The sequence below is a fragment of the Phyllostomus discolor genome, chromosome 9 (genome assembly GCF_004126475.2).
Source record: "Phyllostomus discolor isolate MPI-MPIP mPhyDis1 chromosome 9, mPhyDis1.pri.v3, whole genome shotgun sequence".
NCBI lineage: Eukaryota > Metazoa > Chordata > Mammalia > Chiroptera > Phyllostomidae > Phyllostomus > Phyllostomus discolor.
The window spans coordinates 5,436,807-5,508,895 of NC_040911.2; positions in this window are offsets into that span (position 1 = coordinate 5,436,807).

Sequence of the window (72,089 nt, forward strand, 5' to 3'; positions counted from 1 at the left end):
TTTATTGTTTTTAACTTTAGTATATTCTTTTCTAATTTTTTTATTTTAATTGTTGCTCCAGTACAGTTTTCTGTCTTTTACTCCCAACCCAGACGCCCCCAGCCCTCCCCACCTCCATCACATTTCCACCGCCCCCCTGAGTTTTTGTCCATGTGTCCTTTATACTCCTTCCTGTAAATCCTTCCCCTTTTATCAAAACAATCAAAATTCTGTTGCTGAAGATATTTGGCTCAGTATTTTTTCTGTTAGAAGTTTATGTGTGGAAATCATTTTTAAAAATATTATATATCTTTTAATTACCAGTTAGTCCCCTATACACTCTCCTCCCAGCAGTCACCACTCCGATGCCCACGTCCATGAGCTCTTTTTCCTTTTAGCAGAATCCCTCTGCCCTCTGACCTTCCCCCTCCCCCAGCTGTCATCTGCTCTCCATCTACGAGTCTGTCTCTGTTTTGCTTGTGAGTGCAGTTTGTTTGCTAGATTCCACAGATGAGTAAAATCATATGGTATTTGTCTTTCTCTGACTGGCTTATTTCACTTAGAATAATATTCTCCAGGTCCCCTCATACTGTCGGAAAGGGTAGATTTTTCTTCTTTGCTAAGGCCCAGTAGAATTCCATTGTGTAAATGTCCCATAGTTGTTTTATCCCCTCATCTACTGATGGACACTTGGGCTGCTTCCGCATCTTGGCGATGTAAATAATGCTGCAGTGAACGTAGGGGTGCTTGTGTTGTTTGGGATTAATGTCTTGGGTTCCCTTGGATATATTCCCAGAAGTGGGATCGCTGGGTCAGAAGGCAGATCCATTTCTAAATTTTCTGAGGTATCTCCATGCTGCTTCCCACAGGGGCTGCACCCGTCTGCATTCCCACCCACAGTGCCAAAAGGTTCCCCTTTCTGCACATCCTTGCCAACACGTGTTGTTTGTTAATATAGCACTATCAAAATAATAGTTTCATTTCTTCACTGGACAATATAAGTTCAGAATCACTTCCATTACCTTTTATTGGCATTTAAAGATAATTAAATAATAATGAAATATTTATATGTATTTTGAAAAGTTGGAGAATGAATCAGAGCTATAATATTAAACAGCATGTTTAAATGCCTACCTTATGTTCATACTGATGAGAATCAGCTTTCGTACTGCAAAGTGTGCTAAAGCCTAATTTTTGGCACTGGTCGTATAAACAACGCAAAATGTCATCTCGCTTAAAGCCTCATGTTGAGACTGTCTGGACAAACCAAGCAGAGCGAGAGTAAATTGGTTCAGCTTTGAATGTATTCAAGTTCAGCTCTCCAAACTGGGGTTTCATTACTGTCTAATCATTGGTGAGGCAAACCATGCTAATGGACGGAAGTGAAGGAATGCATATGGAGAAGGGCCTTTCTAACCTCAGAACATGTACTACTTCGTCTCTGACAAAAAACAGTAGTTACTGTTGGTGAGGAAGTCTAGTTAGACTAGATAATTCAGGTAAAAGATTAGGTTTTCGTAAATTCTCCCCACTGTGCTTTGAAAGCTAACACACATGGCTTTGTCTACACTGAGGAAGAGTAAATCCAGAGGGAAAACCAGACATGGCAAGGAGGAGACCCCAGGACTGACCGGAGTGGGGTAGGCCAGGGGACCCCCAAAGCCTGCAGCCCAGCTGGGCCTTCACGAATGACCGGTGCTGTGCATTATGACGTGGAGGCGAAGGGGCCAGAGGGTGCAATGGAGCACAAGTCTCAGGGACGTTGGAGTTCTGTCTTGGGTGCAGACCCCCTTCATCACCACTCACCACAGTGATAATGATAATGCCTATTAGCGTCTTTACGGCTCTTCCGGCGTTTTCATCCTAGGCCTCATGAAAACCACGACTTAGGTTCAGTGATTGTTTCCTTTTTCTGACGGACAAAAGGTGTTGTGAAAGGTGTGAAGTCACACAGACACTCAGTGATGGAGCAGGGAGTTGGTACCAGGCAGCACGGCTGCAGTACCCATGTTCATGGCCATCAGGCCTCTCATAATTACAGAGGCATGAGAAGTTCTGGAGAAGAATATTTGCACAGAAAACAACAGTGAAATGAGTCAAAACAACACACTATCCCCATAAAGTGCTGTGTCCCAATCCCCAGTAGGAACTTCGATAATTTACTTGAGCTCTGTGGTGCAAGGTCAGCCTGACAAACTTCGACCAAGGTCACAAGGGTCTGTGTCACCCACTTGCCCTCACATCAAATGGAATCTATAAGCACAATGGGAAACCCGCACCAGTCAGACCCGCAGCGAGGGGGTCTCGCCCCTGCCAGTCACTCTCATTCTGCAGCTGCGCTTAGCTATTGCAGTGGTTTCCACAAAACATTTGTATTTTTAGATAAAGCTCGCTGAAGGAAGGACGACAGGGATTATCATTTCTCATGTAAAGATCTACAGTTTTCAATCAGCTGATATGTCAAAGTACAGTGAAAAACCAAAGCTGAATGCCAAAACTGCTTCCACAATTGGCAGTGATAAGTTCCATTACTTTAAAGATCAATCTGAGTTGAAAAACAGCTATTCTTTTTGCTAGGAGGCTAATAACACATATTTGATTCCGACAGGTACACAGTTCACTCACTATCAACACGTACGACCTCTCCTTTGCATCAAATACCAAAATAGTGCAACAGAAACAAAACCCAAAATACTGGCATGCCATTTATGTGTAATGGAGACACACTTACTCATAACGTTCAGATGTGATTAACTGTGACCTTCATTAAAAACTGGTAATTCAAGCCCTGGCTGGTGTAGCTCAGTGGATTGAGCTCGGGCTGCAAACCAAAGCGTCGCAGGTTCGATTCCCAGTCAGGGCACATGCCTAGGTTGCAGGCCATGGCCCCCAGCAACCGCACATTGATGTTTCTCTCTCTCTCTTTCTCCCTCCCTTCCCTCTCTCAAAAAATAAATAAATAAAATCTTTAAAAAAACCAAACTGGTAATTCCTGTGGGCCCACGTCAACATCTGTGCAGAAGGAAAGATTCCCAAAGGACGCAGTAGGTCCGTGACAGCAGGGCCACGGAAGCGGGGGGGCTGTGTTCCTCTGAGGCTTTTACGCTGACCTCCTGTTTCACGGAGCAGCTGGGCCGAGGGGAGCTCACTAGGTTGCGTGGGGTCGCACACACTCCCAGTGTGCACTTTCGGAAAAAGTACAAAGGCCGTGAAAGATTCCTGCCATGAAACGTTCAGGCGTTCGAAATATTCCCGACTTTGCACACTGACCTCATTTCTCGGGGAAGCCTGCTTATTTGCCCCCATGGGCACTTCTGTGCCTCTCCAAAATTTTAGTTCATCCAGAGGGAAAGTTGATGTAATACTATTTCATCACAATATCTAAGTTTGGTGAATGTGTTTTTTTAAAAGATTTTATTTATTTATTTTAGAGAGGGAAGGGAGTGAGAGAGAGAGACAGAGAGAAACATCAATGTGCAGTTGCTAGGGGCCGTGGCCTGCAACCCAGGCACGTGCCCTGACTGGGAATCAAACCTGTGACACTTTGGTTTGCAGCCTGCGCTCAATCCACTGAGCTACGCCAGCCAGGGCGAATGTGTTTTCTTTTTTAATTTTATTTTTCAAGTTTGCTCTTTCCTCTGGGCTGAATGAGAGTGTGTGTCACCGGGAAACTCCCGTCTTTAACACCCGCCAAATACTACCTGCCCTGAATTCCCACCCGCATTTCCCTCGTGAGATTTGGTTGCTGGCTCCGTTTTCCCATTATTTTATTTACCTAAGTTTGATGACTGTCATTAAATGAATTACATGTAATTAATTTTGACTTATTTTCCTTCTGTTTATCATGGTGGATCCGATGCCTTGAAAATATCAGGTTGTCAATAAATGTTGCCCTCTCGATAGATGTTCACAGTGCAGACACCCGTTTTCCTCCCATAGCTGAGGGTGGAGCTACCGGTAACCCTGACAACCCTGGTCGCTTTGCTCACTCTGAGTAGCTGTCCCCAGAATCCCTGAGAACCGTAGGTTCAATTCCACAGGGAAATACATGAAACTACAGCTTGTAGTTTTGAATGCTTTACGGCCCTGAAATACTTTGTATTGCATATGCATATTTGTGTATAGATACTTTTGTATTGTTAGCATAAATTAATCCTAATGTTGCCAGGCTCATCATTATGTATAAATCTTTATACTTTCTCATACTTCAGCCTAACCATGAAGGCAACAAAGTATAGTTTTTTTTGACATTTATGATTAGGATTATAGTATTTGGTAACTTCTTTTTTTTTTACCAGAAAATATAAAGAAAACAGTCATTAAATATGACTCTTTGTTTCTAAAATAAAAATGAAATAAAATAAAAGCTATCTAACAAAGTTTCCAATACAGAGATGATTGTTTTGATGCACTCTGTTTTATAGAGAAACAATTTTTTTGCCCCAAGGATGGCCTTTCAATTTATATACCTTTGAGAAAAATATTAATTGAATGGCCTTTTTTAGAAATTGCATTTATCTAATATCTTTATCTGTGTAATTTTATACTTCTTTACTTGAATTATTTAATTACCCTTTCATTAGCCATCACATCAACAGTGGAGATTTTTGCGTCGATGTCCTGGACTAAGGCTATTTTGAATAAGTAATTTGTCCCTTATGCAAATAGTCACTTTAGCTTGGGAAAAATTGTAAGTATTTATCAAAATAATGGTGGTAATTTGTGGTAATAGCTAACAATTAAAAAGATAACATAGCATAGAATGGAGATGCCCAATTTGTTTAGTATTCATTTAAAAATACATGCATTCTTTTGAATTAAAGCCAGTCTACAGCCTGAAATACCTGTACCAAAAGTAAGCCCCCCAAATATACAATAACGTGTAAAAGAGATCACATTTTTTTATGAGTTATGGATAGTGTATTGAAATTAACAGTTCAAAATAAATAATGAATATTAATCTTTCTTCAATACATCTTAACAAAATGGCAGAAAAGGAATCAAATAAAGAGGCAGGAAACCAATGAACTTAAAAAAAATGAAAGAGAAGGCCAAAGAAGCCAAGTAATGTGAACAAAATGTTGAAGCCGGGCAGTAGAGGGATGTATGATACCTGATGAAACAGAAGGGAGGAAGATACAATTCTAAGCCTGTTGGAAGTGGTTTTAAGAAGGAAGTCACTTCCCACTCAGATCCTTAAAGTATGTCAGGAAGTACCGATGTGTATCTTCTATTTTGGGATACGATAAGCTAAAATAAATTACTTTGAGAATGGTAAGAGAAGCACTTAGACCTACTGTCCATCACTTCACCTCTATTGCACCGCCAATAAAATGTATTTTTCTTCTGAGCAGGAAACAACGTTAAATATACTCAGATTAGGATGAAATCAAAAGCTTGAAAGTCGGGAAACCAGGGTTACATTCGGATGAGGTGCCGATGAAAACAGGACTATTGAATAAAAACGTGTAGCCTCAGGGGGTGAGAGTCTGCCGACGTCACCTCTTGTTCTCAGAAGGCTGCCCCCTAGGTGGGGAGTGCCCGCATCGGCTCTCGAGGCGGAAACAGACGTGACTCCCTTCTAGGGATACCGTAGGCTTCCAGGGAAAGTGCTAAGAGACAGACAGTTGCGTTTTCCACAATGAAAATATGAGATCTCATTACATAAGGAAAAAAAATTGCAACTCTGTGTGTCAAAGGACGTTACCTGGACTTCTGTGGTGAGCATTTCACAATGTATTCATATTTTGAATCATTATGTTATACACCCGAAACTAATACAATGTTCTATGCCAATTATATGACAACAAAGGAAATATTTTATATACTATTTTTTACATATAAATATAGTTACTAAAAAAGATCTCAACAACAACCTTTAGATGAGACACGAGAGGATAAAAGTGTAAATGCAGGTCTTGGGCAAGCTATTTTTAATGAGTCTATAAAGAAAATAAACCTACATTAGTAATTCTAATAATTAATTAGAATTATTAATTCCATTAATAATTCCATCAATTCCATGAATAATTCTAAAGTGAACCTGGTGAGTCTTCATTCCAGGTTGCACATAAGTCCCGTCTGCGCCACTGATCTAAATACACGAACTTTCCTCACTCTAGTATTAATCACTTACTCGTTTCTTTATACCTTTTGCCCTGAATCATGTATCTAAGCCTTGCCTGTTTTGGTATCGGGTGGAGAGGGAGAAGCAGCGGGGGGGGGGGGGGAGGGGAGAATGGGGCAACTGAAGTTGCATACTCAATAAAATGTACTGAAAAAAGGGAGTGAATTGTTTTTCACTCTCAACCTTTCGTGAGTCTGGGTGTGCGTGGGCTCGTGTGTCCTGTTCGCTTCCGTGGCTGCACTCAACCAGACTTTCATTTTCATTGCTGCGCTGGTCCATCGTAGGAAAATGCAGTGATTTATCTACTTTGTTCCGTACTTGATTTCATTGTTTTCAGTTATTCCACTCTGAGCACTTGTTATGTGTCTCCTGGTGCTGATGTGCAAAAATTTCCCTAGGGTACTTATGTAAGAGGACAAATTCCGTTTGATGGGAAAACACTCCTTCAAATTTACTAGATAATGAAAAACTGTCTACAGTCTTTGTACAAATCTGAATTCTCCCCTGGGAGGGTAGGAATAACGTAAGAAATTTTTTCCTCCAAATACTGGCTGGTACCTAGTTTAACAGACTCTTGCCTGTTTTGCCAATTTAATACGTGTATAATAGTTTCACCTGCAATTTTAATTTGCATTTCTCTGGTTACTAATTAGCTTAAGCAGACTTTTATGTGTTTCAGTGACCATTTGCATACTGTATTTTATGAACGTCCTAATCAAGTATGCTGAACGTTTTTCTGTAGAGTTTTCTGACTTTTTCTCGCTGATTAATGGGATGCTACATCTATTTTGAATCAGCACTCCTAATAGGGGTCAGCAGCTTTTTCTGTATTGGTCCAAAGAGTACATGCTTCAGGCTTTGTGGACAAGAGGCAACATCAAGGATAATAGATGGTTAGCTACATTAAAAGATTTTTAAAAATTTCCTCTAAGTTTTTGGTGATGCAATTTAAATGCAAATAATAATATTTGAGTACTGTTATTCTTTGTGATACTCATTACAATGGGAAGGATGGAATTCTTTCCCTGGAGATAACATCCCACTTCCCCTGTCGAAGTCCGACGTGAGGACATAGCCCGCTACAACACCCCGCAACGCTCCGGGACATGCTTCCCTGAAAGCAAGCCATGCAGGGTGTGCTCCTTATCACAGTTTGGCGGAGGACAGCTGTGGGCTCCCCTCGGACAGTGAAACCTACTTCCCACTGAGCAGTTTCTCTCCATAGCTGGGCCCATCATTCTCTGATTTGCCCAAGTCGGCGACGGGGCAGTCAGCTGTGCAACCTGCCTGTCCCCACCCCTCTCTCTCACCCAGCCAGTCCTGTCGTGCTGCCAGATGTGCTGCCCAGGGATTTCTGAGGGCAGTTCTTTCTTCTTCATCCTTGGTCCAATGTTCTGTCATGGCCACTCACCCGCAGTACTCCAGGATGGCTCTGCGGGCTCTCCAGCCTCCCGTCGTGTACCTTGGACCTCCCCCTGTCTGTGGGGAGCATAATTATTCTGAGTTCACTGTAGGCTTGACTAGGCTGTGCTCTTGCTTACATATTTAGGTGAGAAAACCCATACTCTATGGCAGGGTGTGTAGAACCTCGTCTGGTCGAGTCCTTGTCCACTCGTCCAAACACAGCTCCTCTGTGTATTAGGCTCCTGAACCATCCAGCTCCCTGAGGACAATTCACACGGCTCAGTCCTCTCGTCCAGTTTTATAACTTTGCCTGTGTGACTTAGGACCAGGAATGCTCGACTGCCACGCCTTCTTCTGGTATTTGCCAGTCTTCTTCTAGTCATTCTTTAAAATTCAGATCATGCTCTACCACTTCCAGGGAAGTGAACCTGACCCTAGAACCTGTTTGCTTTACTAGATTCCCCACAACTTACTACCACGTGTGTGTGTGTGTGTGTGTGTGTGTGTGTGTTGGAGGCGTTGCTTGTGCCCACGCACGCTGTGAAACCGGTGGACCAGGACAGTCGCCGACATGGCCATGTTCACAGGACCCGTCATGGTGTCTTAGACACAGCAAAGCTGAACAAATATTTACTGAGCTAAGATCAGCTGGGCTGAGCCCGAGAGTAAGTGTTTGTTAAGATGATGCATAGAGTCAGGTTCAACCTGCACACTGTAAACCAGATCTACTTGTAAGTTGTTCACTATGTAACAGATTTTAGTCATGTTATACGAAGCTTCTTATTTCTCCAGGGAATTCTCCAGCTCTCTGGGTCTCCCACTGCATTTTTTTCCTTATTAAATAAAAGAGAATGTTTTCCTCCTCTTAGATCATGTAGGTTAAGAAATGGGAGACCTCACTTCAAAACTAGCTTTTCCAATAGAAAATTGTTTTCCGTGCTTCAGCGTGGCACCTTTCCCATCACAGTGCTTCCTGACAGTCATCAGCATTTGGCCACACTCTCCAAGCAATGAACTTTACCTGTAATGTCTCATCCAAGTCAGAATAGTTTCTGTTAAAAGGTTAAAAAAACAAAGGCTCCCATTTGATACTGATCGTTTGATCAACTCAATTCAACACCATTTGACATTTATGCCTACCCACCTAAATATTCAAAAGAGGAGCCTGGCAATAGGACAAAACCAAATTGTCCCAAGGTGACATGTTCTGAAAAGCTCCAAAGATGGCCTGGGACCACAGGTGACATTGTTTCTGCTCTGAAGACATGATGGACCCATAGAGAAGTCTCCTGACAGTAATCAAGTAAACAATCTTTTCAATGCACCTCTAAGCAAGCGGGTGTTAGTATGCAAACAACCACATTTCACATGTTTTTCACAATGTTTTTCTATTTCCTCTGTGCTGGTGAATGTGCTTTCATGCTTATGACTCCACTTCACACCAAGACTAAGCTGTGAGATCTTTCCTTCGGCAGTGTTTTGTGGAAAGAACTTCCTAGAAGGTTACTGAAGGCAAAACAGGTAAGTGGACATACCCCAAAAGAAAATCCAGTTGGTATAAATGATGCATTCTTAGGTTATTAGAATGGTTTGAGAGAAGGTCAGCAGTGAGGAAGACGGTAAGTGTCTCACTGGCTGCAAGATGCTGCCATTGACCGAATGACCACGTTTTCTGGACAAACCACCTGCCTTGATGTCACCGGCGCTCCGATTGAAGCGCCTTGGTTAACCCCCAACACCACCTGCTTCTTGTCATAACTCTGCTTTTTCTATGCACTTCTCTCAGCTGTAGGAGCTGAGGAAAACATGAGCTAGAACATCACGCCATTCTTCACGATAAAAAACACTACTTTTGAAGCATAGATTTCTGACACCTCTAATAATCTTCTATGTTACTAACAAGGCCTTAATAACAGGTTCTGACAGCCAGACATTCCATGCCCATTCAGGAGAGATTCCACTGTAGTTGCCATAGCAAATAGTGGCTTTGATATTCACGGCCGGGCTGTGAATTTGTCATACTTCAATTCTTTTTTTATTTTAGGCAAAGCATGTTATGTTTCGAGTGTTCTACAGATGATACACAATTATCTTTAACTGTGTGTAGGAGACAATAAAAACAAAAGCATAACAAAATGTCAAATGCATTCATCTGACGCTAATAATTAATTGTGCTCTGCCTACACACGCCAATAGCAAAGTAAAAAGAATGTTCCATTTCAGTTGGGAAGAAACAAATCAGGCAATTTATGGGAAATGCTTATTTGAGGCCATATTTGAAAGTAATATAAGGATGAAAGTTCTTCTAAATCTGTTTCACCCCGATGACTAGAAAAATGCCTGCCATTTAGTAGACAATAAATATTTTTTAAAATTAATAAATACACAGAAGAATCCCATCAAGGTCTAAGACTCAGGCTTGTAGCAATGATTATTTGTTCTCTCTCTCTCTGTCTGGCATAGAAATAATATTCTCCCCTTTAATATTCTACATGGGTGATGATAAGCTGGCTACTAGGATTCTGGAAATTGCATACAAAAAAAAAGGTGGTAGGTCCCACCAGCCAAGAATCAGGGTTTGGGTTAATCCTTCCACTTTCAGTAGACACCCTGTCTACACCTTGTGTCAAATATTCTGGGCACACGGCCTGAGAGTTTAAGCACTGATTTCACTCTCACCTCACTTTGAGGTGAGGGGGTAAGAGTTTCATGGCTAAGTGGAATACGGTCAAACAATCTGGATGTTTAATGTATATGTTCATGCCAGGTACCTACCTCTCATCTCTTTTATTATTGTTTTTAGAGTGCTGTAGAAAGATATCCAGATAACATGCACGTATCCGTTTCACTGAGTTTAACCAGAATATACCTATTTTGCTAGGTGAATATATTTGAACTGCCCCAGCAGAGCAAGAAACAGGAGTGTTCCGCATGCATTTTGAGAGCTAAGAAAAGGCAGTGTCAGAGCAAACCTTGACGGTCGCTGGTTGTAGGGCTCATCACACTGCGCCAAGCCTCTCCTCCGGGCTGCACTCCAACTCGTCGGCGATCCAGGAGGAAGCCTTTGAAAGCATGCCCCAAACCCAGCGCATGCTGAGCTGCACAGAAGAATAGAAATGCACATTTCTATGCCAGTAGAAGGTGAATGAGATTTTAGGAGGACTTGTTTTTAAAAAGTCAGTAGCTTGCCTTCTTTACTGAGTGTTAGGAACGTAGGAAGTAATTTGTGTTAGAGAATTCAGAGTGAAGCAATCTTCCTCAAAATTGTTTGTGTTCCTCAAAACACTAACAAAGAGCAGAGCTGGGGAAGAGAGAATCAGGAAGAACCGGTGCCCAAGGGTTGGAGCGAATCAATACAAAAAGACAGAGGGAGGCCATACCGTCTGGTGAATATTGCATTGAACTAGCAAAGTTACGCCTGAGCCATAAGAAAAACAAAACAACAAAACACAACAAAACAAAAACAGTGCTCCAACAAAAACTGGTGGGCGGCTTGGAAAATGGAAACTATGGCTCCAATTTAAGAGGCTAACATTATGTTTAGATGTTAAATATATGTCTTCAAATTATTTTCCCAGCTGGTATGTTTGGGCAGACTGCATATGTAGGCCAAAGAAAGCTGAAGCTATAGAAATTGGGGCAGACATTTGATAGAAATAATAAAAAGTTTCCCAGAATTTGTATAAAACAGCAGATTTCCATTTGGGGGATGTGAAGCAAGATTTCCCTGTTTACCCAGCAGGAAAGTGACATAATTACCAGGCGTGATGAAAGGAGAATTTGATTTGAAGAGAAGCAGAGCACATAATGAGACGGTTACTTAGGCCTAATTCATGATGTCACAAATTAATTAGATGGCGATATGTCCCAGGAGCAAAAACACACTGTCGGGTGTGTGTAAGAGGCACCCCCAGGCCACGACTCTGCTCTTGACTATTTGGCTGTGGGCAATGATTGATGACTTAGAAACTGCCGTTCATGAAGGCTTGTATATAAAAAAACAAATTTAAATGCTTTTCTATCACAAGCGGGCCACAATAGACCACATTGGGGTTATCTGTTGTTATTGTTTCTCTTTCTCTCCTTACTCAGGAGAGAGTTTAGCAACAGCTTCCAGATATGGGTAGAAACCAAGAATCATCAGGCCCGACCAGATAAACCTGTTGTAGGAACAAAATTGATCTCTTTTAACAACTCCCTCGAGTTTTTGAACAATTTTCGGCACCACAATCTCAAGAGTGTGGGAATGGAATTCCTACACGTAAGAAATGTGGTTATTGGCGAGATTACTTAGAAAAGTAAGAGGTATGTGATCATATCTCCACCCTGTGTTTGTAGATTATTTTATATTGCTTATATTCAATAGAGCAATGCTCTGGATTCACTAGACCCATATAAAAATAGAAAATGTTTTCTGTCAAAAAAGCACTTTTAAGACCCTGCTGAAGTACATATTGAAACTATTGAAGAACTATATTTTTTCTATAAAAGCAGAATCTGATGGTCATGTTATTCATAATAATCTCAAGCCAGTAAAATTGAAATCACCTGGGAAATGTTGGTGATTAATTCTAAATATTCTAAAAATTCTCTCGTTATCAGGCACGGTGCCACGTCTTCAAGATCCCCATGAAGAAGGTACTATAATTCTTCCTAATTTCCGCTTTAGGAGACGGAGGCTTAACGAGTCTCAAGGTTTGTTTCTGGTTATAAAACTAGTAAGTGCAGCTCTTTGACCTACACTTGACTCGACTGATTACATAACAAAAAGACTTTAAATACGTGTAGGCCACAGGGGGCAAACACGAGGTCCGCAAGTCGAATCCGGCCCTCCACCCTGTTTCATCCGGCCGGGCACCTTGTTTCTACCCAGCAGCAGCGCCGAGCTCCTTGCCCCCAGTTAAGGAGTCGTTACATGTATACAGTCCTAAAATTACATTCAGCCCTTTCAAGGCAGCCAAGGGGCTGTTGTGGTCCCTGGTGAACGTGAGCTTGACACCCCTGATAGGCACTGGCAAACGTTTACTCCAAGGGGCCACGCTCTAAATCCCCTAGGATGTGCGGGCCATATGGCCCATGTCACGTGTGCTCAGCGACTGCGGAGAGGAAGCAGCGTGGACAACGCACAGGGGAGAGAGCGTCTTCCTTGAACAGCCTGCCCACAGCAGGCTGTGGCGGGGGGCGTGGGAAGGGGTGGCGGGACCGCGGCCACCGCTTGCCAGCCTCTGCTGTGCAGGGTCACGACTCTTTTTCGGGTTCCAGTTCAGATCTGTGCACAATAAAATATCCTCATGCTGTCTCTACACAGAAAAGTGAAAGCAAAAATTATTATCTGGTGACATCAAGATATGTAGACAAGCAAACGGTAATTTGAGACAAAAGAAAATGGACTTTGGCACTTAAAACAAATGAATAAGCAAGCCCACAAACTTGGGTTCAGTCTTAGCTCCGTAGTTTCTTCATGTAACTTAAGTTCTCTGAGCCTCAAATTCCCTGTAAATTGGAGGTTATCAACTTACCTTGGAGTGTTTCTGTGAATATTTAATTATTCCATAAAACACATTGTTTTTGTTAGCCTTTTGGTAATACATGTTGACTCACCTACTGGATTAATATATTATAACTGTATTTGTTTCAAATATGTGTTCCATTATCAGTATAGACAGTATTTTTCATATTAAACGATTTATAATATTTCAGTAAATATTAAAAGTTACTTTTTCACATAGAATAAATGATAAAAATGCATTTCAGCGTTATAAATCAGTTCTCTTATAAGGAAATATCTGTGATAAACAGTGGGATTTTAAATGTGTATATAGACTGTAAACGTTTGATCCATATTCAAATATCAGGATTGAGAAAGAAAATCATAAGATTTCATAATCATTGTTTTATCACATGTGAATAGTAACACTCTTTATATGGGTATCATTTCTCCTACTGATGCAATATAAATACATTGTAGACTATTTGGAAAATTCCAAAAGGCATAAAAGAAAAATAATCCCATAAAGACTTACATCTAGAAATAGCGTTAGTTTATATAAGATTAGTTTAATCTTTTATAAATGTGTGTTTAAAATGTCCATGCATGTAGATATATGTGTGTACACATGTAGTGTGTGTGTTTATGTATAAATGTGTATATTTGTATACCTATATAGCTATTTTAAAATGCATTTGATATTTTTAATACAGATTGTTTAAAGTTATAATATTTTTCTTTTAACCTCACTAGAGTTAATCAGACACTTTGACATCTAAGTTTCATGTAAACTAATGAAACAATGAAGGACAATAGGTGATACTCTCCCTCAAAGATGAGGCTGCAGAACAATTAGACCCCGAGAGAAGCAAGCAAGGGCTTTAAAACCAAGTGACAAAACACCAGCTGTAAGTGTCAAAGGCTCTCGCCCCGGGGCCGATGAGAACACAGACCTCGCTGAGGAGGAAATGCAAAGGCACGGGTTTCCCTGCTTATGGAAATGTTTTGTCGCAGTTGGGAATGAGATTAATGACTTTGTGAGCTCAACCCTGAGCGAGAGATTCCAGCTGGGACTGACTCAGCTGATTAACCAGCCTAGCCTGAGAAATGGCGTCTGGTTGAATTATGATTGCTTGCCTTCACCGGAAAACAGCAAGAATAAGTATTCAAGTTCTTACCCTGAAGAAGGGCTTAGTGGTAAACCATAACAAGAAAAATGATTGTCATGTGTGAATCAAGCTTAGAAAATGTTAAACATCCATTTGTAAAACCGTGTGCGTGTGCACATGTACACATGTGCATGAGAGAGAGTGTGGGCGTGTGTATGCCTGAGTGTCTACAGGTGTCTTGGGTTTGTGGAAATCAAATTATTTTCTGTGAAAAATGTTTCCCTCACTCGACATCAATTTTGGCCTAGCCCAATGACTGGATGTTAAAATTCAGAAAGAACAAATTACAGAAAAATCTATCACCCAGAAAGCCTGCATTAGTTGGATGGTAGAGTCTTTCAAAATCACATCACATTTAATATAACCAAGTAAGAATTACAGAAAAATAAAAAAAATATTCAGGGAATTCTTCATTTAATAAATAGAATGCATATTATTTGACATGCTGTGTGATTTTTAATAGCTATTTCTATTCCTTTCTGCTAAGGACGGGGTTGGCAGTGCCCCTGGAATCTATTCATTCCCGTCACCAGGAAAATTGGCAAACAAGGAGTGACCTAGTCAAATGGTCTGACTTGAGGCCTTTTGGTAAACACACACATGCTTTTCCCCAGCAGAATGGCAATGGAGAGTCCTGATCACTGAAATGCTTTTAACCGTGTGTGTGCATTTTTGCAGGCAGAGCTAGTTGAAGAGTGTTCACTGAACTCTGTAATTCATGCATGCGTATAAACAGGAGATGTTCTACAAAATCGCTAATTCTGTGTCATATATTGTCCGGCATTGCTCAAAATAAACCACACATGTTCAGTGGAACGTGAGAGAAGAAGTGGGGTGGGGGACTTCATCTGAGGGTCTCGGACCACCCCAGGGGAGAAAGGCTTGTTTCTCATACAGCTGCCTGCATCCCGGGGTCCCTGAGTAAAGTTTGCTCCTGCACCCTATTTCCAGTTCACGTGAGTGCAGTTTGATAAATGAGCACTTATTGTTGCCTCAAACGGGCAGTATGAACATGGCTGTCTTTTCAAACCATGAATCCTAATTATTAGGTCACTTGCTTTTACTTTTATTAACTTATTCGGGCAACGTTGGTTAATGAGATTATATAGGTTTCAGGTGCACATTTCTGTGATCCGTGGTCTTCATATTGCTTTGTGCGTCTCCCACCCAAAGTCAAACTCCTTTCCATCACCATACAATTAGCCCCCTTCAGGCTTTCCTAGCCCCACCCCCTTCCCTCTGGTCACCAGCACACTGTTGTCCGGGTCTGTAGGTGTTTGTTGATTTGTTGCTTTCAGTCTTATATTCCACGCATAAGTGAAATCGTATGCTTCTGAACTTTTTCTGTCTGGCTTGTTTTGCTTATCATGATACTCTCAAGGCCCATCTATCTTGTCTCAAATGGTAGCATTGAAGGAACTTTTTAACAACAACAAAAAACTAGAGATGGACAAGTGTGATGAGGAATTGGTAGCAGGCTGGTTTGCCGCCCATCCCTGGTGCGAAGTGGGAACAAGGGAGATGTTGGGAACAAGGAAATTAGAACTAAATGTAACCTTAGTAAACAGGAACCGCATTGTAGCTAAAAGGAACAACAAGGGAGACAGAGTGCAGGATGTAGTTGAGCAAACGTCCTGTGTCATGCAGATATTTTCCCCTGGGTATGCTAGATAAGCAATGCTTTGTTTAGTTTTAAAAATTTGAATTTTACCCTGTTCCTGCGCGCGGTCTCTGTAAGCAAATAGCTAACTGCCACATGAGCTTCTGTGAAACGCTTGCTTGCTTGCTCGCGCCAAAACCCCTGTATAAGAACCTAGCTGTGAGCGCTCGGTGCGACTCTCTCATCTGCAGCCCCTGTGGGTACCGTGTCTCTGGACACTTTGAGAGTTCGCCCCTGCGCAGGTTAAACTGGGCCAATAAAGCAACATCTTTGATACTCTGAATCTCTCCGACATTTGTTCTCGCCTTTGCTGAATGCAACAGGAGACACGTCTCGGAGGAATCTGGAGAAAACTGACTTTGACTCTGGGAGTCGGCTAGGTGGGTAGGCACAGAGTGCGAAGCTCAGGAAACTGAACGACCCATTTTACCCCCGTCTGCCACTGGCAGCCCAGGTAAAAGCTCGAAGCTTGATCTCCGAAGAAGAAGCTGGGATAATGAGAGATAAAAGAAGTAAGACGTGTTTTCTAGTCATGCTCCTTAAGCCACCTTGGAAGACAATATATTTAATCACAAAGTAGGTCAATTAAGAGCATTGATTACTTGAAAGATTAGGCACCTGAGGGCCATGGCTAGTTAACTAAAATAAAGCACAATGAGATAAAAACAAACAAACTAAAAAACCCACAAAGTGTTCCATTAAATAGCTAGCACACATTACAGAAGAATGTTAATAGGACCTTATTGATGATTTGATGCCAAGCATTGATCAGAATAAACCTCATATATCTGAGCTAGAAAATTCATATGTAAATATGTCTAAAAAACATACACAGATGCCCTAATGTTACAGATGTCTTCAAATGAAGGGAGAAATGCAAATTCCATATTCACATGATTAACACAGTGATGGGAAGTGTTGCAAGTAAATGACTTGGCAAAGACGTGGGGCATCAGGTTGCACCCCAGTCTGGTCTGTGGGCGGGCCTCAGCTCTTCCCAGGAAAGGGGGCGGGAGGAGGTTCTCCAGCAAGGTCAAGTGCTGCCCAGGGTATGTAGGGATTGTTAGGTCTGCGACACTCAAGAAACCAGACGCACTCAGTGAGCCAAGGAGCAGAGTTTACTAGTGGGAGGTAAGAGGGGAGAGTGGGGCCAACCAAGGGAGGTTAAGACTCGCTCACTTGCTCTTAGGGCAGGGTTTTTAAGCACAAAAAACCCTCGAAGGGTAACCGGTTGGGGTGTCAGAGTCTGATTGGCTAGAGCTGGGGGCTCGGTGCCGTTTCTGCTGACCATCGTTCCTGATACAACGTGTCAGGCTCAGGTTAAAGCTGCGTCCCGTGATGCCAGACAGGCCTGCCCCAGACCCCAGCGTCAGCTGGGCATCTGTCTGTCCTGGGCAGGGTCGGCAGGCAGCTTCCCAGGCTACAGTTTCCCACGGAGCCGTTTCCTCGCCTGGTGGTGTTCCACTCCTCCTAGGCTGCCTAGGTCTCTCGGGGAGAAAGGCCGCCTGAGTGGAAGGCGGGAAAAATCCCGTGAGTTGAAGCCATGAAAAGCCGTGTAAGTTAATAGCATCTGCCCCAAATTTGAAAAACGGTTCTATGGACAATTAGAAGGTGTTTTTTTTGTTTTATTTTTATTTTTTAGGTATAAATGTTAAAATGCTATGAACAGTTGGTTTGGTTTTGCTTTTATATTTTTAAGGAATCAATGGATGTTACCCTTTTTCCCATCTCTTGGTCATTAGGCCCGGAGACGGGACAGGCATTCTATTGACTGACGTACGATGCAAATATGATTTGTAAATTATTTTTTAAGGTTGTAATTAGAACTCTCTGGGAATGAATTTGTAATCGGTTTAATACCAGAGGGCTATTTGCTTTCTCAGCGCTCTATATTAAATTTGAAGTTAATCACGATGTGTAATACTGACTAATTTATTTCAGGAAAGAGATTCATAGACGCTAATGATGTTGAAATTCAATTTATTTATCATAAAATGAATATCTTGAGCACATTTCCTGTGATTGAAATTTTTATATGGGTCGCAGGGACACATCGGCAGAAAGCATTAACTCAACGTCGTTTTCACGGCAGCTTTTTAGAAGTGGGGTCTGCTTGAAGACAACGTGCCTGCTGTCCCGCCCGTTCCGGACCGTCTATTAGAGGGGGCGGAGGACTGTGCCGGGCCGCAGTGCCAGCCCCTGCACCAGGCTGATGGAAGGGGACAACAGGCGACGTGGATAGGCACTGTGTCAGCCACGTTCACTTCAAGGTTACATATCTTATGACAGAGATTCAAGGTTGTATTCTATCTTAAAGTATATGTCAAAAAAAAAAACAAATTCCAATCTGAAAACAGAAAGTGATGGGGTAGGAATTCCTGTGACTTACACGCTCTTTCGTGTTTGCCTTTTGCTGTGTTCACACCTGTGTCCCTCCCTCGGGGGCCTCCTCGTGCATCGTCTGGGGTCCCCGGTCAGCACCGGGTCCTCCGCGGCGTCCAGCGGCCTGGGCCAGACCAGTGGAAGCTTTTCTATGTCTGGCGCCACCGTCCTCCTCCCTCCTCGGTTGTGAGTAGTCCCCGAGCAGAACTCCTTCTCCTGATTTGGTTTGGCGCTTTGCGGAGGAGGCGGTGCGGAAAGTTAGGGCGTGTATTCAGCTACCGGGGGTGCGATTTTGCAAACAGTTCTTCCCGCCCTCCTCCACTGTCCGAAGACCTTTTTCTTTGTGTCTTAGTGTATCCAGTTAATGCTGCTTCTCCAGCTACGTGAATGTCGGTCTGATGCTAAGACTACAGGCTCGCTGCCTTATCAGACCACATTGGTCCCCCATTGGTAAAATCGTCTTCCCAATTTTCAGTCATCTTCCTAGTTCTTCTAAAGAAAATATGGACTTATAGCCCTGCCCTCCAGTATGCCTTAAATAAACGGGGATAGGCAAGCACTATCTTGTCTTTAAGACTGAGTCTAGTGCTGGAATATTGTGTTGTGTCCTGTTGTGCTTGTAAAATCATCTCGGTTTTTAAAGGTCCACTCCTTGTGTCCTGATTTGCATCTGTGACATGGTCCTGGGATAGGAAAGAAATCTTTAGGGAGAAAAATTTGGTGTTCATAGGAATGTATATAGTGACCGCTTCATAAACAGATGATGGAAACTGGGAAAAATCAGGGAGGATTTAAAAAATAAAATAAAAGCCATGGTAAAAACTTATGTTTGCGGAAAACACTAATCCACAAATGTCCTATTTCAGAGGAAAAACAGAATAGCTAAAGAAATATCTGCAATAAGTTGCTATTACAGATTTCAAGAGGAAAGTGTGAAGCATATGTGTGTTCGTCTGCTCAGGGTGACGACAACATGCCAGAGACCGGGCAGTTTAAATGTCAGAAATTCGTGTTCTCATGGTTCTGGAGGCTGGAAGGCCAAGATCAAGGTTCTGACAGAATCAATTTCCTCGGAGGCTGGGGATGGCCACCTTCTCGCTGCCTCTTCACATGGTCACCCCTGGGTATGTTCGCCCTTGATGCCTCCATGGGTCCCAACCGCCTCTCCACCAAGGAGACCAATCAGCTAGCAGCGGTCCAGCAAACCCCCCAAAGATGGCGTGAGTCCGAAGGGGATTTTGAACGATTTATTTTTCTGAATTTAGGTTCTAATTTCAGAGACTCGGGGCCTGAATAAAAGAGTTTTAAATAAGGACCCAGGTTAGAAAAGTCATGAATTAGCCCCAGCCTGACTATATTATTCACCAAACTAAAACTACTGTGTAGTCATTAGCATAGAAGGCTGAATAAATATTAGAACATGTAGCTAAATATTAGAAAATCAGGAGTGAGGATTCGCTCACTTTCCTGGTTTTCTTTTCTTTTGTTATTGATTCAGGAGTCAGAGAGAAGCACCGGCTGTTAATGGGCTCTCTTGGGAGGGAGCCTGGGCTGTGCGGGCAGAGGAATAAGCAGAAGGCATATTTTACTGTTTCTTATTAAAAGCAGACGGTGTAGTTTCATCCCAAGTATTCGCTTCCTCTGCAATGTTGAAGATTCCTGGGCTTAATGAATTTAATATGTTCTTTCTTGAGCTCGAGAACACACTCATTCATAGCAAGGTAGCTACCGTTTCATGTCTTCAGCTCCAGCATTAAAACATAATGGATCTTACTAGCATATGACAAACAATATATCCCATTAAATTCGCTACCTTCATTGTTGTTTTATTAAGTGCTAATGGAGTTTTTATAGACGAGAGTGTACAAATAAATACAGCATTTTGGGACCTGGCACTTTTGTGCAGTTTGCCCTTACTAAGTACAATCTACTTGTAAATTATCTAGGTAATCAGAACTGTCCATTAATTCACCCAAGATTCAATTAGTTGATACAAGTTCTGAGAAATGCTATTTAGTTGACATAATGGAGTATCGCAACTTTTGTGGGTATTAGACTTTCATCATAGAAATGACATTCAAAAACTCACCTAGGAAGTTTGCTTGCTATTACGTAAAAATGATTTTCAGCATTACTGCTGTCTAAAACACCTTTTATTATGACCCAGCGTTGGGGAAGACATAAGTTTACAATATTGCAATCTTGAATATTTTGGGAAAAAATGGTATCCATAAACCCATCATATGGACTTTCTTGTTTATTTTCCAAAAGTATAAAAACCAGGGTTCAGAAGTGCTAAGTAACTTGCCAGAGGTGACCCTAATAATAGGGGTCAGAGTTGGGATTCAAACCCCAACAAACTGGCCCCAAGGCAGGAATTTCCCACGCGACACTGAAGAGCCCCACCTGTTCCATCCTCTAGGGGGCGCTGTCTGACAGCTAGGCGGGAGAGCTGCACCAGGAAGGCAGAGCTTCCCTGGACCACCTTACCTGGCGACGTGCGCACTGAGCACCTTAAGATTTTGCTGCTTGAGCATATCCACGAATATCTGTGACAGCACTCTGAGTATTGATTTGGGGGTTGCAAATACCTTTTGGCAAGGTATAGTCAAAAACAGCGAGTCTGTGAATAATGAGGATGCATACTAATGGGTAGATAGACAGACACATAGAGACAGACATAGATATTAGGCAATATATTACCATCTATTTTTAAACAATATTTACCACCTTGCGTATAAGTAAAATCAACTACAACATTACAATTACAACACTGAAAGCAGTGTTTTACATTGCCTTCAACACACACTTTCTCCCATTGAAATTATGCATTCTATCTACTCCAGGCTTAACTGAGTGTATGTCTGCTCTTTGCCTGAATTATCGTCTAGTGGGTTGGGGATCCCACTGAGGTGGAGGAGTGCCATCGAGCGGAGGCGGCGGTGGGTGTCGAAGCCACAGCTGAGCACTGCTACTTCCAGGACTTGCTGTAAGTGGTTTGCGTGCATTTGATAAGTGAACATAACAACCCATGAGGCAGTGCCCTTAGCCTCTGTATTCTGCAGGTGAAGACAACATGCACAGAAAGTTAGACACATTGTTCATGGTCGTACTGCTGGTAAATGACAAGAGAGGGATACAAACCCAGGCAATCTGGCTCCAAAGCAGATGCCTTTGACTGTGACAGCCTGACACCACACGGGAGGTAAAATCTATTACCACCCTGCCAGGGGTCATCATTCCAGGGGGAGCCAGACTGTCCTGTGATCTTGGATAAGTCACTTGCCCTCTCTAGATCTGAGTTTTTTTCATGCAAGCTATTGTTAAACATACAGTCTGGGTGAAGTCCAAAGTCCCTTCTAGCTGTATCACTCTGTGTATACATGCCCCTACTACGGAGTCTCTGACCCTCAATCCTTTCCTTTGCACTGTGAGCGTTTGGAGTCATGTCAGCAGAACAGCTGCACGATTGAAAGTCTCAGGCTTGTTCATAGCAGCACAATTGACAATAGACAAGTGTTGGAAGCAACCTAGATGCCCATCAGTCAATGAGTGGATCAAAAAACTGTGGCACATTTACACAATGGAACTCTATGCAGCAGAGAGAAAGAAGGAGCTCCTGCCCCCCGTGACAGCATGGATGGAGCTGGAGAGCAATACGCTCAGTGAAACGAGCCAGGCGGTGAGGGACAAATACCATGTGATCTCACCTTTAACAGGAACCTAAACAACAAAACAAAGAAACAAGCAAAATACAACCAAAGACACTGAAATAAATAACAGACTGACAGAGTTCAGAGGGGAGAGGGGAGGGAATTTCAGAGGAATTTCAGGGGAAAAGGGGAAGGGTTTACAGGAATGAGTATAAAGGACACATGGACAAAAACTAGGGGTGGGTGGAAATGGGAGGGAGGAGGGGAGGGCCAGGTGGGTGGGTTGGGATGGGAGTAAAAGAAAATTGTACTGCAACAACAATTAAAATAAAATTAAAAAAAGAGAGGAAGTCTCAGGCTGCAGGAAACTGTCCTCACCACTCTTGGTTCCTAACAAACTGACGCATTTGCCAAGAAGTGCAAATTACAAAGGATGATACAAAAGCTGCAACCAGGGGAAAAGAGATTGGAATGAAAGCTGAAATTGTGTCGCTTTTTCTTTAGAGAGAGGGGAGGGTTCTGCTCCTGTTTTCTTTTCTTTCTTCTCTGTCCCCTTCTTCTTTTTCTCTCCTTCCCCTTCCCATTCCCACTGGAGCAATTCGAATAAAACTCCAAAGAGAAGTCGGGACAGTCAGTCCGCTACTTGACACAGGTGCCTTCAGAGGTCGGTGAGCACCAGAGAAAAGATAGCCTAAGAGACTCGTATTTAATTAGCCCAGAGGAAAATCCACCACCGCACACAGTTGTCCCTTTGGGTTGGATGCAATGAAGTCAAGTTTTTGACACATTTAATTTCTGATTTATTCAATCAGAGATGTGTACATCTGTTCATTTATGTATTTCTAATTTCCTATTGTTTTCCCAAAATTTTCAATAGTATTTAAACTTAGTGCTTCTTAACCGCATAAAATATATTTTTTGAAGAAGAAGGTTGTTGTTTTAATAAGGTCTCTTAGAAATAAACATCTGGACATACATTGTCTTCTTCTAATTGTTTTTGTAATAATATAACAAATATGTGCCTTGGGCTCTGGTTTCCTTAATGTTTGTATGTAGATGAACTACTTTGATCCAGCATACTTTATATAATTTCTGTTTAAGTTATTTGATATTTTCAGCTTAACAATAACCCACAACCTTTGGACCAACTAGTTATTTGATATTTTCAAAGAAAATGCATTAATACAAGTTTAGAAGGTAGAGAGTATGTTTCCTTCCTCAAAGTTAAATGAGTTAAAAGTTAATAAATGCAAATGCTTAGTGCTGATAAGTCCTAAATTAATAGTTATTGTTTGAATATTAATAATTTTGAGTGTTTCCCATATTATCCTAATAATTTTCTATTGTTTATGCACATTCTTGCTATCTATTTCATAACTAATGTGCAATGAATAAGAAAATGTGGATTGTTATCTAAATGGATACTGTATTCTTTTGGATTTCATAAACAGTATAAACATTTTAATCACAGAACCGGTAATATGGCTTATCAGTTATATTTTCTATTGAGTTTCTGAGACCAGAATATGAGAAGAAATAAACAAGCATTGACTATTAGGAATTGTCATTAAACAGCTATGTATAATGATCAAGAGGTACTTACAAGGTTTTAAAGCTATTTGTCAACCACTAAAATGTCCCTGAGCTGTTAATTACTGAAGACAGTTATTTCGCTAGGAAAGGATGCCTCATTAAAATGACAGGAGATGGATGTTCTCATTAGACACTTTCTTGTTTTGAGCACTACCTGCCGACTTTATCCCCTTTGTCAGAAATGCTAATGGCAAACAGAAGCATTGCATAATGGATGCTCTCTCCGTGACTTGACATAGTTTCTGAAATCACAATGTAGGAATTAAAACTTTATACTATTTTCAAAATAATACGTATTCGAAAATTCACATAGATCACACAAGAAAGGGATGGATTATATCATTTAAGGCTTTAAAAAGGTTGCATACATATAATATTTTGTTGTTATTTTTGTTAACACTGTTGACAAAATTGTGAGAATTTTCTTCATCCTCTTCTCTTGCCTTCTTAAGACTCCGACCTCAAGGTTTGGGGGGGAAGTTCTATTATTGCAGCTGTCTTGTCCTTCAGTCTTTGGTGTCTTGGGGAAACTAGGATTCCTTCTGGGGATGTTGGACCTATTGGTATTTCTCACAGGTTTCTAAGGCATTATTCATTTTTTTCATTCTGTGCTTTCCTCTGTTCAATTTGGGTAAAGTCTATTGATCTATTTTCAAATTTCTTGCTTCTACCCTCTATCATTTCCACTCTACCATTGAGCTATTGAGCACGTCCGGTGAGTTTTTATTCCTGTTCATTGATTTTGAATTCCAAACTTTCCATTGTTCTTTTCAGAACTTCTAGTCCTTTGTTGGAAATTTTGATATTTTCATTTTGCATAGAAATGATTTTTATGATAGTTGATCTAAAGCCCTTTCCAGATAACTGAAGTAATTGTTGTTGTTGTTTTTGCCATAACTCAGTTGGCTATGACATGTACACCCTGTGTTCTTTTTTATATGACATATTCGAGACAAAGAGAAGTGTGGCATGGCCTACTTGGGATAATTTGACCATTTGACTCCTTCCTATTTATCTTCTTACACTCCGCTCTGTATTACTCTCATTTGCCTCGTAACTAAGACCGGTTATTTTCTGGCACACATTATTCAACTTATACGCTTTTGACTTGCTTGCGCTATTTCCTGTTCCTTGAGCATTTCTCCCAGCTTTCTTTAGATAAAAAAAAACTCAGATGTTAACACTCACATCCAAGTCTGTCTTATCCAGGAGACTTTCATGTCCTTTCTCTTTGAACTAGACTTAGCTTTGCAGGTCACCACAGTTCCCTGTGGATTCCTCCTGGGTTCTTAATATATTCAAACGGCCTGATCACTGGGAGAACAGTCCCCAGTCCCCTTCATTCTAATCCACCCTGCGTCTTCTCACTCTCCTTCTGTCCTTGCCAATTTATCTTAGAGATATCTTTTGGAAACTTAAGCATACGTAGAATAATAAAGTGAAATTCATAGACTCAGAGGCTGTAGTGATTTTTTAAAATTAGGTATTCCTATTGAAATGTAGCTTAAGTGTGGCTTTGTGATAAATTACAAATTCATCTGCTCTAAGAAATGAAAAGTACCACTCAAAGCTTTATCATTTTTGTTCTTATATGTGACATTGTGTTTTTCATCAATGCAAAGACTTTATTTATTTATATACATTTTCCAGAATCTCATTTTGTTTTATTGCAAGGGGAAATTAAACACTCAGGTTTTGCCATACAAAATGATTTAAGACTATTTTTCAATATAGAAGCAGTATAGAAAATATATTGGAGAAATTGAAAAAACAGTCATTATGATTTCAGACACTCAAACTTCACATCATTTAATGGTGTTCGGATAATTATTTTTTTCTTATAAATGATTTTAAAATGGCATTCTCTTTGAAATATGAGACTATAATTTATGTGAGCCATATTTCACTAAGAAATCAAACATTCTCATCGTGATTTCTTTATCGGTTTGCATTGTTTTTGATATTAACTAATAGAAAATTAGAAAGCAATCTTATGGTGGGAAACAATATGGAACAATAACTCTGAAAATGTTCCTCTCTCTAACTTCGGTTTTTGTAAAGGATCAGGGGAACCCATTCACACGGGTGTGCAGGGTTTAGGGGGTTTGAGGACTGACACGCAGAGCTGCCAACGCCCACCAGGGGCGCTGTGTTTCGCGTGTGTATCTGTACAAGCTGCAAGACGATCGTAGGTCTGGGGTGCGGGGAGGTTTCTTACAATCCTAGCAAAATATATTTCACAGGAAACAATTTTTAGGTGGGCATAACACTAGATTACTCATTAACACTAACTCGAACGTTATCAGATTTCACCTTAGAGCTGTATACACTTTATAGTCCAGTTTGGCTCCCATCTTCACTTCTGACATCAGTGGCAATTTCAGCGATGCCGTGGAGGGGCAGGGCGGTGACTGCAGAGCACCGTCCTTACAGCCGGGGCCCTTTTTTTCTCTTTTACATTTGCAGTTAAAGCAAACATTCTAAAAACATAGCTTGATCAAATACTGAAACAGCTTGAGGAGAAAAGCCTTCATTCCCCGTGCCCTGCCCTGCATAGGGGTTCGCCTTCTAGACAGCCATGAGGTTTAACTCTATTTCCTGCTTGGCTTTCTGCTCTTAAAAAGAAATAAATCCTTACTTGTAGAAAATACTCAGCATGAGTGTTCCCCGTGGATTTCCCCTTTCAGGGTCGTTATTTAGCATGCACTGACATACAGAATCTCTTTAGTGAGAAAGCAATATTGGAAGCATGATTAGTGATGGAGAGGCAAGTGCATGTTTTTCGAATTACTGCTTTAATATAGAAAGAAGATGATATTTCCCTCACCATATACACAATGGGTGAGTTCATTGTTAATGTCTCCCAGCATTATATTTTCTTACTGTATCTGTTTACTGTCTCATTTGCTTCCTTGAATGTGGGCCTTTCTCTTGTTAACTTTCTGTAATCATGGGCTTTAGTGTCATTTTCATTGAGAGGGGATTATAAAGTGGAATTAACGGTGCAGAGTTCTCTGGCAGTGAAGGCCATGAGGAGGTGTACGGCCGCAAAGCTAGTCTCTGACAGTGTCAAATGTTGGTTAGCTGGAGATACTTTCCCTGAACAAATGTAGCAAAGAAACAGAAAAGGGAGATTTCATCATTATTAAGGAAAAAGGGTTCAGTTTCTAGCTTCTCTCTGACTTATTAAGAATACCTTTCTTCCACCCTGGCTGATGTAGTTCAGTGGATTGAGCACGGGCTGCAAACCAAAGCATCACAGGTTCGATTCCCAGTCAGGGCATATGCCTGGGTTGCAGGCCACGGCCCCCAGCAACAGCACATTGATGTTTCTCTCTCTTTCCCCCTCCCTTCCCTCTCTAAAAAATAAGTAAATAAAATCTTAAGAAAAAGAATGCCTTTCTTTCATTCATTTTTAAATCTTCCTGCTTTAAATCCCTTAAAGGTTTTAAAAACTAACAAATCCAGGTTACTTAGGTAGTCAAGCTTGAGGGAATGCTAGAGATTTTCTTCCCCAGGATTTTATTACATACCAGGGAGAATTCTTTGTTATCGCGAGAGGGCCTACGGCTGGAGCTAGGATGTGGTACCCATTGGGTAGGCACACTCAGCCTGAGGAATGGCAGAATTTTTGTTTCAAAGATGGTTAAATTGTTGTCAATTCTAGTTTTGATCTATACTAAAACTTGAGTTTCAAATCAATGATTTGATGAAAATATAGTATCCTGTTTATTTTAAATGATTTCCATTGCATTGTTTGCATGGCTCCATACATAGGACCCACAGAATTATTTTAAGTGGAACAAGACAAACTAACATAATATTTCTGTTCTAAATTTTTATTTTCTTTGTTCTAAGTATTTTAAATAATTTTATTTCTTTTCAAAGAATTTAATGGTATTTAGAAACTTCCCTACATAAAGTTTATACTAATCCAATCTATCAAGGTAAATGGAGTGATAAACTAGAGTATTAATTCCTATTAGTTCTCACATTTCATTTTCAATATTAATTTTTATCCAAATCTAAAAGCTAGAAATGATTCGTATTTGAAAGGAATGTTATATAGAAAAATTACTACAAAATTCTTTGAGTTTTTGCCTCAGTTACTTGTAGACAGTATAATTATAATCAACTAAATAATGCAAAAATTGGATACTTAACAATATATCATATATTTTTGCCATAAAGTATAGATTGAATTTTTTGGAACTATTCTGGGGCTTCCTATTTTTAAATAATGTCATAAATTGGACCCTATTCAAATAGCAGTACCCAAAATGTATGATTGCATAGTGGCAATTGAACATATCTATGGTCAATGTTAAGAAATAAAGTTTAAAAGTATATTCAGATGTTTGTTAAAGTATTTGAAGGTGAAACTTTTCCATGAGAGTGGCTATTATCCGTAAGCAACATATAAAGCAATTCAATGGAATGTGAGCATGAAGTTAATGAATTTGGATAGGGTTTTCTGTGGAGCGGCTTTTCATTTAAATGCAGAGATGTTTTCTCCTCCTATCGGCACATCCACTTGGCATAACTCATTAAATCGTCATAAATAAAGCACTCTCTTCTCAAGGCATGCCCATGCCTGCAGATCCCGGTGCTTATATGACTGTTGTCTGTAAAATGCAACAGTCTACTGAGAGGTAGACAGTGATTATTATATTAATTTCCAAATTATCATCCCATTAATAGGAGAGAGTGTGGAGCACGTAGAAATGTGTGCAAAAGGGGAGAGAGTCACTCAGGGGAATAAGAGGAGGCTGCAGAAATGAAGAGAGTTGGCTGAGTCCCAAGGGGCTTGAAGGAGTTGGCCCTGGAGAAAGCCATCCCTGGGGGCGGGGGTGGGGGTTGTTTCATTTGGCTGCAGAACAAAGGGTCACAAGCCTAGCTGCTTGAACAACACTTTTTTTTTTTTAATGTCACAATTTGTAGAACGGAACTCTGGACAGGCTCTGATGGATTCTCTCGTTAAGGTCACACAAGACCAATGTCAAGTGTTGGCCAGACTGGTTTCTTTGGAAGTTTTGGAGAAGAAGCTGCTTCCAAGCTCTTTTGGTTGTTAGCAGCACACAGTCCCTGGCAGCTGTGAGACCCAGGTCCCTTCCTCTTGCTGGCTGTCAGCCAGGGCTCTCAACTCCTAGTGGCCAAACTCTGGTCCTTGCGCACGGTCCCTCTGTCCCCACGTCAGCAGGGGCATCCAGATTTCTCTTGGGCTTTGAACATCCCTGACTTCCCCTACGACGGCCGGAACCCACTGGATAATCCTTCTTTATTAATTCAATGTCAACTGACTAATAACTTTAATTACACCTGCACAGGCACAGCCTTTCCACTCTGTCTGTGGTGGTTCCTGCGGGTGTGGGTAGAGGGAGAACACCTAGAAAACCTAAAGAGGGCTACAGAATGTGGCTTCTTTATAAATGGGGGGAGGCGGGGCGTGTTTTTATGTGGACTTAAAGAAACATTGCTAATGTTGCAGGCTCAGGATCTTCGGGGGTTTAAATCCTTGCATTCATATCCTTTACTTGGTCTTTGGAATACTTACCGATTTCTGTTTAGCAGGTCAGATTAGCACGCCATCAACATGATGCATCCATGGGATGTTTCATGAAATGGAAATATGTTATCATGGAGAACAGAGAGCCAACATTGCCTTGAAGCAAGACAATGAGGTTATGGCTGTCCTTCCCATGATGTGGCAAAACCACATTCATCCTCTTGACTGATGCAAGCAAACATGCACCAAATCATTGCTATGCGCTCCGGATATTTTTCTACTCCAATAGAGATGCCAAATCCAGTCCCGCATCTGCCAGGACCCATTTGTTTGCTGCAGGGATAGGTGGGCGGACCGGCTGTTCCTGGATTGTTTGGCCTCTTTCGGTAACAAATAAAAAAGGCCAAACAGTACATCCCAACGCCTAGGGGATTTAACGCTCCATGGAGTGAACTTGGACCCGTGAGAAATAAAGGTTGCTAGGGAGTTCAACAGACAAATTCCGGCTCCTTTCTCCTTCCTGTGGTCTCTTCTGAGACATCGTGGACCCGCACAGCTTGTCTGCAGAGCCCCCTGAGGCCAGCAGACATGTCCTCAGCGTCTGTTCACATCTCGGGGGGCAGAGACACCCTGGCAACAAATCATGAGAGCTTTCTCCCTGCTGCCTGCCTCCTTTGGCCGCACGGTTCCTCTCACTGACCTGAATTTTCCTCTCCCAGGTACAGCTTCTGCAATTTATCTCTGCCTCAGGCTGTGTCTTCCAGGAGCCTTGGGATCCTGTCAATTTAAAAAATGTGAAAGCTGAGAAGAGAGCAAAGGTTGCCCAATAATTATGTCTGCATGTCACAGGCATGGCATGGTTTGGGCTCAGAATGGATTTCCTTTTCGCCTCGCACAGGATTTGTTAAGAACTGACCATCTGTTTTGTGAGACACATTTTTCTTTATAGCCCAAATTGATTGTTGATATTCAGCTCCTATTCCTGCTCTATATCTAGTCCTCTCACATCACCATCCTTCCCAAGTTTCCTCTTTCTAATTCAGGACAATCTAACATGCTTTTAAAAACCGTCTGAGTTAGTTGGAAGCAACAGTTAACAGGGGTGTCAGACTCACTCGCACCAGGGAACACATCAGCCTCACAGTTGCCTTCAAAGGGCTGAATGTAATTTGGGACTGCATAAATGTAACTACTCCTTAGCAGTTAAGAGCTCGGTGCTGCCACAGGGTAGAAACCAGGTGCTGGGCTGGATAAAACAAGGTGGAGGGCTGGGTTCGGCCCACGGGCCTTGTGTTTGCTACCTGTGAATGAACATGAATGAGCCAGACAGGTTAACTGATTGTTACCTCCCAAAAAGACGCTATCCTGTAGCTAGTACTGGCTCCCTCTTCTCTCCTCCAATTCCGTTCTCCCCACTTCCACCCTGGGGCTGACACACAATACAGTACACAGATGATGCATTGTAGAATTGTATACCTCAAACGTATATAATTTTTCAACCAATGTCACCCCCGTAAATTCAATTAGAAATGTAAGGAGAAGGGAAAAAAAAGTTAAGTAGCTGTCTGACGAATTGCTCAGCCATGGAGGCAATTTACAGGAGGTCGAGTGCTCACACCATCCAAGTAGCCTGTTCTCAGCTTCCTACCGGGAACCCGTGCAACACCACACAAAATGAGAACAACAGCTGAATAGCCACAGGCTTTATTACGTGCACTGATATCGGCAAACGTGACTGGGAAAAACAACATCTTCGTGCTCTCTAAGAATTCTGGTATGTAATCAATCTCTAGTTCATCCTTTTATTTTTTTTACATTTTTCAGTTTTTCCCTGTTGATTCGGAGATTTGCGGGACAGATTACCTAATTTCCTGCCAGGATCTTCACCCAGTTTTGACCTCATTAAATGTGAATACCTCTTTTTTTTATTAAAGATTTTATGTATTTATTTTTAGAGAGAGGGGAAGGGAGAGAGAAAGAGAGGGAGAGAAACATCAGTGTGTGGTTGCCTCTCACACGCCCCCTACTGGGGACCTGACCCACAACCCAGGCCTGTGCCCTGACTGGGAATCGAACCAGTGACCCCTTTCTTTGCAGTCTGATGCTCAATCCACTGAGCCACACCAGCCAGAGCTGAATACTTCTGCTTTTAATTGTAGTTTGGTAGACCGATTTTTTTCTCGTATGTGATGTGGTAGGGTCCATTGTCAGAGAAATCAGGAGGTTTCACATGCAACTTCAGCTTCCTTTAAAATCACAAAATCATCTTGGTTAGGGAACTAGTGTATTTTGCATATCTCATTTTTGTAAAAGACAGAATGCAAAGTTATTCGTCTCTCCTTATTTTAGACACACGATGAAATAGCAGAGCAAACAAACACCATTGGCTCTTCCCGCTCCTCATTTTATCTTGCATACCGTGATGACAGAAAGTCACAGTGCTTGTGCCCGACGCCGATTCTGCTGTTACATCTGACCAAATGCAAATGCTGCTGCCCCAGTAGAGGAAGAACTTATGTAACAGAGATGTTGGCAAAAACAAAATTTCCATTACGTAAGTCACAGGTGGAAGACTTCTTTCCTTTCTGGGGCTGAGCTGTCACGTGGCCCTCAGGTTGTCCTCACTGGAAGGTCTTCCACCAGAGGCCTGTTAGTTCTGACGAGGGTCTTCCTTTGACCTCATCAGACACAGAATCAAACCTGCCGAGGGGCAAGTCTAGATTCTGTCCAGAGCAGAAAAACATATGCTCTGCCAAAATTCAGTGTTAGGAAACTGGGTTCCTCTTGTTAATTGGCAATACAAGCAACCTAACTCTGCGATTCATTCATTTCCCTGAGGTCACCTGGTCAGGTAGAGACCTGAGTGGGTGCTGGGACTGGCACAGCACCCGTTAAGGTCTCTCACAGGGGCATGACCTTGAAGACCCTGGGAATCCCGTGGTCCCAGGTGGGCGGGCTGCTGATCTGTGTTCATCTCGAGCTGCCTGCCGCCATCCATCCCTGCTGTTACAGATCCTGTTCCTCACGGCTCTGCATGCCCTTTTCACTTGTTATGTTACTTGGGACGTCCAGTATACTACAGCACATCTAGAACCAATGTTTGCTACTTGTTCCTTCTGGACACTTCCCTCCAAACTGTTGCTGGCTCTCTCCTGTATTTTATGAAACCTCACATTCAACATTCGGACCTTTTACAATTTCACTGGATGGTACTGAAGCAAAAGCCTACATAGGTACTTTACTCTGATTTCTTATCTCGAGCTGAAGGGAAAATAGAGGCTGATTTTTTTTTTAAACAGCAGTTAGGAGATAAAGAAAGTAACTTGGAGGAATAAGTGGTATTTGTTGAATAACTTTGAATTAATTTAAATAGTGTGTCCCCATTTAATTCAGCCCTGCCCCTCTATGAGCACCAAATTTGTCTGACACCAAATCTTCCCAAGAAGAGAAGTTTAGCCTAGTCAGGCAGCTGCCCAGAGTCACAGAGCCAGCCAGCAGCCCAGCGGGGATTTGCACACAACTTTATTTGTTCTAAAAGCATGCTACCATGCTCCACTGTACTACGGTGCTGCTGCATTTCTCTACGATCTTCTGCCATCAAAGTTCATTGGCTGCTTCCCGCCATCAACCTCCCGGCCGGAACTGAAGAAACAGAATACATAATGCACTCCGTTCTGTGCCCCGATCTCTTAATTTTGCTCCACGTGCATTTCGAGGAATTGCTTTTAACAGAGCAATTTCTGCACTCATCCGAATGCAGGGTATAGAATATTTGACAGCAGCAGGCAATCAGGAGAGTTTCAACCAGTCTAAGAAAACAAAACAGGGATCTGTTCATATCGGAGACTATAGATAGGTTTTGGAACAAGATTTTATATAAAGTATTAGAATTGCACCTGAGATCAGAGGTTTTCTAAGTGATAGTACTCAATATGAAATAGCTTACAGGGAGTCATTATAAATTCCTTAAATTGTGCAAAGCAAAGCCTTAAGTCTTGGGTGTGATTTTTCCAAACACTGCAGTCAGGAGGGGTTCCAACAACGCCAAGAGATGGATCCGCTTCAAATTCTGGGCTGGAGAGATGAACAGCTGGGCCCACCATTATTTAGGGGGGTTGATATCGGAAAGGTCCTTACACGTGTGATTGGTGTAGTCGCCTAGAATAATCTAAAGATCGGGAGGACTGCCTCATTAAACCTTTGGCTGATGGCTGAAGGTTCTCCAATAGAAAAAAGGTTAAAAATATGAACATGCCATTTATAGGGAAACTAATGAATATTTAATACTCAGGATCACTTATAATGTGGAACATGCAAATTTAAATTGCAGTAAGATTAAAATATTTCGCCAGCTGAATCAGCACACATTTGATGAGAGACTGTGGTAGCCGGGATTCACAATGGATTTAGCATATCTCAAGTATAATACCGTAAAAGTGGAAATTACAATAATAGGAAAAAGCTTACCTTCATGACTATCTGTATAGTGTGAATCATTACATATGTTTTAGGTAGTTAATTGAAAGCGCTGACTTTTCCTGAACAGTATTTTGAGCACCCACTTTTAGGTGAGAAAAGTAAAATGCGGAGTGTGGCACAGTCTCCACTATAATGTAACTTAAATTGGCCCTCACCTCCAAAACCGATCTACCATATTTTGCATAAGCTGTGATTTGGAGAAAGAGTTATATTTCATTAAAAGGAGAGAGAATTTCTTTAAAAGCTTCCTAACAAGGAAATTTTTTTAATAAGAAAATGATCTTTTTCTAACTTAACATGCCCAAAACTGATGGCACTGGGATGAATTAGGTAATAATTTGTTGTTTAAAATAAAGCCTTCCCACACTATTGATAATTATAATTTTAATATTTATTCAGACAGGATATATTTTCCCTTCATGGGGTGGTATCAAGCGTTCTTTATTCCTGTAAACTTTTATAGTTTTCATTTTTTTCTCATGATTCATTAACATTTCAAACGATCATTTATATAATTATTTTGCAACCAATAAGTGGAAATTGTTTATTTCTTTTAGATTGGGACTGATGTTTTCTTTTGTTTCTGAGTAAAGAACCTTTTGCTATATTTTACCAAACACTTCATTCAGACTGAGTATAGTGACTTATGTGATGGTATTTAAGAGGGAAAAATGTAAAACAAACAAACAGGTTAAGTAATAAAAATGAACTAACCAATAAAACTTTAATGAAGGCAGCTCAGGCATAATTTTTTTCACAGTCCAGAAATGAGATGAATTTGTGTGGAGAAAAGGGAGGAGCTAATCTTTATGTGTAAGAGGAGATTCCAGCAGATGGAGAGATAGCGTCATCACAGCACAGCGGAGAATGGGATGGGATGGGGTGGGATGGAGGAGAATAGAAGGACAGAATATCACAGCATAACACCTATTGGTAGAGCTTTGTTTATAAGTACAGGAGTTCAGGGAAAAGGCTGGGGCACCTGGATTTCTCTGAAGAGGAAGATGAACCAGAGTGTGGGCAAGGAAGTCTCCTAGTACTGGCAAGTTTTCAAGAGTTTGTGGGAAGTGCTTGTTCCGTTCACACGCGGAGGCTAGTTCATGAATGAAAATACGAGGACAGCATTTACTCGACGAGAGGATGAATTTTCCGTGCGGGGCAGATACTGGCTGAAAATTTCCCAAGTGCCCCACGAACCAGGGCCTCAGGTCTGGCTGTTCATCCCTCCAGCCCAGAATTTCCAGCAGATCCATCTCTTGGCCTGGCTGGAATCCTGCCTGACTGCGGGAGTTGGGAAATTATGCCCAAAACTTCAGGCATTGCCTTTCAAAATGTAAGGAATGCATCATAATTTACTGTGAGTTATTCAACATTGAATGCTATAACTTAAAAAAAAACCCTTTGATATCAGATACATAGTTAGTAGTTTTGACTCAGGTGACTAGAATTTTCAGCTAAAGACAGGATGTGTGTTTCCTGTTTTGTATTCTTCACAAAAATTCAATCACAACAGTTCCCCCCCGCCCCCAGTTGTCTCTTAAGGATGCAGCATGATATTCAGGCCAATCAGCAGGGAATGAGAAGTATTAATTTTATAAAGTGTATGGCAATCTTTGCGTGACACTTGGCAGACGAATTCTAAATATCATTAACACTACTAAATTAGATGCTTTAATTTACAGTTGCGGTTAATTACATATTGACAAAATTATCACAGCTGGGTATTTCAAACATCACCCTTGATGTACAGTACATATAATTTAATGTAGTGTATTAGCCTTTCCAAATAGTTTTCCCCCTCATTAACATGACTAATATTAGTTACAAATACTTCCAAGCATTTTTAAGACTTTTATAGCATTATGCTGCTAAAGATAAAGAACAGTTATAAGTATTTGGGGAGAATCTAGTAAATTTTGGTTCATCTTGCTTTGGTTGCTCGAATGCACAGATAAAACTTCCTGAAGCTAAAACTGACAAGTCTAGATATATTTTGTATTAAAAATCATTAAACATCCCATTATAAATATAAGTGTGTATATGTCCTCCCGAATGTGTCACACAGTTTGTTATTTTCCATAATTCTCATTATGACTTATTCATAACAATCCGAAGTGACTGTTGCAATACTATACTAAGATTTCTACAGACAGGGCTGGATATGCGCTTTGGTGGGAACACTGTGGTTTTGTCACCTCTATATAAATTGGGAACTAAATATAATTAATTGTCCAATTGTAAGTAACAGATTTGAAAAAGTAGCCTCTCCAAGGATGCAGTGTGTCGAAGGATTGGAGCAATCCCTAAACAATATATGAGCGTGAAGACGTTTGAGATAACTCGAAATTCTGCATAACAGCTGATTTCACCTTAAATCAGTGACAAGGTTTTAGTCCATTTCTCTCTATCTTTTCTGAAATCCTCATGGCGCATTTTCAGGGCTTCACATTTTAACTTTATTTTTTGTTTGTTTACTCTGTCCATTTTTCCCAAGCAACAATCGCTGTTTATCATCTACTTAATTAGTTAAATATATAATTGCCATCCACTCAATTACCCTAAGATTAGGCCTGGTGCTCTGAGGTTTCTGATGGAGAGCCTGCTGTTCTTTTTCTCTTTAACCATGTGACAGTCAAAGTTTTCAGCTTTTTCTTTTTTTAATTTCTTTTTTATTTAGTTATTTCTTTTTAGTTATTTTGCCAAACTGACTTCAAGGTGAGACCAGCCCTGTGCAGACGGTAGGCCCCTCCGCACGGGGTTCTGTTTCCGGAGCCGCAGACTGAGACAGGTTTTACTTTACCTTTCACAAACGAAAGTATGACCCCGGGACCCAACAAATTCATCTTTGATAGCGGAAAAACGTCTGCACTAGCGGCCCTTTGATTTCCAGTTTGCAACTCCGTATACAGGAGGCACCCGCACGCGCTGCTCGTGGCCGTGTTGTTGGGCGTGAGTCCTCGGCCCCCTGGGGCTCAGAACAGCGTTTCCTAGGGCGAGTGTCAGCAGAGTTTGAGCGCCACCTGAAACGGTTCCTCTTCTGAGATTGCAGTACGTGCAGCCCTCATTGCGCTACGTGCATCTCCACAACTTTCTGTTGCTTCTGCACATGTGGTTCGTGTGATGCGTCCTCGTTGTTTTAGTTCCTACACCGAGGGGCGTGGGCCTGCAGCAACCTGTCCGACGCCTTGTCAGACTGGAAGCCTTCTCTTCCTGCTTTTCAATGCGATAATATAATTTAAAAATTAAAAAAACATATATGCCAAAAAGTTTCTGCTCTGTATGCCCGCCGAGCACATATATGGAAGGTAAGTTGTTATATATATTAAAATGGCAGGTTCCACCCCCTAAATAAATAAGTATAAAGACACTAAAATGCCCCCAGATTCGCTCTTACTTTATGACTGTTTATTTGGACCAAAGGAAAGAGCCAACCATTTTGTCGCAAACAAGTAAAGGTCTGAGAATTGTTTGTCGACTGTTCTGGAAACACCTGTGAGAATGTGTATTTCACCATGATTGAGAAAAATGTTTTTTGTAAAGACTAATGAAAGTAACTAAAGAAATAAATGTTAATCTTAATAGACTATCTAAATAGTAAACATGGCAAAACTAATTATGACATAAGAAGAATCTAGGGACAACACGGCAACAATTTTACATTAACCAATATTATGAAAATAGTTAATGCGCGTGAAATTATGTAACAACTACAAGGGAATAACATTAATTTTTCTACATCTGTGTACACACAGAAATGGCCAGATAACACCATCTGTAAATGAGGCAATAAGTATTTTTACTTCGGTTGAATACTCAGACTTTTCTTCTTTTTTTAAGATTTTATTTATTTATTTTCAGAGAAAGGCATGGAGAAAGAGTTGGAGAGAAACATCAATGTGTGGTTGCATCTTGTGTAGCTCCGACTGGGGACCTGGCCTGCAACCTCAGCGTGTGCTGTGACTGGGAATTGAACCAGTGACACTTTGGTTCACAGGCCTGTGCTCAATCCACTGAGCCACACCAGCCAGGGCCAATAATTAGGCTTTTTAACACTTAAAAGCATACACAAAGATACTGAAATGCAGATGAAAGCAAAAAAAAAACATGAATTCAAGGGCTAGTTAGAAAATACAAATAAAACATAACTAAATTATCTGTTTTTAGGATGAGTAATAGTTTTAAATCATATAAATAAATTTAAACTTTGTGTCTTCAAACTGATGTTTGAAACACCAGAAGTTTATTGATATTGAATATCTGAATAACTTAGCAAGACAAATTCTAACCATTTTTTAAGAAATGAACCAAAAGCAAATTGTCATATGCCTAAAACACTATTGGGCAAACATATCAACTTTATCTTCAACTAAACATTTAATAAAGTTCCAGTTCCAACAGAGGCCATTTTGGTGGCTGTAAAGGATATTTATAAGCAATCAGTAGCAGCAGAATTACTTATTACAGACGATGCACTTTACAAATATCATCCAAACTTGATGCAAAGGAACCATGTGGAACTAGCATATTTTAAAAACTGAAACGAGGTGTTATAAAACACTGTGGTTACAATCAGTTTGCATGCAGGTGCAGGAGAAGCCCTTTACTTTACTTGTTGATTTAGCATAGAATTCCCTGCTTTGAAGTTCTGCATTTAAATGGTTCTTAAGTTAATTACATTACAAAGCCTGTTTTCAAAAAAGACCACATCCCCGTGTACAGGGTGGAGAGAGGGAGGGTTACCACGACTTAGATGTGTCTTGTTAGAGGGCACTATTCACCCTACATATGAGATTAAAGGTGCCTTATTATCTCAGTGGTTCCAAAATGTGCAAGGGGTGAACAGCGTTTCCTGGCCGATCTGCTTAGGTCAAATGCCCAGCCATGAAGCAACTATCACAGCCAGGGGAGGAAGGACATTGGTTGGCCGGGCCTGGGTCTCTGCCTATCCCCAAGGTCAGCAACAGATTTGCCTGTATTCCCTGCCCAGTGAGCTGAGCAGAGAAGGGGCCAGTTATCAAAGGAGAACGGGATTTTGTTATCACAGTAAGGGATACTTAAGCTAAATCATAGATAACCACTAGCTATCCATATCTTCGGATGAATAGTATTTGCTGAGTAAATGGGTTATTGCAAATTCTAATCGTCAGAAAAGTATATTTAATTCCAGAACAACAACGTAGAAATAGTTCTATTTGCCCAAACATTTGCAGTGATGTGTCCTTATGCCTTGGTTCTTCCGGCATGGCTTCGGGGCATTCATTCTGCAACTTTAGCCCCTCCCCCTCATTGTGGGCGGGATCTAGACTGTGATGGGCTGTCACTCCTGTGATTAGGTTACTTTACCTGGCCAAGCTGATGGGATGTATCAGGTGTATGGAAGGTCCCTCAGTCAGCTGACTGGGGTTCACGCAAAGGGTGGCCTTCCTTGGTGGGCCGATGTGATCGGCTAAAAACAGCCCTAAAAGGGAGCTGGCGGGAGGATTGAGCACAACGTAGATGCTCTTACAGGCCCCCTCCAGAAGCAAGCTGCCGCGGGTTGTCCAGTCGCAAGGAAAAGAGTCCCGCCAACCAGCGGCAGGCTCTCGCAAGCGGACCTCCGCCAGTCAACTCTACGGGCAAAGCAGCCCAGTAGCCCCCTGCACATGCACCACGGGGCACAGGGCCCAGCGAAGCAGCACCCACACCTGTGCCCCTCGGCGACTGTGGAATAGCAAATGCGTTGTTTTAAGCCACTAAACTGTGGTAATACTATGCACCAATAGAAAAGTAATTCAAGCCCTGGCTGGCGTAGCTCAGTGGATTGAGCGCGGGCTGCGAACCAGAGTGTCATAGGTTCGATTCCCAGCCAGGGCACATGCCTGCGTTGCAGGCCATAACCCCCAGCAACCGCACATTGATGTTCCTCTCTCTCTCTCTTTCTCCCTCCCTTCTCTCTCTAAAAATAAATATATAAAAACTTTAAAAAAAGAAAATTAATTCAAAGATAAAAATGATTTAAAAAAGTGAGTAGTGTCTTCTGCTTGTTACCTTCTCTAATTGGGCTGTCAATACTTATTTCTGCGTGAAAGCTAGAGGAGAATATGTGGATAGTAAATAGCATTCTTGTGTATTAAACGTCATGCTCACGGGCGGGCGGATCAGGGCCACCTTCGCTGTTGTGCAGAGAAGAAAGTGGGAAGGGCAGGGTTAGCAGGGTCTGTAGGCAGTCCCCCAGGGCTTCTGAGTGCTCTCTGGCCCCAGGAACACAAACGCTTCTAATGGGGAGTCCGTGACGATATTACACCTGCATACTCAGAGACATCTTCTCACTTCCAAATTCCTTACTATTTTTGTTTGCTTTTTCAGGAAAAAAATAACTGACTTTCAAATTTTCATTCATTATAAAAATTGTTTGAAAGGAGTAGTTTTTTTATTCCCCCCCCCCCCCCTTAACCTAAGCAACCACAATTTTTATAGTTTGGGGCATTTATGGTGTTAAGCATTTCATAGGCTGCAGCATCCTTATAAAAATGTCTCAAATTAAAGTATGTAAATAGATATAGTGTATACAGTCAGAAAACATTCTAACATGGCTTGGTCTTATGGAGACTTTTGTATTTATACCCTGGGAAGCAGATTTATAAAGCAATGGATCTTTAGACCCTTCTTATTTTTCTTCTCTCGGGGCCATTAACTTCCCCAGTTCCTGAGCCATTGCCACTTTGCTCCAGGATGATGATTCCAAAAGCACTCCTTTCCTAACACTCAGACACAACTGAGCTTTTCAGGGATATTTCCCTCACGGCCCAGAAAGTAATTACTTTCTTAATCTCTGTCAATCTCCTGAAGATCAAATGTTACAGCTTGAATAATTCATGCTCTTCACATTATTTACAATTTGAAAAAGTACTGCAGGAGAAGTCTCTATACCCAAAGGAAAGAATCCCGAACAGTGGAAGTTTTAGTGCCGACAGGCTGGTTTCTAGACTGGCACTTGAGACCAAATTTCTCAGGGCTATGTCTGTCGAGTTCACGTAATACTAGTCCTTCCTGTACCTGTCCGTTCAGTAAACATTTGCTTTTTTATATTTCTTTTTTTAAACAATGATGCAGAACACTCAATGCGTTCTTTTTTTAAAGATTTTATTTATTTAATTTTAGAGAGGGAAGGGAGGGAGAAAGAGAGAGAGGGAGAATGAGAGAATGTGCGGTTGCTGGGGGCTATGGCCTGCAACCCAGGCATGTGCCCTGACTGGGAATCGAACCTGCGATGCTTTGGTTTGCAGCCTGTGCTCAATCCACTGAGCTACGCCAGCCAGGCACTTCTTTAAATTTGTAAATGCTGCTCCTTGCAATTTTCATCACTGAGTTCATTCTCTTTCTTTGGAAATCTTTTATTGCCTTTTTAGTCACTTTGAACAACATTCATTCATTTATTCATTCTATAGGCTGAAAACCTCATCCCTAGAGCTTTACTTCATTGGTGTGATTTTCAATCTCATCATTACTTTTAACGCTTTCCCCAAATTGTCTCTAAATTGTACTTTTTCTCACACAGTGAATCAGAGACGTGTCCATGCACTTTAGAAAGGAGAAGACGAGAATGTATATGAGGGATTTCACATATTAAAATGCAGTTTATAGGTTGATTCCTAACAAAGGCTTAATCTCTTCTTTTGTCTACTTCATATCCATATATCCACCAGCAAACCGTCTTCCCACAAACTTCCTCGGATCAGTGAGTGGAAATTCTGTCCTTTCCATCGCTCAGGCCAGAAACGGGTCCACCTTGTTCTTTCCTTTCACCTCCATGACATCTCACAAGCAGTCAGAAAAGTGTGTCATTTTTACCTTCCTCATCTACCTGCATTCCGTTTGTTTCTAACCACATCTTCCACGGCCCTGGCCCAAACCCGCATTTTCTCTTGTTCAGATCCTTTGAGATAACTTCTGTTTCCCTGCACCCACTCTTCCGGTGTTTCCAATTCTTTGAAAACCCTCTCCCGCTCCGAACTTCCCAACAGCTTCTCTCTAAGACAGCCGGTTGAATGGTGCTGCCTAGGAATTCCCTGATCTGTGTCATCAGGCTGTTTTTCTATTGAGTCATTGTTCTCCTTCAGCGTGACATTTTCCTGTTTCCTCCCCTTCCTCTTCTTCTTCTCCATCCCCGCTTCCCCTTCCCATTCCTCCCCCTCCTTTTCTCCTCCTCCTCCTCCTTCTTCTCCTTCTCCTGCTTCTCCTTTTCCTCCTTATCCTTATTCTTGCATATCTATTTTTTAACTGCATTTGTTTTTAATTCCTCTGACCAGATGGGGCTCTGCTCTGGGATGTGACTAAGTTCCTTAGAAAGAGCCCGATCACTTGGAGACTTGCTTTCAGCCTTTAAGTGGATTCAGGGCAGCCTGTAATCTCGAGAATATTTTCCCCTGCTACTGAGAGACAGCCCTTTCCCTTCCAGAGGAACTGAACCTCATTGCCCTGCATTGGGGTCTTCTGCTTGGGTGGAGGTACACCAATGTTTCTCAGCATAAGGAAGACTTCCTAAATTGTTCCCGGGCCTCCTTCCCCAGCCCCAGTGCCTGGCCTGGGTAAACTGCCCACTCCTGTGCGCTAAGTTACTCAGCTCCAGTGTGTCCCGTGTGTCCATGCCTCTGTTTCTCTTTTGTTCCTCAGTTTATTTGTTGCATTAGAATCCACATCTAAATGAGATCCAATGGTATTAGTCTTTCTCTGAGTGGCCTATTTCACTTGGTATGATAGTCTCCAGGAGAGCTGTCAGCGGGGAGGGGAAAGGGGAACTGGGTGAAAGAAGATGAAGGGATTAGCCAAGGAACCAGATGCATGACCCGGTCAATAGTGTGCTGGTGGCCAGAAGGTGGGGGTGCTGGGTGGAGGTGGGCAAAGTGGTGGGGACCATGTGGGACATCTGTAATGGTGTCAACAATAAAAATAGAGTTTAAAATTTCTTTAAAAATATACTCAGCTTCAGATGCTCTGATGAGCTCCCTTCTCTCCAGTGATAAGGTTAATCCCTATGTATCTGGACCCATAAAGTGGAGGCCTCCTGCCCGGTGGCCTGGCCCATGTAACAAACCCAAACCTAAACCAGCCTACATGTACAGAAATGCGGGTCAAGGGAAAAACTGACACCCATCACCACGTTCCTCCCCAGCAGCTTCAGCGAACTCACCGCACCCCGGAAAACACACCTACTGGCCTTCCACGGGAACCCCCCACTTCCGAGCCCATCTGCCCTGTTTCCATGTTGCTTCTGCTAATGCTCCATGCACCTCGCTCTTGGCCCAAATCCTCGGGCACCGCACTCCGCTGCTCATGAGGCAACGCCCTCCCCAGTCCCCAGGCTGTTTCCCCTTCAGGAAAGGACACCGAACTCCTCACCACACTGCATCGTTACTGTGGTTCGGCACCAGTGTACTGTCCAGTGGATTCTGCACTGCTGGGACTCCCTGAACTCCGACCCATCCATTTAGGAGGGGTCTGGGCTGCGCTTGGGTCAACTGCTCAGGTCTCTGCTCTGCGTCTTGCAAACTCTTCCCCAAAGGGTTTGCACGAGGGCCAACTGCACGCCTCACCTCATTCAGTTCCCTTCTCCCACGGGCCGCCGCCCCGTGCCGTTTCCTGTTCAGCCTGGAAACTGTGGCCATGGGTCTGTCATCCGGATTGTTTAAGGACTGCTTACGGCAGAAGGCAAACCTGTTCCTTTTCTCTTCCATTCTGGTTGAAAGGGAAAGTCTAGAGATCCTGCTTATGGAATCAATGTTCTGCAATTTTTTTTTCCAGGTGGACCTGTTTGAACGGTTTTAGCAATGCAACCAAGTGTTTTTTAAAGGATTTTAAGAAATAAAGCTAGAAAATTATTCACGGCATTGCAGTAGGGTTTTGTCAAGTTCATCCCCCAGACTAGGTGATTTTCTCCCTCTTACCTTTTCATACAGCTGGTAACTCTGCAACGTTTTTAGGCCCAGACCATTTTCTCATGTCCCTGATATTTCTTTTTCATAATGAACACGAAAGGAGTGAATACAAAATACTTTGGCCTTGAGGTTATTTAGAGCTGAACTGCGGGCTTTTTTCCCAGCGTGAATCTGTGGATCTTGTTAGACAAAAAAGGCTCAGCCCTTGCAGGGAAGGAGCCTCAGAAGGGGGTGCAGCTCAGCAAATGCTCGCGCTGCAGCCCTCAGCCGGCGCTTCTCCCTGGGGCCCAGGGGACTGACTGTTCAGGGCCTGAACCCACTCCTCCTAGGGCAGGCGCTGCTTCTTCTCCCATCTCTGGTGAAGCCAAGGAGGTCAATGGGGGTTCACAGCTTGGCCACCTATCAGAATTCCTTAGGAACCCAGTTTCTCTCATCGTGTCTGCTCCCCATGACTTAACGAAGAGGACGTTGCAATGAGGGGTATGGAATGTATCTGTGTTTCCTACTTCTTCACAGGGCTGGCGGAGGGCAACCACCAGCGCCACCTATTTCTTTAGACAGCACTGCCCTGAAATAAATTCGCTTCTCCCATGTGCTGTCTTCTCTTTGTTTCTGGTATTTTTTTTCCTACTTAGGAATCATATTCCACCATCATTTGTAAAATTGCTGTTTAATTAATTGCAGATATAAGATGAATAAGTTCTGGGGATCTATTTACAGCACGGCGATTATAGCTGATAATCTTGTATTATACACTGGAAATTTTCTGAGCGAGTCCCTTTGCCTTGTCCCTCCGCCAGATGGCCACTGTGTGAAGTGGGTAAGTTGATTGGGCTGATGATTTCACGATGCATATTAACATTCATCAGCACATCGCACAGCTTTGAAAAAGTCATGGTGTACGACTAATTATGTGCAATTTTTAACTAAAATATTTTTGAGATAGCGTATTTCAGTCTGATAATTCCATCTGTCATTATTTGTCTGTACGCTCCGTTACGATTCATCTGAAAAACACTTCCAAATGATGCAGGAGATGGTGATACAGCCATCGCCAGGTCTTTTGTTTTTAAAAGTCTTTTAACAACAGGACCGTTGCATAGGAAATGGAAACGGTCCCGTTGATTTAATGTTTAATGTCTTTGCAAAATATGAGGGAGAAAAGTGACGCAGGCTTTTCAAGTTATTATTTTTGTTTTTCTAACTGCGGAGTAGTCACGCCGTTGCGTGAACTTACGCGGTCTGCTTTCTGGCCCATTCCCCTTCGGTCTACGATAGGCATGGTTAATTATTTCTGATATAGCTGGCGCGTTTCAATTTAATTATCTTGACCAACTGCCACTGCTTTTTTCCTCTTCTTTGTGTGCTGCTGGACACCCGTCACGAGCACACAACACCCAAGGGCCAAATAGCTCTCCATGTTCTGACCCCTTTTGGTTAAGGGCTGCGAAACGCGTGCGCAAACGCCAGAGCCGGTTGCACCCGCAGAGAACGTGTCTGGTCGTTGCACCGTTCACCTGGGCGCGCAGAAAACCATGTACCTCCTAAATGTCGCTGGTGACTAGAGGAACGGGATTTTCCCAGGATATAGTTTAAACCACTAAGAGTTGTGGAGAAGGAGCAGATCCCTCACGTATTTAGAAGAGCAGGCGGGTCTCAGTCCCCCGCGCAGCAGTTTCATGAACGTTCACCCGGTTGCTGGATGAGCAGTAGTGATGTGCAGCAACTAGATTATGATCCTGATAGGCTCATACGTGGGGAAAACACATATATTTACGTTTTTTTTTCATCACAGGGTTCTTAAACTGTTATATGCCTGAAAGTAAAGTACTTAGCATTTAAATAGCTTTTCCCTATACTGACTGACGGGCGTTTCAAAGTTAGCAGGCATTTATAAAAAGAGGGGGGCATCTATACCATGGAGCTTGCGCTCCTATTACTTGAGCTTCTGAGGAGAATCTCTGAGAAATATATTGAATTATCACAAAACAACCTGGGACTTTCCAGGAGCTAGCTGCACGTACAAAACTTCCACACAGCGATGGGACTGGCGGTGAATTTTTAAAATTAACTATAAAGAATCCAGTCTTTCAAATTCTTACAAAAAATGAATGATTTAAGAAATGCTTGTTTACACACCAAAGTAATTTTTGCTTAGAATGGGAATATCTATAATAGTATGCTTAGTATTAGATAAGAACCCAAATAGTTAAAAGCTTTCCTAAAGTGGCATTTTAGGATTCTTTCACATATTTTAGTGCGGAAGTTCATTTTTAAAATGTATTTTTGTAAAGATTTTACTTTTTATTTTTAGAGAGGGGAAGGGAGGGAGAAGGAGAGGGAAAGAAACATCAATGTATGGTTGCCTCTAGTGTGCCCGCCACCAGGGACCTGGCCTGCAAGCCAGGCATGTGCCCTGACTGGGAATCGAACTGGCAACTCTGGTTTGCAGGCCCACACTCAATCCACTGAACCACACCAGCCAGAGACATTTTTAAAATGTCTTAAGAAAACCAAATATATCACTGTTATAAATAAGAGCAAGATAGATTAACTTACAATAAATAGAATTTGTGTGGGGGGGGTGGTTAGGCACTTTGTATTAGAGATTTGCACTAAAAATAGCCATTCCCATATTTGAAATTGACAGAGATATAGGAAGTGCCTTTTACTTTCTTTTTAAAATTTGTTTATTTTAATTCTCATCCAAGGATATGTTCATTGATTTGAGATAGAGAGAGAGCGAGAGTGACAGAGAAAAAAACAAACATTTATAGGCTACCTCTGGCAGGCGCCCAGGCTGGGCATCAAAGCGCAACCTAGGTGCGTGCCCTGACCAGGGATGAAACCCGCAAACCTTCGGTGTATGGGACGTCGCTCCAACCCACTGGGCCACCCAGCCAGGAGAGGAGTTTCACTTTCTTACTTTCAGAATGTCTGTGCTTCTCATAACTGTGTGAGCGTGACTACAATTTCATCTCAGTGAATCGTTCAGTTCTTTCACTGACCTGGTGGCTACCTAACCTGAAATAATTTACAAAAAGACTTGCTAACAATTCCTTATTCTTGCTTCTTTACTTATTTTCAGCAGGGGATTGGGGGGAGTCAGTCCAGCCAATATTTAAACCTTTCTAACTTAATGAGGAAATCAAAAGCTTTGCCGCCTGCCACTTAACAGACAGGCCTATGGCCTGGGTCAGCTTCCTCTGTTTGTAAGCTTCCTCCATTCGGCAGCCGGACGTGTACATGTCTGTGGGTGTTACATTAGCACCGAAGCTTGTCCTCACCGAACACGCAGTGCCCTTTCACTCGATTGGAGCGCCCAGAGGGTTAGCTTTTTGACAGGTCTTCTGCCTGAAAATGGGATTAGAAACCACATATGTATGTGTGCGTGTGTGTATATATATATATATATCCATACGTATATATATATTCCACCTCTCTCTCTAGAATATATGTCTATTCTAAATGTACGTTGACAAGAATATAAATTCAGAATATTCTGGCTTTGCAATTAAATTTAGAAAATGTGTCACGTACTAATTGACATCCTAATTAATATCCAGTTTACTTTCTAAAATTATTACAGTAAACAAACAAGCAGACCACCCTTTGACAGTGCATTTATACTAAAACCTAATTAAAAATCACTGTGAACAGAACGTTTTAATTTCGAGTGCTATTAGATTTGAGTAGATACACAAAAGTTGCATAAAATATACCAATTACTGAAGTTTCTACTACTGACTGTGGGAAATATAAAAAAAGTCAACATTGTGAATTAAGTTAGCTGCTTGCATGTCCTGTATTCACAGACACATAAGAAATAGTCTGTGAGCCTGATTAAAATCTAACTTTTAATGAACTTTGTTTTTAAAGATTTTATTTATTTATTTTTAGAGAGGGAAGGGAGGGAGATAGAGAGAGAGAGAGAAATATCAATGTGCAGTTGCTGGGGGCCATGGCCCACAACCCAGGCATGTGCCCTGACTGGGAATCGAACCTGCGACACTTTGGTTGGCAGCCCACGCTCGATCCACTGAGCTACACCAGCCAGGACTTTTAATGAACTTTTAAGTGGATCTATTATGATATTGGTGTGATATTACAGTAGTGACCGACTACAAAGCATTGACACATTTTGGGGGAGCATTACCTTTAATTCAGCATGGCGCCCTTTGGGAAGAAGGGTAATTGGTAGGATATTCTAAACGGAACAAGCTAAGGCATGAGCCGGTTCCATGCCAGGGTCCATGTGGACTATATCCTTGTGCTACAGTAGAGTGATAATGTCAGCTGTTGATGCCTGGAATCAAATAATTAGATACTTGTAGGAAGAGGGTGAGAGGGAACAAACATGTTTGATTCTCTTCCAGGGATGTTAGGGACCTGTCAACAAATACTTCTCACCCCCTCACACACTCCCCCTGCTCCCCATTGTTAAGGATTTCTTTTAATCTGGTTGCTTAGAATACGTGTTGGAGGATTTGAGCAGCGTTAGAATGGCCTAGACGGTGTGTTGACGGCTCTGGTTTCCAGGCCCCAAGCCCCGCTTCCAGCTGAGTGGGGCTAGCATGGAGCCCTAGAGGTCGCATCGTTGTTATCAACTCCCGCATCTTGTTGATATTGGTATTGCTGAGCCAGGGATCACACTTGTCAAACACTGTTTTGGAGAAGAAAAGAAACGCCACAGACAAAACACATAGCCTCAAGCCAGCAGAGAGATGCTTATTGTTTATTTTTATTAAGTGATTTAATAAATGTGTTAGACCACAGCTTCTAACAACCTGCGTGTGGAGTTAAAGCTTCGGGGCTCCTTGTGATGATCTTTTTTGTATGATAACATATATTTTATTATGTCCATTTTTTACTAATGCTTCCCTAAGAGAACTTTTGAAGGCCCCACTAATATTATGCTAATATTATATAGTAATATTAGTATACTAATATTACTATAAACATGTTTTATAAGCATTATACACAAGTTCGGAAATAGAGAAAAAGAAAGGAAAGAATGAGAGAGAGAAAAACTAAGAAAGAAAAAAAGAAAAATGTAGTATAGCCATGAAACACAGCCATTGTGATTAATCATGATTGATTTCCTGAAGCTGGACTTTATCCCCGCCCCTTGAGTCCCTTGGAAAATACGAGGAAGACCGACAGAACTGGAGTGCCCCATCCTTCGCTATCCTTCAAGTTTTCCCTCTTCCTAACAGCTGTGACGCTGCTACTGACCCAGATTTATGTTCAAACCCCCTGAGTCTTGCTTGTGGTTTGTGGCACAGGGCACCTCCACAGTCTGCCACGTCCTGCTGAAGTTCAAAAGGAAACACACCTCATTATCCTGTAAATAATGATCCTGAGCGGAATACTGGAGACGTTGATCCCCCCACGCTATAAAGACAATAAACCCAACTTCGGGGGTATGGCTGGATCGGTGCTGCCTTGCCATCTCTCAAGCTATCCAGGCCCCTCGGTGCAGAGCCAGGTGCTCTTATTTCTATAGTTCCAATCAATGTGTTTACTTACTTGATTCCGGTCAACCTGCAAGTAAACCTTAGCAACGCAGAAATCGATGTACAGGTGAAGTTGTTTACACTCCAAATAGATCCCAGGGTACCGCAGTTTCCGCCGAGTCAGTAATAGAACTACTTGGAGACGCAGGAATCATGTTGTACTATGGCAGAATTCAGTCTCCAGTTAAAAGACGAAGGAAAATATGTGTTAAATGTGGCTTCTTTCTGTTTTACTTACAGAAAACCTGGGAATAATCTTCACGTGGCAAGTAGGCATACAAACAAATAAGAAAATCCATGCAAAGGACTTAATACGTATTCAGTACATACTAGTTACAATGGGTATTATACATATAGACTGTTAATACATAGCATCTGAAGAGTGACTAATTTGCTAGTCAAGAAACTGAGGTTTTTTGAGACTGACACTTAGATTTAATAGCTGAAGTAGTTTAGATAATTTGTGGATTCTCTTTAGGTGAACTTTAACATTATTCTTTGACTGGCCAGTACTTGAAATGTCAATGCTGACACAGATAAGCTTGACGACAGAGTCACTTTCCAAACTTCTCTTAAAACTCTTATGATTCCTGGAACAAGAAAAAGAAAAGCAGGAAATCAAAGTTGCCTTTAAAGAAACTGAAGTATATTTTTAAGGGTCAGGGGAAAAGTCTTGAAATGCCCACCTGCTCTGCATTTGCAGACAGAGGGGCCAACTACAGTTGAGAGAGCAAAGACTTCTATTTTAGGTTTCTCCTGCTTTGAATTCCACTCAGTTGTGAAGCTGGACAGATATTTCTGACATTCGGTTTCTATTTTCTAAAATTAAGACAATAATTTAAGACTACCTCGCAGAGTTAGTGCCCAGATTAAACAAAGCGCATGTAGAAAAAGCCCAAAGCCATGAATGTCCCATTCCCACAAATGCCTCTTTTATTCCTGTAGAAAACCTAAATGCAATTTGTACATCATCAATTATGCTGTGAAAGCCTATGGGTTTCTATTTTACTTTTATTATGTGCCAGAATTTAGAAATGAACTCATATGCTGTTACATAATGTTTGCCGTTTTTAACGTGTCTTTTGAAATGACAACACCATTTTTGTTTAAATGTAAATGTTGATGCGGATGTAATTCTGTCACTGTATATAGTTGGCGCACATGATTCATTGTTTTGATACACAGTCTACATTGCCTGAACTTCTTTAGGATTTGGTGTTCCTGGATTTGGTATCAATGCTATGGAATCCAGATATTTTTAATAATTGTGTGTGATTCTATTCTCAGCTTTCCAAATAGTAGCAGGTAGGGAAATGCAATCCTGTCCTCCTATTTCACTTCTCTGTTATATAATTCAATAGTCTTTAAATATAAAACTTTTTCTTCATTTATCTGGGCCTTTAAAAATACATGAAGATATGTTAAATCAATTCAGAACATAAATTTGTCCAATGTAAATTAGGGAATTAGAAATGTAGAAGAAAATATTTCTCTAGACATTTTAATTTTCTGACAAATTTTAGGGTTTCTCCAGTTAAATATGTAAATAGTCAAAATTGCCATAGCAAATTCAAATTTTGCCCTAAAGCCAGGGCCAACTATGAGTTAAAATTTTCCTATTTATAGGTCAATGTATTTTGTTTCAATGTGTGCTTTTATTTCTATGTCTTTATTAGCCTAAATGTTTGTCTAAAACCTGTTTATATCCTGTTATGTTACTAAAACTAATAACATTGACCGCACATCTAATGTCTTGTGTTTTTGAATCACCTGTCTGGCACCAGGTGTGAGCAGTCGATGCAGAGGGTAGAACTGAACGCCCTTCTACTATAAGAATTAGCATGGGGATCACTTAGTCTACATTCCAATTTGATTTACTATGAACAATACAAATCAATCAGCAGCTCCTGACCCTGGGTGTACACATACTTTATGTTAATGGCCATATTATGAATTATTTGCACGGGTTTAGAGATAGGCAAGTTGGCTGAAAGTCACAAACTTATACCAAACAGGCTCATAAAGTAATAATCCATTGAACAAAACATTGTTAAACTATGTCCCTTAATACATTTTTCTCTGCTGTTTATTTTTTATGAGAAGCTTCGTATCAATATCAAGAATCTATACAAACATTCAAAAGATATTATAAATAAACAAGTAAATAGTGGAAGTCAGCAAATATTCATTTTACTTTAATATACTTTAAACTTTACACTCTAAAACTGAATACTTTATAACTTAAAAACTTCATACTTTAAAGCAGTCTATTTTCCCTATACATATTCCTTGCACCCAATCTCCCTTCATATTCAGGTTGTATTCCTCTCTGAGTTTCATTCTGCCAAAGCAATTTTTTGCTCCAGACCCTAAATCCTAGTATTTGTACATCTATTGAGCACTCTCAGTCCTCAGAGTATAGTACCAATTTTGGAGTGGGACCCCATGTCTCAGAAAGTCCTACATGTGTCATAGTTACATAAACACAAGATATGTGTCTCCCTGGATTCCAAACTTGAGTCTCCAGCTCCAGCCTCTTCACTAAACCCAGTCTTTATATAGTAAACCGTCTTATTAGCATATTCAGTTACCACTCTTGAAATGTGTCTCTACACCCATATATATGTCAAATATTAAACTCACGACTCCCCAGCACAGTTTTTTTCCCATGGTTCTCCATCTCTGGATGTAACAGATTCTCTCTGTGAAGGCTACAGCTCTACCCCCATGCCTGATGCCACGCTTTCCTTCCTCCAGAGATTAGAAACATCATCAGGAGCCTGATCCCACAGCTCTTTAGCATCTGTGGACTTGATCTTGTCTCCTGCTCCACTTAACCATCCCAAGGGCAAGCTCCCTGACGCCCCTTAATGCATGGTGCACATACCTTCTTACTCTGCTGTAGCCTTTCTCCACGGGATAGCCGGAGGAGGGTCTTCTAAATTCAAATACAATAATGCCATTTTCTTTTCTAAAACCATTCCCTGGCTTTTCACTAGTCCACGAGTGAGAATTACAATCTGCACTCTGGGCTCCTTGGGCCTGCAGTCTTGGTCCTTGGCTTTGGGTCACCTCTCCTTTGCCTTGTACCAGACACTCTGTTCTCAACACAGCAGCCACCCTGGCTTCCTTGCCGTTCTTTGAAGTAGAAATCTCCCGTGACACCCTTCTCTCATGCCTCACACACTCTTCTCCCTCCTCATCCAGGGAACCCCTGTTCTTGTTCAGATCTCACATGTAGCTTCCCCAATGCGGCCTCTTTGAACCCCTTTACTATTCCTGTTCCCCTGTCATATCCCACCCACGTCCCTACAGCTTTTCTTCATAGAAGCTACCATGGTTTTATTCATGAGCTTCAAACATCTACACATTATATATGTACAAATGCATAGCACTTATTTTTCACTTGTTCTTGCATCTAACGTATCCAATTAATAATTGCTTTGTGAACTACCCTTTTACTTCTACCAGTACTCAACATTATTTTCGATGAACTCAGTTAAATTTAATAACCCAGAAAACTCCAAGAGGTAAGCATTGTGGTTAGTCTAGATTTTGTTCTTATTCTTTAAAGCCAATTGCATTAATGCATCTCTCTGCCGTGATTTTGGACGTGGGGTTTTCAGGCGAGCTTGGGTTGATGGTCTTGATTCCTGGTAGTGCCGCCGATTGCAGCAGCTGCTTCAGCCAGAGCAGTCCCCCTGGAAATGACAGGCTCCCCGGCTCCTGTTTGCAAAGCACTGAGTGAGCACAGCATTGTCTAGTTGGAGACTCTTATCAGGATTCTCAGTCTTTCTCTTTTTCCTCGTCTCTTTGTGAGCACAGCTGAGGATGCATAAAATATGAACGAATGCATTCTCAGTGAAGTTAGTGTCCACTGGTTTCCCATTATTTATTTCCTGTCCTCCAGGCTGTAAGCGCTATTGATCCTTGCTCCTAGCCAGCATCTAATCTCATAACCTCTAAGACACCGAAAGTGGAGACGAGCAAAATCTATATTGAATTTCAATTCCTTCTGAAAGCTTTTCTGGGGAGAACAGCATGAAGAAGTGCTTCTGTCTCCGGGACTGATAATTGGTTTCCAACACCAGTCCCTAGCAACTTGGTGACCCTGTCCTTCCACAGTTCCGTTCTCTAGTTCCCTAATTTGCTCAGGCACGAAATATGGAACGTTGTTCATCGATTCCTTGGATAGCGTCTATTTGGAAAATTTATAACTAGAGTCAGGGTCAAAAATCATTATGGTGTTTTGTTGCATATGTTCAAATTGTGTAAGATTTAAAAAATAAATCTAAAATGATAACAACCATTTAGCAAAGATATTCATATACTTATGCATGTATGTACACAATGATGATATGTATCACTGTACATAATCATTCACATTTTCATCAAGTGTTAAAAAATTAGATACATCAGAGTATTTCATCTGTAAATTATACTAAAGGCAAAAATCATACTTGGTTTGAATCATTTCATTTGAATTATTTAACTGCGACACAAGTAATTTGGAATTGAATTTTCCTAAGCTATATTTTCATTAATTTAAACTCTTCCTTACATTCAGAGAATCAACTTTTCTAATTGGATTAGGCAGCCAAGGCCAATTTTACAATATCCAAATAGTAAAGTGATTTCAACAACAAAAAAACACACGGTAGCCAATAATCTGCCTTGTTTATAGCTTCAGGATAATGTTCCCTATTGCCAAAAGCCCACATAGCATATTTTCAATAAACTTGGAAATTAGAAGTAGTTCTTTCTACCCTCCAAAAATCTGAAACTGTCTTCTAAGGAATGACTAGAGGCAAAGCTGGCTACACAATTTGTTTGGCCTAGAGCAAAACTAAAGTGTGGGACCTGGCAAGAGTAAAACACACATGTAAATACAAGCTACAAAAATACAACTTCTGCAATTTTGGTGAGTCTGTATACCAGTGAACTTTTCCTATTTGCACTCGAAAGCTAACCTTGCTCAATATAAAGGTGAGCATAAAAATTTATATTAGTCATTTCAAGTTTTTTAGTGTAAGTGAATTAAGCAGCAAATCAAAAAAATACTGCTGGAATAACTGTGTTACAAAACTTGCAGAAGTTGGTAAAACCCATAAGACTCATGACATATATAAACACATAGAAGATGACATAGAACCAATGAAATCTTATAAACTGTAAGGAAACCTTTCTCTCCTCCTTTCTCTCTTCCCCACTGTCGCCTACTCTCTAAATAAAGTACTAACGCCTGTTCCCAAATGTCCTGAGAACAGCTGCATGCCAACATCTGTGTGCCGTTCTCTGGGAAAGGCCATTTTCCCTCACTAATTTCCCGTATCACAGAGAGCCCCTTTCCGTGCAGGGGACCATGAACGAGCACAAAGCTTTCAGGACGATTTGTCAAACCTGCAATACAAACGGCCTCAATTTGGGGAACTAAAGCTTTTGCTGGCGGTAAAGCAGTAGAGAGAGTTAAGTAGGCCAGATTTAAGGAGTCCGTGGAATTGAACTGCAGAGATTTCACAGTTTCTAAATGTCACAAGGCACTTTCATACTTTGTTTCAGGAGGGAAATTGCATTAAATAATAGTGGCCGTGGAGGCCTGGGTCTCTTCCCCACAAGCTGTGGTCCTTGAACTGTTTTAATCAAACCCCTTGGAGAAGTGGGAGATCAGGTTAAATACCCAAGACCCTCAGGGGCCACCGAAAAATCTCTCTTCTGTGGTTTGGGAAGTTCTGCTAAATTATTCCACGTTTATTCCATATCAGATTTGCCAGCAGTGATAAGAGGCCTTGTGGGCTTGGGGTTTTGTTGTTGCTGTTGTTAAACTCAGATTCAGTTTCTCAAATACAAACTAATTTCTTTCCTCTTAAAAAAGAATTTAAAAAGGGAAAAAAATCCCTAGAATCATAAGTTTGTCAGGGAACGTCAGTTTCTAAACTAGCTGGGTGTTTAAGTTTGCAATATTATTTAATCGACAAAATGGAATTTATTCTTAAATATCTTACCCAGATTAAAACACTACCATCCTCATCACTGCCACCATCGTCACCATCGTCACCATCGTCATTGTCACCAGCACAGTCAATCCATGTCCTAGCTGGGAGAATTCAGGGAAGTCAAATATAAATTACCTGGCACAAAGACAGGTTTTATTTTAACTTGAGTTTTACCTCCATTTCCCTCCCATTTAAAAAATTCCTGGCATTTCATAAAGTCTATTCTATTTGTTTTGCTAAAAGCCTTCAGAACAGTGTTTTCACAGAGAAAAGATCACCTTAAAGTGCAACGCAGAAACGTGGATAAGCTCGAGCATAAAAGAACACAGAACATTGAAAGTGGCCATCCAGTTTGCCTCCCTGGCCAGTGTGGCTCAGTGTGACACTACAGGGGCATCATCCTGCAGCCAAAATGTTGTGGGTTCGCTTCCTGGTCAAGGCACATACATAGGTTGCAGGTTTGGTCCCAGGTCTGCACACGTACCATCCCCAGTCGGGCGCAACGGGAAACAACAAATCGATGCTTCTCTGTCTCATGGATGTTTCCCTCTCCTCTCTCTCTAAGAGCAATGAACTAAATGTCCTTGGGAAAGGATAAGGGAGGGAGGGAGGGAAGAGAGAGAGAGAGCGAGAGAGAGAGAGGAAGGAAGGAAGGAAGGAAGGAAGGAAGGGAGGGAGGGAGGGAGGGAGGGAGGGAGGGAGGGAAAGGAAGGAAGGAAGGAAGGAAGGAAGGGAGGGAGGGAGGGAGGGAGGGGAAGGAAGGAAGGAAGGAAGGAAGGAAGGGGCTGTGCATTCCGTGACGGTCGGTTTCATCCTTTCCAGAAACAAGCACTGCTGTGATAGATGCCACCTTTCTTTAGTTTGCACACTTCATACTCTCTCGGCCCACCTTTGGGTAGAGAACTAGATTGTGAGAAAGGGAAAACACACAATTTGCTTGAGCTACTACATTTTGGATATTTTTTACATTAGCTTAGTACACTCCTATTAACATATACCTTTTTCTGGGTGAATATTGAAATATAGTTAGTACAGGTTCACATAAGAATTTGGTGCCCATTTAATGTTGAAGAGCTCAAAGTATCTTTAATGTCACTTGATTTCAAAAAAGGCTGATTTTCAAAATAATTTTGGAGTAATAATTAACTTTTAAGATATCCACGGACAAGTTTTAGTGACTTTTTTCTAGGTTGGCATTTAGCACATTACAGTACAAAAATATAGGTGAATTTAATTAAAAGAAATTTGTAATTGTAATGTCAAAGTTCTAGACATTTGCTATTTTTTTAAAGATTTTATTTATTTATTTTTAGAGAGGGAGGGGAGGGAGAAAGAGAGAGAGAGAGAAACATCAATGTGTGGTTGCTGGGGGCCGTGGCCTGCAACCCAGGCATGTGCCCTGACTGGGAATCGAGCCTTCAATGCTTTGGTTTGCAGCCCACACTCAATCCACTGAGCTACGCCAGCCAGGGCTGCTATTTTTGATATTAAAATGTCCAGATAAAAATAGACTCTAATTTTTAATGTCACTTTCTTATACATGCAACTATAATTTTTCTTAATGTCTCATAATTTATATTTCTTGAACATTTGTTTCTATATTTTCACACATCTAATCATTCATATTTATTTTTAAGAAAATGATTTCTCTGTGCTGATTCTTAGCCAATGACAGAATATTTTTATTTTCATTTTTATACACTCAAATAGTTCAAACAAAATTCTAAAAATAAAAAGGTATTTATTGGTTCCTTCCAATGACTTAGAAGATTGAAATCATATATAATAAGTACATTTCTCTTTGCTAAAATTCAAACACACTATATTTTAAGTGGTACATGTGTTGTATCTGTAGCCTCAGACCTACGTACTTGTCATCATCTATTCACATCTCTGTTATACTACTGGAGAGTGTGCCAACGCTTCACCCGTACTACCTCAGCAGATAGCTACTCAGAGCACAGTTTTACAAAATGATAAAATTATCACACTCCAAAATTTAAAGTCATTAAAATTCTAGTCATCTAGACAGCTCTTTGATTTGTCTTTCTCTGGTGACACTGACATTGTTAATGAGTCTAGCCAATGTTTTGCCAAATTTTATTGGTCTCATTTCTGTTTCTCATAAATATAATCAGGCTACATAATTTTTTTTTTGCAAAAATAATGCATAGATCATGTATATGTTACCCTCAGTTTATCTTTCCCACAGGAACACAGTGCAGTTTGGCGCTGTGCTTGCTCACATGATTAGCTGGTGTGCACCAAATTTCTCCTTCAGAACGATAACCTTTTCTGTCAGGTAAACCAGTAAGAATTTTCATCATTTGATGTGTCTTGCTAAAATCAGTTATTAAAATGATTTTGTAAAAAGGATGATATGTAATCTTCCCAGCATTCTACACTAAATAATTTGTATTCTGCTATAAAATGGAGTTTTTCTCTCCTTTCTCCCTTCCATCATTGGGTCAATGTGGCTGTCTCTCAAATAAATGTTTTACTTCTCAAAAATAACCTTTAAAGCTTTTAAACCTGAAGATTTTAATTCAAACTATTTTCTTCCCCTTCAAAAGAAATGGCTGCTATCAATAAGGGAAAGAGATTTCTACTTCACCTCTTTCAATAGTTTTTAGAGTGGGGAATCGGTACCTGTAAAATGTGATTTAGATTTTTATGACTAATTTGAGATGCGATGGCTTTCTGAGACAAACAATGTTAATTTGCATTTATATGGGACTGCCTTGCCATTCCAGAAAACTCTATGGGGATTCTTTCAGGCTGAGAGTATCACAAACCTCATTTGAAAAATGAAATGCATAGAATTTGTTATCTTGTCAATATACATGTGAAGTGTTTTCTCTCATCGGTGAAGACATGAATGTGGACGGCAGGGGAACACACATGTGAGAATTGTGCTATCACTTCCACAGGTGCCCATGCAGTTCCTTTTTCTCAGGGAACCGTGTTCATTCGCTGTCCCCTCCTTTCTTAATGGACAGGAAACATCTCCCAAATTATCAAACTAAAAACCTTCCCAAGAGAAATAAAGAGAAAGTGGCTGTCTTCTCGCGGCAAAATGCTTTTGAGATTCTCTGTGTTCTTACAAGTATCGGGAGTTCATTCCTTTTCTTTGCCGAGAATGAATCCTTTTTATGGGTTTACCAAAATTGATGTATCCATCCATTAGTTGCTGGTCGTGACCTCATTTCAGGGTTGCAGTCCTGTGCTGACACGCCCTGTACACATTCACGGGCGGGTGCCATCCTAAGTGTTGGTTTCTGGTAGTTAAACAGGTGGGAGTGAGATCGCTGGGTCATTTTTTAAGTATATGTGTAACTTTATAAGACTGTGCCATCTTTCTTCCTAAAGTGGCTTTTGCTTTTCCAAAAGCGATGTGTTGAGAGTTCCATTGTTCCATACCCACTGTGGTGTAATCCTGTTTACACACACACACACACACACACACACACACACTTTTTGCTATTCCAATAGGAGGGTAGTGGTATGCAATTGTGGTTTAAAATTGCATTTAATATATCAATAATAATGTTGAATGCCTTTCATGTGTTTGTTTGCCCTCTGTATCTCTTCTTTCTAAATATCTTTAACTCATAGTTTAAGAGTGGATACCCCTGCACTTCTCCTAAGCCAGTAAGTTCCTCATCTTTAAAATGATACAATAGAATCTAGCTTTAATTTCTACAGGTTTTTTAAAATGAAGATATAAACACATTCAAGTCTTTCAAACCTTAGAAAATGGTCCGCACACACCCAAAAGCCCACAAAAACCCTTTTCCCGTCTCACACCCATGGCAGGTACCGAACGGTCTCATTGTTGCCTGATCTCCAGTAAAGTCATGAGCCCCTACACCTCCTGCCCTCTTACTCACATAAAGGGACCCCACACCCAATGAATATCTAACAGGGATAAAAGAAAGTTCCTTTTTCCCTAGTCCATCAACCAAATGTTGTTTTTTCCTTAAGTTTCCACTGTTGGAATACCTCCCTGGACGGGGACATTGATTCCCAGGATCCAGTTGCCACACGATGATAATCCCACGGTGTAATGGCTGTGGAGAATGGCCCGGAAATTGTTGCTGAACTCTGGTGCATTATACCCTACTCCTTATCATATTCCTTATCCCTCTGGTCCCTTTTCAAAATCACCTTAATTCAGTGTGCTGCCAGGTGAATTTGTTGCTTGCCTCTGCAAAGCCTCTCCCCCTTGAAGCCCCCTCACCTGGTCGGGTGTCGCCACTCCCTGGTGTCAACACCAGAAGCACCGAGGTTTCCCTTTGCTCTTCCTGACTCCTCCCATCCACGCCATCATAGAGTTTTATGGGCCCAGTCTGCCTCCTACAACTCCGGTCCTCCCTCACTAGTCCCTGCTCTGGGCCACCATCATTGCCCACCCAAACAACGTCCAGCCTCCTGGGACTCCTTCCCTTTTTGCTCTTGCATCTCTCCATGTCAGTTCGCAGGGAGACTTCCACAAGACACACCTTACCGCCCTGCTGCTCAAAGCCTCACAGGGGCTGCCCGTTGCCCTTCCAGAAAGGAAAACCTCCCTTACATATCTTATAAGGTGGCTGTGCACCCCCAGCACCTTCAGCGTCCTTCTCCACGCGTCCTGCCCACCCCAGGTTCCACACACGCCGAAGACTGCCCGTCCCGGGCATCTTCCCAGCTGCCCCCTGGGCCCCCCACTCCACACGAGATACCCACATGGCTATCTCGATGGCTCCATGAGAAAGGTCCCCGCTTGCCTCCACTCACTAAATCTTTTGTCATACTCCTTCACCTCCTCCCCTGTGAAAATCCACTTGTTCTATACCTGCTTTACTTTAATATATGCTGATGGGGGTTCTTAACTAAGCTCCTAGAGTAAATTTTTTATTGTGCTCTTGCAGAACATTCTGTGCTTTTCAAATATTCAACTTATTTTTAAAAAACATTTTATTATTATTTTTCAAATGAAATATAAGCAGCATGAGAGCAGTGACTATTTTAACTCGTTTTTTAGCTCTTGGTATACAGCATTGGACATAAATGAACCCCACATATTATTACACAATAACTTAATTACACTGTAGGTTGATTAACAGTGTATAAATGTAGTGGATCATGTATCTAGAGTGAATAACTTATTATCTGTTAGCTGGGAAACAGTCACTCTCTTTCTAGCTGTAACTGCCATTTAACGTTCACGTGGTGTATTTAATGCAGTTAGATTTTCTCCATTGAAGCTAATACTGTATGTAACGCAGCAGGTATTCAAAAATACACCTGCAAAACTCTGTTGCTGTATTTCTTTTTTCTCCTGAGACGTGCAGATCCTAAATGATTATCCTTTTACACTAAGTACCTTCCAATCACAAGGTCTTTTTCTATCGGACTGCTGCCCCAACAGGGCCACCCTCACGGGAATCCACCAGCGGACGGCCTGTCAGAGCAAATCGGAGCATCTGCCCATCAGGCCGGGAGGAGCAGCCTTGCCCCGCCCCTGCCCTCACCGCAGCAGCAGGACTGCGCCTCTGTGAATGGACCACACACGCTGGCATCCGTTCTTGGGCTCTTGGAAGAGAAAGGAAACCATCCCTGACTAATGCTATCAGTAACATCCATTGCCATGCATTTACTACATTCACAGGGTCGAGGAGACCAAAGAAATTACTGAAGCTCGGTAGTGTTTTCAGTATTGCAAGGTCCATGAACGTTCATGTTCGTGTACACACACAGACACTAGAGAAAAAACACAGTTAGGAAATGACATACCTCACTACGCATGCAAGGCATCAGAAACAATAGTGGGGATTTGTAGTCTCCCGTTCATTCAGAAAATTAGAAAACATAAGATATACCACATTGATTTATTGTATTTATTTAATTTTAAATACCACTTTGTTGAGGCATGATTTATGCACACTAATGATGCACACTTAGTGTGTATAACTTGGTGAGCTTGAAGAGAAGCACACATTTGTGGAACATTGCCACAATCTAGGCCATGAACATACCCAGCGCATCATTCAGGACACATCTCTTTGGGGACAACATAATTTCGGGCAAATTGCTTAACATTTCTGGGCCTCGGGTTTTTCTTCTGTAAGGAAGGATTAAAATAGGATGGATGATATCATACCTCACCAGGTTGGTGTAGGGATTTAATGAGCTTACACACATGAAATATTTAGAATAGTTTGCAGCACACAATCAATATTCCTGAAAAGTCAGCCATATATCATTTCTTGAAAACAATCACTTAATTTTTTTTTACCTGCTCTAAAATCTCTGAAAATATAACCTTTTGCCATTTCAGATAAGCTCTGCGACCTTTATGTCATAAGTCAAACGCTAAACCAAGGCAAAGCCAGGTTAGCACTTTGCCCACGATAGAAACCGTGTAGCTGGTTTAATCAGTATCGTCTCTTTTTCCGCTCTGATGTGGTTGCTCTGCGGGGATCTTATGATTGAGAGTCCTTTCTCTCACCTCTGGGCGTTCGAATAAGATGACTGACGCTCTTTTGGAACTGGGCGTTGGACGTGGCCAACGTCAGCCAACTCTGCTCACTGTCTAACCAGGTAGGATGCCTTTACTCTCACGGCTGGAAGGAGCAGACCTAGAAGACCAAGACAATGGAGGCTGACGTCCCGAGGGAAAATGGGCGCAGAGCGAGACAAGGAGGCTTCAGCAAATTTTGGTTTAACTGTTCAGAGGCAGGAGGGGTGTCCACTAAAGAGTGTTGCTTTGAAAGGTGTGAAAGCAGGGACACCTTCCACCAGATGACTTGTGAATCGTGTGTCACGTGCCAGAGTATGTCTTTTTTTATGTAGAAAGTCTGAAAACGTTTGTGAAATATCTAGTGCGTACCAGACATTGTTCTTGGCTTTGGGCAAACAGGAACAAACGAAAGGAAGGAGGTTTGTGCTGTTATCGAGGGGGTTGTAGGGACACACCCTACATAAACGAGTAAATACATAGGGTGATTCAGGTAGGAAAACAGACCACGAATAAAACAAAAGTGGGTAAAGTAAAAGTGGATCGACAACGAGGAGTAATGAGCCATTTGAAAAGCTTGGGAAGATCTTGCCTGCCAAGGAGAGGGCAAAGGCATTCGTTGCTCAGGGGCAACTAATGACAATATGGCCGGGGTCAGCCCACCAGCCGGGAGAGGGACAAAATCAGGGCCCCAAACAGGACAACACGACACCAGACTTCTAGGGAGAGGCCAGCTCTTGTCTAATCTTGTAAGCCAAATCAGGGTGAGATCGTTGAGACTAAACAATTCTCAGTTCAACAGACACTGAAGGCACACGATGCGCCAGGTGCGTGGAGAGATGTGGGGGACGTACCAATGAACGAAACGCGCGTGGCCCTTTTCTCTGCGAAAGCTATGTTCCGCGTGGCCTCCGTCCGCACGGAAAAACCAAGACAACATAAAAGGAAAAGCCCTGAAAACTGTAAAATCAATAAGGAAGCAGATAATTCAATAATTCCGTCAAGATCCCAGGACGGAGTTTCAATGTTAGATGGTTATTTTGATTTTCATTTATTCTTTAATCAAACCCACAATTACTAAACTCATGTTATTATCCAATATGCGAGAGCTGACATCCTTTGCACGACTCTGTGAATGAAATCAATGATAAATAATTTTCTCAGCAAAGGGCTACGTAATTTGGGCACCAGAAAAAAATACCTCCCTGTTTTCAAGTTACTTAGAAACTAAATTATGTTAACAAATGACTTAGGCGATCTTGCTTGCTCTGTATGGTAAGGAAACTGGCAGAGAACATTGAAGTAGTGTGTATAAAATATTAAATGAAGCTTTATTGCATGCCAACAATACAGAATGAAATTTAATGCCGTATGAATGACCCATAAATGTTCATGTCTGCATTTAGAAAATCCAGGAGATCTCAAAGCCTCGAATTCCTGTCAGCCAATTTAAGCAGAATTGGCTTGAGCTATTGCTACTCAAAGCACCCAGGGACATAGGTCATAAAAAAAGAGATTACTTCAGCACAAATCATACAGCAACTGCATAATACATCAGACCAAAACTTTTAAAATTAATTTTTGCTTTATTTATGGATTTACTTATATTTAGAAAATAAGAAAAATGGATGGGGCTATTATTTTTTTTCCTCATTTCATGGGGACAGTGATCCATTATCCTGTCTTTTCTGTTTAAACAGCAGATTTATTGACCATAAACCTGGTATGATGGCTTTGTGGAATTAGGTATTATATGAGGATTTGTTCTGACATGCACATTAAGTTGACTGAGTGTACCCTTCGTGAAAAAAATCTAATGACCGTCAGTGCCAAGTTAACCAAGGGCTCTGAAAATCCATCCGTGTTTTTTGAGTTCTGCAAGAAATATTCTGTATCAGTTAATTGTGGAGGGGAATCCAGCTTTCTTCTAATGAGTTTTATTAATTACATAAGTGTGCATTTGGAAGATGAAGAATTATTAAAAAATATTAGCTGATTTCACCCAGATTCATTGGCTTTCTTTACATTTAAATGGAGTTATCGTATCCCAGTGGAACCCCATCAAAATATGCCTCATATTGATGAATTAAAAAAAATACCATAGATCACATTATCCTCACTGAAACATGGCCATACATTTTAAAATAATTTTGTTTGTTTGTTTTTGTTTGTTTTTAGTGCGACATGAAAAAATTGGCACTATGAAATCAAGTAAAAAATAAAAATTAAGCCTGAAGACAGACGTATCTCTAAAGGCCTAAATCCCCAGGAATTGGCAGAAATCATTTGCAGTGTTTTGGACACGAGCAGTGTATTGAGTGGGAATTGAGCCAATGCATCTAAATTTCCAGGTAAATTCTAGCTGGCACCTGGATTACATGTGTATGGATTACACATACTCGTGTCCTGCTTCTTGAAGATCCAATTAGAATGCACAGCCCCCTGCGGTACTCTCCTTTGTCCTTATCTGCAGTGTATATTTCCTTCTTTGTCTTTTCTGTGCAGCACTTTGTACTTCCTCCTCTAGGTGCGTATCATGCTACATCGGACCATTAACGTGCGTTCCCCTCCCTGTCTACAGAATCCTGAAGATCCCATCCAGACAAAACATGCACACGTTCTTCCTCTGAAAAAGGGACTGCAGGTATTCCCAGATGCTAACATGGCATCATATAGGAGATTGCTGTAATTGTGCTGTATCATAATGGGCTGATATGCATCCCCTATGTCATCAGTAATCACTAAATGGTGGGTGTATTGAGTGACTAAAAGGATACACGGTTGGATGGCTGAGTGGATACTGTATTTTTAACCACTGGAGCTTTGATGCTTAAATTCTTGATATATGAGCTGTGATGCTCACATTTGCTGAAAATATGGAGAAGACTTATCTCAAACACTAAAAGACAAAAAACGAAGAGGAAAACAACATTAATTTACATATGTTTGTCTTAGTCTATTGTTTTGGCACAAAGACTGTTGCACAATGTGCAGAGAGAGATCAGCTACGGTGTCATTTTCAAAGTTGAAATGGGTCCTCCTCATAATAGATACAGTTTTCTGAAGGGAATTTAAAAGATTATCTGAATCATATGAGAGCTACTGATATACTCTTAAATCAGATAACTATATTGGAATGTAAAAATTTATGTAACTGGAATGCTTGAATTTTAATTTGAGAGTTTAATTAAAAACATCCAAACGTATCATGTGGTTGGTTGGCTCCCACGGTTTGAAATTAGTCAAGTCATAATTAGAATCTAGATTTGTAATCTACCTCTTCCCTGAGGCTCATTTCTCAGATTCAACCTGGCATGTCTTTGAGCGCTGAATTGATTTATTAAAAATAAATATAAATGTAAAACTATAGTTTGTGAATTCAAACGTTTGCACCCAAACTAAAGGCCCATTTGTGCAAACTGCAAGTCTGACAGTTCGTGCTGACAGCCACGTGCTGATGCTTTGATTCTCCGTACACCAAACAAATGCACATGCGGGAGATAAATGTCAACAGGACCCTCAGGAGTCTGTGCTCTGTCATCGGCAAACCATGAGCCACATGTGAATGCATGGTAGACACACACATAACAAATTCTATGAATCACAGCAATCAGAAGAAAAGCATAGTTCTAGAATCCCCATAACTTCCCACTTCAAGAATTTTGCAATAAAGATCATCTGCCCCTACTTTCTATTCACAGATTGTTGCAAGCGTCGTATGTCTGAAAAGTAGCCAATGTATTAAGAAAATGCATTCAAATGAATAGGAAGTAACATGTTCCTAGTCGCTGTCAAGGTAAGATAGCGGTTATTAGAAAGTGTGGTTCTGGCCGAGGACATTTCTCTCACCGACTCTCCTTTCCTTTTCCTGATAATTAAACACTGCCTCGCAAACACAACCTTCTCCTCCGCCTTTAGGCGTCTATGAGTAAATTGCATTTTCAAGAAACTCTGGCTGCATCCATCTTCTTTTCAGAGCTGCTTTGTCACTCTGATCCCTGTCATACCGAAGCCTGGAAATACATCGATTTCCCAAACGAAATCGCTTGTGTGTCTCTCTACACCTGGGCAGTGCCCGTTAGCCAATAACAAATAATGCCCCTGCGGGCTGAGTGTGGTGCCCTCATCTTTCTTGGTCGTCTGTTTACATGATTTCAAATACCAGCGGTCCCAGGGTGACTCTGGTTTATATTTCTACACCTGACCCTTTGTCCTCTCTCTCTGTCCCTGTGTGTTGCACGGCCCGCTGGATGTTTTTTTTATCATAATGGGACCACATTTTTGCTTTCCCATTTCTCCCTTCTTCCCAATGATTTTTAAAAGAAATCTGATCACTTTCATATCTCAGAAGCAATGAATTCCCTTTCACTCTTCCCAGGTCTATGTGCAGTACACGGAATCCCATGGTAAAATATATTGCAGTCCCTCCCTACACCCAGCTCTTCTTCTCTCTTTTCACCACCCACCCGTATCCGGACAACTAGGGCCTCAAGTAAATTGCGTTAAAATATGGCCATGATATCTTTGTTTGGAAATAATATTAATGTCTTACTCAGACCATATCATCTCCTTTCCTTAAATCATTCCACTGGCTCATTTTTGCCTCCTTAAATAAAACTCACTTAAAGATGCAAGGATCTCTGGCAAATATCTGAAGTCCATGCCATATGCTTAGTGCGTGTTGAGTCATTTTATTCTGTTCAGGCTTGAGAACATTTTTTTCCCTCTCCCATAGGTTTAACTTTTTTAACTTGTTTCTCAGTAGTATTTTTAGGTCGTCTGTCTTCCGTGTGCTGAGGAATTAGAGATAAACAAGCTCCAGTTGCCATTCTTAAGGAATTTCGTTTTCGTGGGGGGGCTAGAGGTGAGTGTATGATGAAGTTCTGCTCACTGCAACAAGTGCAGAAATAAAGATATCTACAAAGAGAAGAGCAAAGATGTGACTTACTAGGTGGCAATGAGGTCACTCAAATAAAGATTCACTAAGGCAAGCTAGAGCAGGCCTCTCCAGGTAGCAGAAAACCAGTGTGAATGGAGACACGAAAATAGACCAAGGTATTTGGAGAACAATAATGGTTTCAACAATGCCAGAATCAAATCTCTAGGAGCGATCTTTATGGAATAAACATTAAGAACAATGTCCCAACATTTTACTGGAATGAGTGTAATGCAATGAAAACTTAACGGGGCTTAAGTTTTCTCTCTTAATTATTTTCTCCAATATGTATATAGGTTGTCGATATTTGAACATATATTTGTAGTAAATGAGACTATATGTATATGTGGAAAATGAGAGTATTCCGTGCTAAGCATACCTTTACACAAGTCAGCCTGTGCTTGTAGGTTCTTGTATTTCCTTTATGATTAAAATGTGCTAACGGTCTAATTTTGTATTTGATGGAGCAAAGTGTTCAGCAGGGTCTCAGCTGGCCGCCTGGGTTCCTAAGGGTTGCCCAGAAAGCTGAGGTCAGTCATTGCCGAGAAAAGCGAACGGAAGGCAGCTGCCTGTGCCCACACACGCTGCCGTTCCTCCCTTCCTGACCTGGCTAACTCTTCCCCCGTTCAACTCCTTCTCCCCCTCAAGTCTCCAGGCTATCGATCACCTCCTGAATATGTTTATATAGTTGTCTGCTGCGCTGCATCTTCTTTCTCTGTGACCCAAGATGAATCTTTCCCATAGCCATATCATAGAGTTTATACAACAATTTTACACAAATCTTTTTTTAAAGTTTGTCTTTTAGGCTACATTGTGTCAGGACATTACAAACATTTTTATTCTCAGAGTCCAGTACAGGGCCTGCTTTACAACTGGTTGTGATAGGGGGCTTAAGACTTGGAAAATTTTAGCTTAAGATAAATAGCCATAAATCCAGCAAGTAATGTGTATGTTAAGCTTTTGTTTCAGAAACTACAGATAAGGCCCATCCTGGCGCCTGAGAAAAAAAGCAGTGACCTCCTGGGGCATTGGCTAGAGATTACTTACCGCCTGGAGACATCTGCCTGGAGACACCCATACCAGGAAGAAGCAGGCGACTACCCCTCCCCCTTGGAGACAGCTGTTGAATTCCAAGGCTTTCGCCTGACACCTTGTTTGTCCTCCCCCAACCCCCTTATAAAAGATCTGGCCAGGAAAGAAAGGGGAAGATGGTTTGTTAGGGTATGAACTCGTCATCTTCTCAGATCACCGGCCATCTGAATAAAGCACCTATAAAAGATTCAATCGCTGTCATTGTTTATTGGATTTGGTAGTGACAGGCAGCCCGAATGCCGGTGTCTTTTCCGGTTACACTTGCTTCGCCTGGACATCCCACAGACTGATGCTCTGGCCATCATGCATTTTGTACATAATGCTAAACATCCGTGGAACAGCTTCGTGGAAATGAGAAGAAAACAAAAACTACTGTAAACAGCTGTAAGAGGACCCCCGCCCCTGGCCCCCAGCCTCAAAGAAAAAGAATGAGGAGACTGATTTTATTTAGGGGACTGAAATGGGCAGTTCCCCAGATGTGAGCATTGCAGCAGAGGCTTGCTTTACACTTGAACCGGAAGCAATAAACCTGTAGCAGGTGAGGTGATTTACAAAGGACTGTTTTACAAAAGCAGGGAGAGTCTCACTCAGTTATCTGATCAGGGAATGTTTTTCTCTGTGGTTACCTCATTTCCGGAACAAAGGATTCTCACCCTAGCTAATGGGTCATGAGACAAAGGATGGGCGATTGTGGCATGGGTGTGGGTCTTGACCACAGTACAGGAGGAGGGGCAGACCCAAGACTTCTCAGAGGTGAACAAGGGGGCAGAGAGAAAGGTTGTTCTTTTTCATCAGCCATTTCCCAGAAGGCACGAGGGTGAGGGATTTTGGAAAAAAATAAACTAGGGATGTTTCTCATCAGTCACTGTTCTCTGGCGGTGAAGAAGTCAGGTGTAGCTCAACACTGTGTTAATTAATTAAACAAGGAGGCCATTAGGTGCAGGTGGCTGTGATCCCGTGGTGGCCTATGTAGGCAGCCGCAAATCTAAGCCTGTAAATGTCTCAAGACACAAAATCCAAACGCCAAGGACAACCAATTACAAATGGCCACTAGGCTGTAGGTTGGAGCCAATTAATGATGTCCTGTCTTTGCTTCCACACTTTCTCTGAAGGTGTCTCCCCTGCCTCCTGTCTGCCTAGGGCTCCTAACCACTTCCAGTTTGGTTTGATTTTTACTCAGACTTAAAATGTTTAATGTGCTTCAGTAAACCTCTTAATAATTATCACGAGTTAGAGAATATTTGCGATGAGATGGTTTCTGACATTTTTATTTAATGCTGTTTATTATCAGTTACTGTAGCTTAATTTTTTCTTTTATTTCAAAATTAATAGCTTCTTTAAATATGTTAGTTTTTTTTCTGTTAAAAGTCTTCTTTTTTTTCCCCACAGAAAGTCCTTCATTGGTCCTATTTCCATTGGCTTTTTTCTTTTTTTGCCTCAACATGCTTCTAAATTACAGTAATATATCATTGCTTCCAACAGATGTGAGCTCATTTGCAGGGTCAGAAATGTGACTCCCAAAATGTGCTAATAGAATAGAAAAAAAGGTTGACGCTTTTGTTTAATTTCATTAGTAAGCAAGATTTTTTTTTGTTCATGTAGAAACTAGGTTAACTTTTCAGTTTAAAAAGTCTTGTAAAATAAATGACCATGTGTTTGATTTATACAGGCAACATAGAAACCATACATTCTAAAAGGAAAAAAAGGGACTTAGGTTTTATGCTAGAATTTATGCTCCATGTAGTTTGTTAAATGTGGGTCGAATTAATGGATATCTCATGGATACTGTACTGCCAGGGTGCATAAGAATGCTCTAAGTTTTCACTGGTTACTATGCTTCCTCCATCTACACTGAAATGACGAAGATTTAGTGCTGTGATACATGGTGGGTGCTATAATATTTATTGTTTGTATACTTTTTCTTTATCATGTAACCTCAGGGATTCCTGCTTCCCTTCAAATGCACGATTCTTACCAACTGAGCCACAGGGAGTAACAGGAAATGAGAGCAGATTTTTTTCTAAACTTTTCTATCCAATGAAGTATAGCATTTTTAATGAGATTTAGTGTGACATAGGAAAAATGGTCATTTTTTGTTTATAATAAATTTCTATGAAAAATTTTATTATAATCAATGTAAGATAACCTGATTCCTTTGAGGTATGTACCTATTAAGAGAGAATAACCAATCTCATATTGAAAAACAATTGGTGTTTGTAGATAGTGTATTGTTCTCATTTAGGTATCTTTCCAACACCATTAAAAATCAGTCATAGCACAGAAAGGTCTGTGCTAAAAAGTGCATAGACCCTCTCTGCTCTAGAAAGACACTATGAAAAAGCCAAAATATGGCCAAGAAGGCATAGGATGACTTCAGCCTGCCTAATTCAAAGACAGGTCTAGGTAAAGAAAGTTAAGTCTAAGCTCTGTGATTGAGGAAAAATTTTCAAACTCCATCACCCAACAGAAAGTAAATAAATGCAACTCCTCAAGAAAGAACCAGCCAAATTCTAGAAGATTACTCAGTGAACAATGGTTTTGTCAGCCCTAGCTGGCGTAGCTCAGTGGATTGAGCACGGGCTGCGAACCAAAGTGTCGCAGGTTCCATTCCCAGTCAGGCCACATGCCTGGGTTGCAGGCCATGACCCCCAGCAACCGCACATTGATGTTTCTCTCTCTCTTTCTCCCTCCCTTCTCTCTCTAAAAATAAATAAATAAAATCTTAAAAAAAGAATGATTTTTAAATCACTGACAAAAACTTTTAGAAACATTACACTTCTATTACTACTCTAAGTCTCTGTAAAGTGTTTTTTTTTCCTTAAATGGGGAGTGGTGTTAATAATTATGAAACTGTTTAAAGATGAATGCCCCCTGGCAGGGGGAAGAAAATTTTGAAATTTGCTCAGGGTATTATCCATAACAAAGACTACCCTCCAGGGGAAAGACTATCCCAGGGCCTTTTACCGCCCAGAAGGGGGCGATTTATACAGTTTTTACTCTCTAGCCTATCTGTCTCAGCTAAGAAGGTAACTGGGAGTTAGAAACACGAGTAAATGTCACAAACCTGGGGACACAGACTCACTGGAAGCTAGGATTTCATTATAAGAGTATACAAAGCTTCCCCTCCCCATGAACAGGGTTCCAGGATGAGCAAAGTTGATTGCGACTTAAAGACACACAGGACTCGGACCCTAATTAGGAAGGGTTCTTACAGAAGCCCAGAGACAATACGAGAGAAAGACAACGACATCGGAGGACGTTGAAGCCTAAAATAAAACAAATACGCAAGAGATGGCCTGGCTTCGACATTCACACAGACTTAGAAGACTGATAGACATGTCGAAAGCTGTTACATGACCAAATTCCCAATAAAAGTCTTTCTAAGTTTTTTGATTCCATAGAGGCTGCATCGTTTACAATCCTATCAATAGTACAGGAGGGTTCCCTTTTCTCCCCCTCCTCCTCAACACTCGTTATTTGTTAATCATTTAAAAATAGCCCTTCTGACAGGGGTAAGGTGATAGTCATTATGGTTTTGATTTGCATTTCCCTGATGATTAGTGATGTCGAGCATCTTTTTATGTGTCTGTGATACAGAAAAGAAACCGGTGATTGCCAGAGGGGGGGGGGAGTGGGGGGATGGGTGAAAAAGGTGAAGGGGAATAACAGGCACCACTTCTGTTTATATAAAATAAACAAGCCACAACGAAGTAGCATACAGCCCAGGGAATACAGTCTGTGGTATCGTAATAACTTTGTGCAGTGACAGATGGTTGTGAGACTTATCCCGGTGAGCAGAGTGCAGGGGACATCCGTGTTAAATCACTAGGCTGTGCGTTTGAAACTAATGGAAGACTGCATGCCAAATACACTTTAATGAGTTTTTTAAAAAGATTTTATTTATTTATTTTTAGAGAGAGAAGTGAGGGAGAAAGAGAGAGAGAGAGAAACATCAATGTGCGGTTGCTGGGGGCCGTGGCCTGCAACCCAGGCATGTGCCCTGGCTGGGAATCGAACCTGCGATGCTTTGGTTCGCAGCCCGTGCTCAATCTACTGAGCTACACCAGCCAGGGCCTTTAATGAGTTTTTTAAAGCGTCGTTCTGAACTCTGCAATGTATCACCTTGGAATCAAACAAATGCTGTAAAAAGCTCTATTTTGGAACACGTGATGGGTTTAGGTGGAGTATCTGCAAAAATACTGAATTGTGTGTCTGGGTCTGTTTCTCAGGGGGATCAGTTTTATTCAGATGTGATGCAGTACATTTTCATAAATATTTCTGGCAATACTAAAATGTGTGGTTTTTGAAGCATGAGAGGTTTTGTTTTATTTGTTTATTTATGTTGCTGGACACGTTCACAGCCTAGTGAGTGAAGTTTGCATTTTGATATGAGAATGTTTCTCCTGCTTTGGCTTCAGAATATGTCTACATTTTGTGGGCATTTATTGTGGGTGACCTCTAGAGAGGCTACTCATAATAGAAATAAAGGAATGTTTTCCTAACACTAAGCCATACAGATGCTTCCTAAAATCAAACCTAATGGGCACTCATTATTACATATGATATGTAGAATGCTGATAATAAATCTTTACTTCTTGGAGCATGCATATGGAGGCAACGGGAGCACAATTAGTGCTTTTGCCAATTCACATAATGGCAAAGCAACGTGCAGACTTTAACATCCGTTGAAACCTTATTC